Here is a 69,128-nt window from a genome sequence, read left to right on the forward strand (position 1 = left end):
TCATGCATGTAGGCTCAACAATCGCATCAGAACATCAAAAAGGAGAGAAATAAGGTGTCCTTGAGGCTTACTTAAGCTGAGATAGTGGAGAACTCGTTGAAATAATTTCGGGAACTATGGTGGTTCCACGATGCAAGGAAAGCCAAGGAAGAAGGGTTATTTGCTAGGTCTGGGTTCGAGATAGAAAGGTATCGAAGGTGGTAAGGTCACCGGAGGATGAACAACGCTGGTGGAGGTCACGGTGATGTGTGTTGCTCGGAGGAAGAGAGTGTTCCTGAGGAAGAAACAAAGAAAGTGAGAGGGAGAAATAAAGAGAGATCTAGAGAGAGAGAGAATCGGGAAGAACACCCCAGAAATAAGGGAGGTTGCCACGTGTCAGCTAAGGAGTGGTCCTATCTGGAAAAGATCTCAACTTGAAAAATTACCAAAATACCCTTATGTTTGTAAGTTCATAAGATTTCTATTGTAACTCCAAATTCGATTTTGCTTGCACTTACACGTTCGTAGTGACGAGCACTACGAGGATACGCTAAAAGAATGTTTCATATGTCTCACAATACGTTGGTCAACGAAGGTCAACATCATTGCCTTTGAATTAATAAAATCGTAAAATTAGGGATGAGTTGTCACAATCTACCCACCTTAAAAAAAAAAATTTGTCCTTGAAATTTGAAATAAGTTGCTATACTTAAAATACTCAAAGATAGATAGAAAATACATAAAGAAGAAATCAAGCTAGAGTGGTTGCATAAAATAGAATGCCATTCTGTCATGATCAGAGTGCAATGATTCCTCTTTTATGCCTCCAAACTAATACCCCAGAAATAAAGTAAAAAATATTTAAAAATGTATAATAACATCACGTCAAAATTCATATATATAATAACGTAAAGTTAAAATAATTGTACTGAAATCAAAACTGAACATAAAATATTTTTCACCTATGCACTCGTTGTGTCACATACTCTAAAGATAACTATGTAATATCTTTGGGTCAAGCTCAAACAATAAATAACTAATAAAGAAACAAATAAAAATGCTAATGTAAAATGACCTACTTGTCCACTTGCTTAACGAACCCAACAAATAAGTTATTGATATTACGATCTGCATCCCGTAATATCGACAACTCACTGTTGTCTCGATAAGCAAGCAACAAATTCTTGAGGATGCAATATTACCATATTGCCCCTCATTGGGAAATACATATAAATCGTCTAATTAGTGCCTCGACTGCGCTCGTGTACCACCCTATAGGGTGACATCGCAAATAGTACATAATTTCCTACATTGTAACTCGATCATTCGAATTCCTACTTATCTGTCAATCATGTACCGTGCGTAAAATCTCTATACAACATCTCAAATGGTTCGATACCAAAAATTGAAATAGTAATCGTAGTTACACCCAACTCTAATAGATATAATTGTCTATTACAATCATGCTAAAACTATAAACACAACACGTCCACGAAAGTCCAGATAATTTGTTCGGACTAGTTGTTAGTCTGAAGCTAAAATGTGATATTGAACAACAACTTTGTACTCATAGCCTTCAAGAAGACTTCCCAAGGCTTGGAAGCGAAACGCGCGTCATAGTGAGATATAGTAGTGTCATGCACACTAGGCAACCAAACATTGTAATTCACATATACCTCAGTAAGTAGTTTCATTACGAATTTCCACTTAGGTTTAGTGAAAAATTACGCCGAAAAGGTTAAATGAACACTCAAGAATTTAAGAGTCAAAACAAGTCCATCAAATCCAGAGTACAAGATAACTGGATTGAATGCATAATATCTCACTACAATGGTAGCTTTCGGAATATTCAATCACCAACGGTAAATATTCGTCCAACATAGTATTTGTTAGGTGATTAAGGAGTTAATGGTCACAACTAAAACTTCAATGTCAGCGTTTCTTCTGAACAGTCTACCTGCCTCAGAAATACTACAAAGTTTATTAGAGTAGACATGAACCTAAGGTGATTGGAATGTTTTCCAGCACAAAGAGGTGACGATGGAATCATGGTCAAAGTAGAAGTTGATCAAAACGTCAAAAAATCCGATAAATTCAAGGATGAGCAATTTCGCCAAGAGATAAAAAATGTCGTCCATCTGGACCAACGGAAAGTAAGTTGACTTGTCAAGTCGATCTACAATCATCGAAACATCATCATAATCTCCACATGTACAAGATACCTCGTACCAGGAGTTTATGATGATATATCCCAACTCCATTCATATACAGAAAGTGATTATACCACTCAAATGATTTCTTGATAATTCGAAAATAACGTTAAATCAATGTTTGTGAACTCCAGCTGGAATGGGATAGGAAAGGCTGGAAATATTCAAGGGTAGATATGTCTTTTGTTGTAGTAAACAATAATTATGTTTGCACAATCGGGATAATACACAATAGTAAAATCGTAGACGTTGATTTGTTTCTTCCATTGTCGTTGTCAGAAATTAACCTCATTTCCAATGAAGATGTATTTAAGAAGTCTAAGGTCGGTAAAGATTTTGGACACGTTTCTTCATAAGAAGTGTTATCCGGTTTTCAAGTAAGGATGATAATTGTTGACTCTAAGTCATGAGTAAGATGGTTCATTTCGTATGGTTCGAACGCTGAAGGAACAAATGCGATACTCTGTCATGTTGCATCTACACAATCAAATCATTCATATAAAATGTCATTGTGGATTTCCAAATTATCGATGTTATCGAAAAAAATGTAAGAGTAATGCTTGGGAAGAGACAATACTTAAGTTGTCTTAAGTTGTCAGAATTTCTATTTATATCCACCATCCCAAAATAGACTAACCTTCCTCAATCGACATGTGAAGAAAAACGCCATAGCCGAAAAATCGCTAACAAACGACCGATAAAATTGACAAAACCAAGGATATCATGTATTTCACAACACTTTGTGAGGATTTCAACCTTCATCCAACAAAACCTTTTTTGGGAAAAAGAAAGGAATATTGTCCATTGAGATCAAATCTCCCAATAAGAGTACCAATTTAAACAAAACTAACATTTGAGGAATTTGGTATTAGCTGACTATTGGTGTTTAGAAAATTTAATCTTGTTGCTGGGATAGGTAAGAAAGTCATTTGTAAGATTACTACAAATTCGTCAGGCTATGGAAGAAAACTAGGGCTCAAGAAACTTATCGAAAAGACCAACAATTCGAAGTATGGGTTAACTGTTCTAATCATCACCCGATTGAGTTGCTAACATCTAGGTGCGATCTTAATGTTTAGTATTTTATCTTCCTGACTAGGTTTGAGGTTCCCTAAGACAATGTGTTTAGTTGGGTAAATTCCTAATAGGTAAGGTTTCGCAACTAAGATTTCTCAATGTCAAAGAAGTTGTTTGAAAAGGCGTATAGGAAACTGGTGTAGTACAAGAAAGTGGATCAATGGTGTATATTATTTCGCAATTTGATGATGTCCCAAGTAAAATTTTGAGAAATGATGCCAAAGTTATATTTCCTTGAAACGTACCATTATACTTCCTTTCAATACGCCACGTGCTACTAGATCTTCACAATTTTCTCAATGCTCATTTCGCTTTTACAGCGGAAAATAATTCATGCTTCAAACTAATGTTCGCTTATGGAAGTGATCGAAAAAATGGCTGGTCGGAAGGGTTTTGGTTACCTAAGTGGAAAATATTGTTAAAACAACGACAAGTTTATTGTTCTCCAACCAAGTTTACTCTTAAGTTTTCAAGATTTAGTTTCTTCATTCACGTAGTCACTGTTAGTCAATCTATCAATGGCGTCGCTAATTAACGTATATATGATACTTTTGATATTTCTGATATTGTTCGTTACCCTGAAACTATGAACCGGCGTTCTAGTGTCTGGTATCAGAAATCATACCGCCTAAATACTGGTTGACAGTTCCAAGATATCGGATAATATCGTCAATTACTAACACCACTGTAAGCTGATTACATGTTAGAGCCCGCTCGGGTGGATGGTTTCGGACAATTGGTAAGGAACTGGTCCGATGATGTGGTTTCATTAATTCTAGGGAAAATACTTACTACTTTGGAAATTTCTACTAATCATAGGTATAGCAACTCGTACATTTGTGCCTATGCTCATCGAAATAACGAGTACATCACCAAAAGAAATTTGGGAAACTAGTATTGGTTGGAACGTCCTAAGGTTGGAAAAAGGAATGTACTAATAACCTACTTTTAGAATGGACTTAAAATAAAGTCGATTCTTCCTCCTGAAAATCCCGAATGATCACTAATGCGTTTGTAGTGTTATCGGGGACCAAAAATGGATGTCCTCTAGATGTTCTTCCGTGAGTACTACCACTTTAGCACTAGGTCGTCCCTCAAGACATTTCTGGAATCTTGACGAAGTAAACTTCGTAGGAATTCTAATAGATGGTGTACTAACAGATGCTGCCAAGGAATCAAAACTATTCTTGGTTTCCTAACTTAAAGGGGTTGGTAAAGATGACGAGATAATAGTAGTGGAATTGATGAGTAAAGTCTTTGGTGGTAGACAATCTCGTCTTTGAATCAGAATTTTCCTTAGCAGGAAGGTTCTTTGTTAAGGACTAGAGGTGGTCGCCGAAATGTTCATCTAGAACGTCGACAAGTCATCTAAAATGCCCAAAAGTTAAGGAAAAGCTAACATGTTTTTCATATTCGACGAGGTGGCAAGATTGGACACTTACGTTCAAGAAACAAGAATGCTTACATCATGCGTGTGATAAATGCAATACTGCCCAAACTTATGCTCTGATAACTGACACACCCCAACCCGAAATGTCCACCTAAACTCCGAATCGAGCTATGCTGGCCGACATGGGAGGGTGACGAAACCATATAGTGTAGTTATGCGGAAAATGTGAGTAAATTTAAACCTAAAAGTGCCTAAATATAAAACTGCGCTATGTGCGGGAATGAAACCATTTCACACGTGATGTCAGAACATAAGTAAAGTACAGTAAAGTAGGATAAGAATTATACCATCTAAGGTAACCACCTATATAAAGATTTGCCAAGAATCCTCGTCGACAAGAAAGCTCAGGTACTAAACTTGAAGGGGGTGAAAAATAAGGGTGAGTGGGCCTAAAAACAAAGCTTTGTAAAAACCTTTTTCGAAAACATAATAACCTTTCGCCGTAAAATAAGTATAGTTTCCAAAATATATATACTACGTATAGTAAGACAATACTTACTGTAGCCTGCAAAATCTCAAGAATTCAATATGGCATTATATTTTGTAAGTAAACACATGACGCCCGTAATCACATAATCTCGCATAAGCAAACATATCATATCGAGCGCTCATTGACACATGCTGACAAACAAGTTCATGCAAAGATCTTCTGACATGAACATGACTGGGTGTAATAATGATATATGCTCTAGTACTATAACCACGTGAAGTTGGTGCTATGCGCAACACATATGAGTCCTAATTGCCTATAACAATCTAGGACAGGACTGGCACCTACAATGGATCCAAAGTGAGCGTACGGTGTGATGTGCATATACTTGTGAAAGATTGGCTTTAGCTCGGGTGAGTACTAACATTGGTGCAACAACGATGAAGAAATAACGTAAATACAATCACACAACAATAAATCGATAATTCACATCGACATAATGGTAATAAATAAAATATTAATCATGGTCATAATTAAAATCCCATAAAAGTACGCATACATGTGCATCCCGTATGATTTAGGATAATTTTGTAATTTCAATTATTTCGCTAATTCTTATAAACATTAGTCTAATCTAGGCATACGTAGGAAATCCTTTTCAAATGTATAAATGGAAACAAAATAAATATATAATACTTAAAAGTAAAGGCCCATTTACAGTTACTTGCGAGGTCGCATCCATTTAAACTAGAATAGTCGGAGTCTTCAATAGTTATCGCACCTAAGCATAATATTGGGATCCATTAGTAAAACTCCACTAAGACAAATAAATTTGGGAAAACGGAGTGAGGATTTGGAATTAAGGCGTCGAAATACGCTAAGGAGGGTTCCCGGCAAATTTTGTAAAAAGTCAACGGAAAAGGCAACGGTTATCCTAAAAAGTCAACTGAGACGTCCCACTGGTCAACTACATTAAAACTTTAGAATTTCACTAAATGGATGTCAAAAATGGACTCAGGACGTCAAAATTATCTTAGGAGGGATTCCGAGAAAATTTCGAAAAGTCAACAAAAGTCAACTAATAGTCAACAGTTAATGTTAACGAAATATTCCATTCTCAGATGGAATATTCTGTTAAAGGTAACTGGGAGGTTAACAAAATATTCCAAAGGGATATCCCTTCCAAATCAAAAATGGATTCGGGCCAGGTCTAGCCCATTGATCTGGGTTATGAGTCATGGGTTAACGACCCAAAGGTTTGGGCTGGGTTTTCTCTTTTTATTATTTTATTTTATTTTATTTAATCCAGTCACCTGTTTTCTGGAAAAACTCGCTCGAAGAACAAAGCAAGGTCCGATCAACCATAAATCTTCACTAAACCTAATCACCTAATATACCAAATCGAAGATCAAGGAACAAGGATTTGAAATGTACCATTAGTTTCCTCGATCGTGGCTTAAGTTGATCGGAAAAGGGCTCGAAGCTACCAGATTCCTCATCGAAAAACTGGGGAAATTCTCCCGTGCCATTACTGCATCAAAACTTCACCCATTCATGCATGTAGGCTCAACAATCACATCAGAATATCAAATAGGAGAGAAAGGTGTCCTCGAGACTTACCTAGGCCGGGATCGTGGAGAACTCGTCAGAATAATTTCAAGAATAATGGTGGTTCCATGTAGGGTTGGGCACAAATTCGAAGGAACCGTAACTGCCCGTTTTAAAATGTAACGGGGCGGGCCGGGCCTAGTAGAGTGCTTTAGAGTTTTAGACCTAGACCTAACCTGACCCACTTTAAATAGGCCGGTTTGGGGCGGGTCTACGATTCTTATTACATTTTTTTTTTCGTCATCACAAAAAGGGACGATGTCACTCAACTCGTCTTCCTCAGTCGTTAAGCCCATTTCCTCCGCGACAACCCAGATGCAGCTCAGACCATTTAAGCCGTCTTCCTTAGTCATCTGGGAGAGAAGAGAAAATGACAAATCAGAACCATACAAAAACCCAACCAACACAAAATCAGAACCATAAAAAAAAACCCAGAAAAGACGAGTTAAAGAGAGAGGAGAAGACAAGTCAGGGAGAGGAAGTGTGACCTACTCCAAAAGAATCCCACATGCGCAACGACGACGGACAAGTCGGCGGCCACGAGAGTCTATCCCAGTCCTAGATGGTGGCAATGAGATAGTTGATCGAGTTAAGAATGCTACGGAATCACCCGAGTCGAACCATCGAGAACTCGACGCAAGCTCTCAAGTGTGAACTCACACGTGCAATCGAATTTGATGAAGACCCAGATGATAAAATTGCTAAATAAACGTGAAAACGAAGAAAATGGACCCAAATATAGACAACAATTTACCTATACTGAACTCGAACATCACCACAACAGTAAGAATTGCCCAGACGGAGTAGCGGCTAAGCTGTTTGAATGGCTCTTTGAGGAAGATGAGCAGCTAGACGATCTTCAGCGCCAGACTCATCTTCCTCGCAAAAACTATATTTCGCGGATCGGACTGACCCATCTGAACCACCCAGCTTGAGACATGTTGCACGGTTCGACACCAGCCGACAATTTCGTCGGAGACCGATCGGAAAGTGCAGCAGCAGGGAGACCCCAAAGACTCTTGCTCCTCGATGTGGATGAAGCCGAGCCCGGAGTAGCCTTTCTGGACGGAAAACAAGTGCTCTCTCTTCTCCTGGAAATTGTACTTAAAGGAACCCAATTTGGCTGCCATTTTTGTAGGGAGAGGGAAAGTGGAAAGTACGAGCTCGTGTTTGTTGAACTTGGAGATCCAAATACGATTTTATCGTTGGAACTGTAAATTGCATGAATGGAAAATGGGAGAATGCTCGAGAGTTGATTTAATTAAATGATCTGATGGTTCCAGAGACCTTCTTGAGGGCCTCCCAAATTTGATCCAATTTGGTGGGCTACTTGTAAGTTGAAGGCCATGACGTCGCTTTAATCCACAATACATTATCCCATGCTACAAATGCCGAGCTGGGGGCCCGTTCTTTCTTATTTTTGGACCCATCCCTCCCTGCTAATTTTGTAGACCCGCCCCGTTTTGTGTTTCAAATTTTTGAACTCGTCCCATACCCGCCCTGAACCACATGTACCCGCCTTGACCCGCGAGTCCAAGACCCGTTTGCCCACCCCTAGTTCCATGGTGCAAGGAAAAAGAAGGAACAAGGGACCTCCGTTAGGTTTGGGTTCGAGATGAAAAGGTCTCAAATGTGGTGAGGTCATTGGAGGATGAACCACGGTGAGGAGGTCACATTGATATGTGTTGCTCGGAGAAATGGAGTGTTCCTGGGGAAAAGACAAAGAGAGTGAGAGGGAGAAAGAGAGAAAGATCTAGAAAGAGAATGTCACACCCCAATCCCGACATACGTCCAAGATCAATATGTGATGTCACCAAATACCCGTATCTTTAACATACCAGATTTTTGGGATTTGGCAAAGCACAACTCAAGATTCCAGTCGCGTAGTAATTTTTGAATACTTTGTGGTTACATCTATCCTCCTCGTTAGACGGCCTACGTACCCTAAACAAGGATCAAGCCCTTCGTAGTTCACCTTTCACTATACTCGAACAATCATCACATAATTCACTATGTCTCAACATAATACCACACTTCAAGCATGTAACATCATGAGGAACATTTGACAAAGCGCCACATAATCTCTAGCCACATTGGTCAATGAGTCTAATCATAATCATAAAAACTATATCCAACAACATCCAATAACACGTACAATACACTGAAATGCAGGGCTAGAGCGACATAGTTCGACCGAAGCCTACATCTTAGAAGCTATCTCAAATAAATCAAATCTAAGGAACCAATGAGTTGAATGATGCGATTTCGGACCACTCAACAAAATCCATCAACATCGGGTTCTGGACTACTCAACGGAACCAAGACACCAAAAAGGATTCCAGACCACTCAACGGAATCTAAACCAGAATACGATTCTGGATCACTCAACGAAATCACGGAGTAGAAGGGATTTCAGACTTCTTAACGGAATCCGAGTGGATACGATTTCAGACCACTCAACGGAATTGCTGAGTATAATGCATACCACTTAATGAAATCAAAGCTGGATACGATTCCGGACCACTTAACGGAATCGCAGATCACAAGGTATTCTGGACCACTCAACGGAATTTAGACGAAGTAGGGAACTGGATCACCTAACGGAACCCCAGCGGAAACCCAATTCTGGAATCACTCAACGGAACCGAGCGGAAGGCTAAGGGACATGTCAACAACTCGAAGAAATAAACATAAACCAAGTGCTCAATTTACAAATGATCAACGGAATAAAACAAAGCACAAGTTAGACAATTTAGAACGAGTTAACGTAACGAGAAGTGAAACAATGAAATGGGATATAAAACAAGTTTCAAAGCAACAAACCCCATAGCTATGGGGTAACGGTTGACTTCTAGACCTCACATTTCATCGCATCATGCCAATCATACAACACAAACCACATTTCAAATATGTATGTCAATCACATTTCATAAATATTTCCAATTCACAATCAAATCATATAAATTGATGGCTAAATATAAAAATAACAATTCAATAGAAATCACATTTAATAACCAAGTATAACACAATATGGTGCCACTAGTACGTAAATCAAGACAGGCATCAAACGAGGCAAACACGTCATCACGCTAGCCCAATAAGCTCCATAGAATCTCAACAACACTCTAAGATCAGCGACACGCTAGAAGGACTCAGGCTAGCTGACTAAAAAGTCAACCGTCGATCAAGGTCGAGAGTAGGGTCCACAACCCTAGAAATCTAAACCGGAAGATCTGCCTATCAGATTTCTGATATGTAACTTCCCAAATTCCAAATTATACTTCTAGAACATCATTAAAATTTCATCATGATCCAACGGTCGGATCTTCACCAATCGCTAAAGTTATGTGACAGCCGACGTTTAGTTTTACAAACTTAGAAATCCAATTCGGGAAGACCCGTACATAAAATTCCTAATCCATCAGTTCCTAATGTCATCAAATATTACATACTATTTCATATTCAAGTTTGGTGCCAATCTAACGTTTGGATCGTCAATTCATATAATAACCAAATGGCGAGTAAATAGGCGATCAACTACTGAACTATACTAAAACATTAGACTTTCACTAAACAGATGTCAAATATGGAATCGAGGCATCAAAATTTAACCTAGAAAGGTTAGGTGGGGTCTCAGCCCACGCGCCACTGCATGTGGCGGCCGGTTGCCCCGACTTGCTGGAAAATTCAACTATTTCCAAAAATTACCAAATTTCACTTACATATAGATCTCAATGACTGGAACAAGTTTCATACCTGTGACTAAGGCCAATTTGGCCGGGAAAAAGTCCAATGTCCCTCGAACCCGCAGAAGCCTTAAAAATGGGGTGCTTCGATTCGACTTACATACGTGCTCTGACGCCTCCACCACTACTTGGGCTTTCTTCCTGAGGTTGAGGGGAGCCGATTGGTGGTGATAGTCGATGGAGTTAGTTTCAGGTTTGGTGGATCGCCACCGTGGAGTCCACCGCACCCACCGGTGCGGTTCTTCATGAATCCGATCTAAATTTTATAAATCTTGGGGTGGAATAGGTAGAGGCAGGGTCATGGAGTGATTTTGTGGTGTTAGATGGTGTCAAACTCACCGAAAACGGGTCACCGGGTCACTTGGGAGAATCAGGTTGGCTATTTTCCTCCCCCTCCTTTCCCTCATTTCCCTCATTTCTCCCATTTTTCATTGGCATATCTCTCTCCTTTCTAATTTCTGATTGGTCGATCCCCTTCACCCATCTCTCTTTTCTCTTCTTTGCTTTCCATCCTAGCCACACACGTGACATAACTTATTGCTCCAGAAAATCTGGAGCCTTCTAGAGAAGTTTAAAATTACAAAAATATCTCTAACTTTAAACGTTAATAACTTATTCGTTATGACTCCGTTTCATGAACGGTTTATGCCTACGCGTTTGTGAGATCAAGCTCTATTCAAAAATATAAAGTGACCTCGAAGGGTCTACGGATTTTAGATAATTAATTTCCAAACTTCAAACTTCGTAACTAGTTTGATTAAAATCTAAATTCAAATAAATTAATATAAATTCTCGAAAAATAATATAAAATCTTAATAATACAAATACGTAGATTATAAAAGTGAAATCTAGGAACGGGATTTCACAGAGAATCAGGAAGAACAAACCAGAAATGGGGGAGGTTGCCACCTGTTAGCTAATGAGTGGTCCTAAGTGGAAAAGATCTCAACTTGGAAAATTACCAAAATACCCTTATGTTCGTAAGTATGTAAGATTTCTGTCATGGCTCCAAATTCGATTCCATTTGCTCCTACACGTTTGTAATGATGAGCACTACGAGGATTCGTTAAAAGAATGTTTCATACGTCTCACAATATGTTGGTTAACGAAGGTCAACATCCTCGCCTTTAAGGGCATTTTCGTCACTTCACTCATTTAAAATTAATAAAATCGTAAAATTAGGGACGAGTTATCACATTATGGAGCACAAAATTGAATCAGTTATATATATATATATATATATATATATATATATATATATATATTTTTTTTTTTTTTTAATTGAACGAATTTGTATATTTTAAGAAGAATTAGTAAATGGGGAAGCCTAGTTTGTGTTGGGTTGGGTTAGATTGATTCTTAGTTGGTATTTGTAAGTTCCAAAGAATTTACCTTTTTATCAATCAAATTAAGTTTAAAGTTAAGTAACATCCTCCTTCAAATTAATGAATCACTGTGTATTAATTTAATTTCTCTTGTGCATGTTCCATCATGTATTCAGTCCTTTGAGGGTTAATTTAACAATGTCTAAATGTATAAGGATACAAGATTGACGCTTGTTTTGTAATTTGGTCTTTTGTTCACTTGGATCAATTTTTTTATCATTTTAAAAAGTTTGAGGGCATATTTTGATGTACCTGGTGAAACAAATAAATTTGAATTAGGTTTTCTAAAGTCTCATTCCCAAGTGTAAATATAATTGTTTTAGCTTTTGTACTAGTTAGCCTCAACTAATGATGGGAAGCTCATTCTTGCGGCAAAAAGGTGTAGATGCTTCAAATAGTTAACTCAATTATAATTATAAACCTAAAATTCTATTTGCATATTTCTGTGTATATATTTGTGTTTGCTTGCAACCAACGTCTCTATGTGGTTAGATTTCTAAATTCCTAACCCAATTTTACAAATCGAAGCCACAAAGTTCCAGTTTTTCCAACGAGTTTTCCCCTTTTCTGGTGATTCCAACAACGATTACCGTTGATCACCACCACCAATAGATTCCTCTTAACCCTAGGAGCAAGGCCTAAGCATTGGATGAGGTGTCGGAGTTCGTTTTGGCGATGAATCGAGAACACCAATTTTTAGGGTTCCCGACGGATTAAGGTGGTTTTCAAGTGTTTCCCGGTCGAATTGGACTTCGGCCCAGGTATGACAATTATTCCCCTAGATGTACTCTACATTGTTGTAAAATTTGGTAATTTTTGAAACTAGTCAGAAAATTGGGTTTCCATTCGCATATGGCCAGTGGGCCAACTCTGTCCTTCTAGGCTATATTCAATACCCCAAATCCATATGTGACATCCGATTGACGAAATCCTATCATTTAGACATATTTTTGTTAGAGGTTGCCACTTAATCATTATAACAACCGACGATCCGACCGTTAGATCGTTACCAAAATTTAATATGTTATTATACGTAATATTTGAGGACCTTAGGAATTTACGGATTGGAACCCGGTGGGCGGATCTTCCTTATTGATCTACTAGGGTTGATTTTGACCAAAATGCTCTTAGTCGTTCTTGAATACTAAAATTAGTATTACTAGAGACTAAGTAGGGCTTAGTGAGCCTATATCGGTTAGTGAGCTATCCCAAGTAATATATACCTCAGTTTACATGTATGGGACGCGTTATTGTGATATAGATGTGTATTGATCTTCTTGATAATATGAATGACATGTATGGCAACTATTATGACAATGTAAGCCTAGAATCCTATTAGAAGTATTATGTAGAACTTGTATGCTTGTGTGACATGTTAGTTAGTGGTAATGAGAAATTGATAGTGCAGGCAATTACATTGTAAGTCATAGAGGTTGAGATAAGGGTAAGAAGGATGTGTGTTGGACTAACTGCATAATGTAACAATGGTATATAGATGGTCATGCTTGGTATATCCGTGATAAGGGACCTAACTATTCCAGGGGTGATCATGTTTGCTATATCCACGATGGGTGATCACCACTTGCACAATTAGACTATGGTTATGGTTCTACTTGGTTTATTGTGGGACCATACGCATTCAATGAGTGATCATGCTTGGTATATCCGCAATGGGAGATCACCATCTAGAGCTATAGGATATAGTCCTGCTTGGTATATCTGCGATGAGGGACTGTTAGGGGTGATCATGTTTGGTATATCCACGGTGCATGATCACTGCCTACGTTATTAGACTATGCATATGGTTCTGCTTGGTTTATCCGCAATGAGGGACCATACGCATCATAGGAGTGATCATGCTTGGTATATCCGCGATGGGTGATCACTACCTAGAGTTAGGATGTGGTCATGTTTGGTATATCCGTGATAGGGGACCATACGTATTTCAGGGGTGATCATGCTTGGTATATCAGAGATGGGTGAACATTGCATGCACGATTAGATTATGCCTATTGTTTTGCTTAGTATATCCGCAATGGGGGACCATACGCATCCTAGGGGATGAGGATTAGTTGTACTTGGTACATTTCGATGGGTGATCATATTTTAGTTGGACATTGAGTGGTTCAGAATTCCTACTCTTGCTCATTCCCATAAGGTTAGTCCGATCCTAGATTCGAGTGAATAGGAATTGCTCACAGTAGACGTCGTGTTTATAAATTGGAATTATCATGTTATTACTTGGAATCTAGGTAAGGAATTATGTAGAATTCCTTTATTAAATTTCATGAATTGATATATGATCTTATTGATTGATTAACGTAGTTAAATGTTAATATCGTGCATCTTAGATTCTTGGGATTGATTAATTGGAGTGATTGTAGAATGTTGGATATGATTGTCATTGCTATGATCAGATTCGTTGACCAATGTGGCTAAAGGATAATACTATGCTTTGTTGGTTGTCTTTGAGATGTTGCATGCTATAAATTGTGGCATTATGTTGAAACATAGTGATTTATAAGCTTGATGAATTGGAAATCTTGATTGTCACGTGGGTTTGTTATGTAGCCCTGAATCTAGTAATTCATGCTTGTCAAGGCCCAATAATTGATGGAGGAATGCTATGCCTTCCTGTTAGAACGCACTGGGATAAATGTCTGAGTTTAGTGATTGATGAACTACAAATGGCTTGATCCTTTCTTAGGGTACGTAGGTAGTGTAACGCTAAGGTTAGATGCAACCATGAAATAAAAGGAAATGAATGCGTGGTTAAATCATTGATTGTGTTTTGGTCTTGTCTTGGATGCGAGACATGATAGATAAATAAGAATGTGGTGACGTCACGTGTAGATCTTAGTCATATGTCGGGATCTAGGCGCGACATCGTCAACCTATTGTACATCTCATACGTCTTTGTAATGCTAAGTATTTTTCTTAAATATAACTAGTACATGCCTAGGTGGAATATATATATATATATATATATATATATATTAATTTTTAAAGAGGGAAAGAGTTGGAGAGAACATGAGGGTGGGAGTGAGGAAAGAGGGAAAGAGGTTTCATTTATTTATTGTTTTAATTTTTAAATTAGAGATGTTAAAATCATCTGTACGTGATGCTTGAACAAAAAGCTATAAAATTTTATTTTGTGAAATTACATTATTGCCATTAACTTTTTTGTTGTGATAAAAGACTAAATAGTTTTTTTCACCCTTTTTGTTAGTTGACAAAGAGAATTCTATTAATATTTAGTTTATATTATTTAAATTTTAAATAGTAAAAGGTAAAATTGAACGGTAACATGACCATATATAATTATATGATTTTTATTATTATTTTTAGACAGGGTTATATCTACCAGATTATCTACGATCCTATATATTCATCCCAATCATATACCCAATGATCAATATTGGGTGTGTTATATTGGGTTGGATTAGGTTGACTAGAATTCGACTTAGGTTGGGTTAGGCATGGAGTACAACCTCAACCCAAGCAACCTAATTTAACAAATGTTTGGGTTGAGGTCTAGTTGTGTCCGGACATGCTTTTATTTTCTTACTTTAAAGGTGCAATGGGGTTAAAAGATGGGTTAGGCATGAAACAATATGGACATTGTGGCAACTATTCAAAAATGGAGCATTTTTACATCACGTGTTATTTTTATGACAACATCAACAATTAAATCACAAGCATACGGTTGGGTTGTTTTGAATTTTGTGAGCGCTCAATTTTTGGTGACATGAGTAAGGCCCCGTTTGGTTTTTTTTTTTTATTTTTTTTTTTACCAAAAACTGCTTCACTTTAAAGTTAAACAGTAAAAAAAATGTTTGGTAAAAGTAAAATATGCTGCTTATTTTAAAACAATAACCTCCAGACAACAGCTTTTAAAAGCAGCATATAAGTTACTTTTAAAAGCTGTTTTAATAAAAAGCAGAGTTGAGCTTGTAATACATATTTCAATTGTTGTAATACCTTCATTAATATTTTAGAAATGACATTATTTGCCTTCCACACACATTTTATTCCTTAGAGAATAAGTGACCGTTACGACCTACCACTATAAACACTAACATTACACTATCAACACCATTACCACCACTATTGTTGCCACCACTACAATCATAACCGTAACCGCCACCACTACTGCCACAACCATAATAGCCACTACCTCCTTTGGCACCATCAATGCCACTGTCGCCACCACCACCATAACCACCACCACTACCACTGCCCCTAGCACCACTGTTACCTCTAGGCCCAAACCACCACACCCCACTATTAGCACGACAACCATACCTTCGCTATAACCACAACCGCCACAACTGCCACCACCGGCATTACCACCGCCCAGCACCATTATTACCTCTACACCACAACCACAATTGTCGCTACCAGCATTACCACCGCCCCTAGCACCATTGTTACCTCTACAACCCAACCACCACATCCCACTTTTAACACCACCACCGCCATACCTCCACCATTACTGTTATCATCACCACCATTGCAACCACCACTACCATTACCAACATTGTCTCCACCACTACCATTACCAACATTGTCTCCACCACTACTGTTGTCTCCCCACTCCTACTACTATGTTCATTTTGTCATTGTATACAATATACTACTTTTACATTAAAATTTACCAAACGCTTTTACACTGCTTTTCTTACTCACAACATTTTAAAAATACAGTTTACTAAACGCTCATCTGCTTTATTTTATAGTTAATTATTCTTAAAGTATGGCTGAAGCAGTTTTTTTTTTAAAAGCACAGGAATCCCAAAATGGCCCAAAGTTCTATTGAGCGACTTTTGTCCATTTTAGTTTTTACATTTTTTTTTCTAAAAAGGGGACCAGTTAGTAACTTCGCCACAACAATCCCATTCCGAGACCGAGGCATTTTAGCCACCCCTGGCCATCATCGTGCGATTCATCAACGTCAGAAATCAAACCTAGAACATGCCATGTGAAATACGAGCCTAGAATTCGTCTCCAACAACTGGACCACCCCGTGGTGCTTTAGTATTGTCATTTTATATACTCGTTGCTTTTGTTACCAGCTTGTTGCTTTTGCTGTCTTGAAACAAAGAAATAATCGCAAGCGCACAAAATTACAAATGAAGTGTGTGAGACATTGAGACATAAGTAAGACATTTTTTGTTTTGTTGTTTGGGGGGGGTGGTGTAAAACAAGAAAATAACAAAACATGTGCTTGTGTCGAAAATTTGAGGTAACATTCACCAGAACTGAAATTTGCATCAGAAATAATAAAAAATTCGACTTCACAATAATCGTATTTACTGTTCTTGTTAAAAATGTACCAAGAACGAAAACAACGAGATTAGGGTAAGAAGTGCGAGTACAAACTATTATACATTTACCGCCACTCGTCGACACTAACGAGTAATGACCAGAAGAAAGGTGCAACTTTTTTCTACATACAAAACCTCACAGCATACAGATTACAACTATGTGCACACCCTTCCTCACAAAAATTAAAATTAGAGGGAAAGGAATAAAAAGAATAATCAAATTGAGCTACTACTTCCAAACTTCCTAATCCTTAAAAATCAAATTCGACTATTAATTCCTCGCAACCATTGTTATGTTTGAACTATCTGTGGCTTCTGGTGCGGGCTTTACATACTTCCCTATTGCTTTCTGGTGAGTCCGCCTTTTTATTCTTTCTATTTTTTCCTTACTTTTCTGCTTCCTCCTTGCTTTTTGCTTATGCCTTAAATGTCTCTCTTTTTCATACATACCTTGCCAGAACACCTCGCCTGTTAATGGCCACAACCATCGCCTTGTGGGGTGCTCAAGATCTGATTCCTCGGCCAAGTCCTCGTCCATGCTCTTTAGGGTGGAGTAGGAGAACCATTTGATGCACATATGACCTTTCCTGCTCTTAAACCTATGCTGTTCCTGCATCACACCAGTCTCATGGTGCACATATACCATCCGCCTCGCACTGTGGTACGCCCAAACATTTATGAGTAACTCAAGAAGCCGTGAATAGCAACGTTTGTCCTGCAATTTGCAGATGCACACGTGAGTAAAATAACCCCAAGCAAAAATTTTATCAGTCGAAGAAAAATGATAAAAGCGGAAGCAAATTACTTTTGACAAACTCAAGTAACAGCGGCCACTTGAATGGTGTTCATCATACATTTGTGCATCCATTGCATCCACAAACATTCTGCACACCCAACAGTTCATGTTAACATTTAAAGACTAGCTTTCACAGTAGATTGTATGGTAGAGCATTTATGTACATACACAAAGTGCAATATTTCTTACCTAGAAAACATTACAAACTCTAGGAAGGACTTTGTTGGCAAAGCCCAGCTATGCATGACAGACCACGTGTCCCCATCCACCGGCATGCGTGGTATAAATTCCAAATCGTACTTTACGCCATACATCCTTTTAAGAGCCTCAGAAAAAGCAAACCTTCAATTACCATGTGGAAAAATTAGGTCAAAAGATCCTCTAACTCACATTTGAGAGAAAGGGAAGGTTCTGACAAGAATCAACTAAAGCATCACCAGTCTTACTTGCAATTTCCAGCATTTATACTATCACAGAATGACCAAAAATCTTGTTTCAGAGGATTTCGTGGATCATTATCCATGCGCGCCCAAAAGTAGAGTGCGTCTCCATGCCTTCGTGTTTGAATAGCTCCTAACAATGCATTTTCAGCTATTCCAGATAAAGAAACCTGTCCCAATTCCCATTGCCTATGTTAGATCCAAAGGATCCTATATATATATATATATATATATATATATATAAATATAAATAAAAACGCAGAAAGATGAAAAGAATTCATTGCTTTGTTTAGTCATTTTTCATTTAGAGACAGATCTCCAAGAATACCCCAACAGTAGATATACTAGGCACATGCTGCTTAATTTGAGTTATCAGAAGATCGAGAACGTTTATCATACAACTTCTTTGTTGTCCCTTTCTTCTTTGTGGATTTTATTTTAAAGTGACAGGACTCATGCAACATTTGTAAGTGAAAGTAACAACATTTAGCATTTGCATGACAAGATGAAGTATACAATGTTGCAACACTTTTATTCCTTAAAAAAAGGAATGAGATTAAGAAAGGGTGGTGCTATCCTCACCCATTTTTACCTCTCCCACACTCTCAATTTTCAGCCGTCGGATCAAATGAATTGAAGAAGATCAATGGACAAAAACTAACAAGGGTGTATGGGAAGTATAAATAGGTGTGTGAATGGCACTATCTTTAAGAAAACAGGTCTCAAATCTTGCTAGATGGCTAAGATACTGTTATCAAGTGATACCTCTTCTACCCTGAAAAGGCAAAAACATATAAGGAATATGAAAGCTAGAGCTTTTACTGGTTCCAAGGTCTGTTGACAGGCCCAATGAGGCCTTCCAACATGCCACGAATATAAACTGATGGCCCACTATGCAACTTCCAACAAGATCAAGAGGTTAAGACAAAGATGCAGATATGGGTTTTTTCAGGTACTCTGGAAGTTTGTTGAAATCATTTGTACAAATGTAAGGCAAAATCAATACATAAACATGAGAGAGAGAGAGAGAGAGAGAGAGAGAGAGAAATCCAATACCTTCCTTGCTGTTATTCTCCATGACTGAAACCCTATCCATGCATTCTTATGTATACGGTCAATTCGGTTTGCAATGGCAAAGAATGCTCCATACTCACCGAGTACATCTCGATAATAAGGGTTATTAAGAAGTGGAAGACGAGAAGGTGCATCAACATCATCAGCCCTAGGTCTTCGACCTTTAGTGGACTATAAGAATTTTTTTTATGCAACGGTCAGAAAAAAAACTACAAGAATCCCTACTAAATTGACAGCGAAAAAACTGAAAAAAAAAAGTGGCAACACAAATTGTGTAGTTTTTCAAATCAATGTGTTTCAGGCAGAACAATTGTATGGATGGATGCATGCATCCATATAATGTTCACCTAAGTCTATAAAATGAATACAAGAAGAAACAACAAATTGGAGAACTTACCAGCCCAAGTCCACGATAAAGAGATGTAATGTGTAAGAAAGGCCAGGTTCCCTCCCCAGTGTAAGGTTCATATATACACAACGGTTGGCCTGTCCTTTCAAGCTCCCCTTCATCCCTTTCATGCAAATCATTCCTGGAGCGATCAGTCCTTTTGGCATTTCGATACACTTCCTCCCATGTTCCATGGGATTGATCACTTCTATCCTTTAACTGCACAAAATTTTAAATTGTGGGTGTATATAACTGGACAAAGCTCCAATAGAAAAATAAAGGAGGCCCATGAATTGGTTCAATACATAAGGGAAAATAAATAATTTACTGCACACAACGGCCCTTACCATTTCTTCCTCTCTTCTTCTCTTGGTACTATCCATCTGAATGTATTTTTCTTCCTCCCATATACTATACATAAATGAATAATTGGTTGCAGTGGTGCCATTCAACCTCTCCTCTCGAGTACGGTTGTAATGCTCCTCAAAATCATCCAAAAATGCATGACTTCTCAAATTTCTATCTGAATATGTTGAATTTGATACTGCTTCAAATAAGTGCCATTGCCATTTTTCTTTCAATTTGGGAGGGATTTTTGCAACAGCCCTGGGTGGTGCAACTTCTGATGGGAGAATGAGAACATTTTCAAGAAGTGAAGCATATCCTTCGACAGTTTCAGACACCATCAAGCTTTTTCCAGTACCTCTCCCTATTGAGGCAATGTTGCGAGCTAGAGGTGATAACTTTCCTTTTGAAATAACTTGCACCAGGATTTGCGAAAGGACCCTGATATTTTCCTTTGGGAAAAGGTAGCCATTCACTTTATCTTCAACCTGATTGTTAATGCCAATACAGTTAGTAGTCCTCTTCCAAAACAAAATTTTGCAACAATTAACAATCCAAAATTCAACAAGAAGGAATCATTATGTAGATTCACACCATGGTGATTGGGATACAAAGTAAGCAATAAATATTACATGGCAACACGTTTTATGCCCCACATTTCAGTAAATCCGTCATTAGATTCTACATGCCCTAATTCTACAGTTCCAGATAAGCTTAGCCACTTAACACTAAGATATATGACAGTGTGGATTCTAATGTTAAAACTACATACAATCTAACAAGACCTTTCCTCGAGGTCCAAGTCCATTGGTTGAAAGAATGCTCACTCAAAGGAGAGACTTTAACGATATAACAGGACTTTTGCCCTTGTTTAGTTTTGTATGCCAGATAGGGGACAAATTTCTAAGACTTTAAGAACACCATGTCGAAGGGGACAATGTGTCCAAGAAAAAGAAAAAAATCAAGAGGATGTTGACCTAGTTGAGTGGAAAAAAGATAAATACAGATTAATGTATGACGAGCATAGAAATATTAACAATGAAAAGGATCTGTGTTGAACACCATCCCAAGCACTTGTTCCTGATTTAAGTTTCAGTTGAACTTAAACTCAAGGTTATGAATAAAATAACAGCCAAGCCTTATCCCACTTAAGTGGGGTCAGCTGTATGAATCCTAGAATGCCATTGTGCTCGGTTTCGCACCAAGTCTTCCATCATAATTTTTTTCATTAAGATATAAACTTTGATCATTTTCAAGACCTACGAGTCTGTAGAGTCAAGAAAAAAAGTATCAAGAAACATACATATTTCCTGATCATGGAGAGATCTGGGGCAACTATTGGTTTCTCAAGGCACATGGCTTTGATTAAAATGTCTGGAAATGATTGCTCTTCAAGGAAGGATCCATATATCACAACATCAGATATATTTAGAACGCTGTCTGCATCCATATCAACAGCTACATGCTTCACAATGCCACTCTGGTACTTCAAATTGTGGGCAATGGCCTAAGATCACATCAACCAATAAGAAGCATATATAACACATCGTCAAGCTTACAATAAAGAAATATATCCATCCCCACACAATTTGAAGCAGAGTTCAGTTACACACCTCAACAACCGAACTATAGTTACTTGTTGAGTCTCCACTCAAAACAATGATTTTGAGATGAGAATAAGAATTGTTAACCAACGAGGAATCCTCCAGAAGCGGTAATACAGCTTGTAGAACAATGGAATGCTCCAGCCACAAGCCCCTATACAAAAATTGGCTTCCCACAATTGTAACTACAACGTCTTCAGACTCAAAACCCATCTTGGTACGCAGATTATTTTTGTCTGAAGCCAATAAAGAATCTTCCTTGCATGCTTCAGCAGGAGAACCCGGAATAACAAAAAAGTTTCCAGCATCAAATACCGAGTAAATCATCTGTGTGAGTAAAGAAACCAATCAAACTTCTGGAAATTAGGACAATTTTAAAACCAATGATAGCATGGGTTTTAAGTGACTCATAATTGTCTAACACTATCACATCTACTATTTTTAAATGATTGGTTTTATTGGATGATGGTTACCATTCAATGTTCAGTGCTTGTTTAATGGTACTTATTCCCTTACTGATAAGACATCTGACCTCAATACAGTGAATGTTATATGGAGTCTAGCTTCACTTATTTTAGTAAATTGTTCACTTCCCTTGATATTATGCAAAATGATGAGACATATCCCAAGTCTAGGAGAAATACACTCCACCCCTTTTTACTACAAGTCTGTTAACAGCAGTCTTTGGTAGATGATTTGTAATATTTCAAAACCTTGAGGGTGCGGAATGTGATTCCTTCTTTTCCTTCTCCCCTACAGTAATTTGAAGAGCTTTAGCCTTGGCAGTTCAGGTCCAAAATATGGCAATATAATGGCAAGCAACTACCAAACGGAGGACCATGAAGGAGACCAAATGGACACAGTAAATCACCCATTTAATGCGTATGATATCGTGATAGAATGAAATGCAACAAGTTAACCAGTGCTATAAAGTTCTGGTAAATTATAGCCTATGGGTTGAGCCCAAAAAATGGCCATAAGGGCGAGCAATGACCACTCAGTTGTCCTAGAAGAACCATGGAGGAGTATAGACACAACCTTTTCATGTGTATGATCTTGTGATAGAATGATAATCAACAATATAACAAGTGTTATAAAATCACACCGGCCAGATAAATCTTACCGGTAGAAAATGATTTGGGAAGACAACAACTGTAGATCGGTTGAAGAGTCTTTTCCAATCATTTAAAAGTTCGGTCTGCCTATTTGAAGAGTACTTTCTTGATCGAGCAGCAAGTGCTTGTTCATGTATAGTCCATATTATAGGTAAAGACTTGAAAGGCTCCTGCAAAAAACTGTGACAAGTAAAACCATTCACGTTGTTTGATAGAGAAGTTTCTGAAGGGAAGAACACCAAAGCAACTACATTTAAGTACACAAAAGCAAATGGCAGTCTCAAAAGAAAGCAACACGTTCAAGTGACATTGATAATTAGGAAGTCAATCATAAATTTTAAAGTAACTAAATGATATATCTTACCAAGAAAAGATGCCCTTTGCTTCAAGAGAGTTCACAAGTATGCCGTTATAACTGCAAGATACATATGTTTTGATCAGATTCAACCATCACTAGATCCCATTAACTGAACCATGGCCAGTAACGTTGGCTTATTAAACAATAAGTAAACAAAATCAACCAAAGTGGATGTAACATCCAGTCACAAGTAACATAATTTCCCAGGAAATTAAACTGATGTTAAATATCCTCACAACGGGAAACTAGTAACTCGTTCAAACAAAATAGAATCATGGTGTGAGAGCATCTCCAACGGTGCTAGCTTCTTTTTTTCCCCTATTTTAGCTAGTCATTCACTCCAATGCTAATTTAGCTAGTCATTCAAGTCCAATAGTATTTTAGCGTTGAATATTTAAGTGTTATTTCATAAAAATTAAAAATCATTTTAATAGACAAATATCCAGATGTGGAAGACCCAATAGAAGTCTAGAAGCAGCGAACCATCTTCTTTGGTCAAACTCTCTCTGGTCCATCCTCAACTTCTCCGCCCTCTCTCATTTCCTTTCCCTTCTCCAACTTTCAAATGATTTCGCTTCAAAAGGATCTATATCCAAACATTAATCATCCTTTTGTATCTATCATTTCTTAATTTCCAAATATGACGGCTACCAAATCCATTTCCAGATCTGATTGTACCAAAACCATCGTCCTCCACAGTCCATGCCGTCGACGACTGAATATTCGTGTAGTCTCCTTGAGTTTCATACACTTCTCGTCGTTGCACAGAAAATAGCTGGTGTGCGAGCGTACAATGAAATAACATTAAAAATTTAAAATAAGTTTAGCTAGCCTTGAATTTCTCTCTCCTCCTCGCATCATCTAGTGAGCAACTGTTCAAAAAATTAAATTTTCTGCTAAGATAGCTAGCCTGTTGGACTTCATTTTTTCTTAGTTTTGCTACATTTTCTGCTAAAGTAGCCAAAAAGCTTCATTTAGTTAGCACCGCTGGAGATGCTCTGAACATGGGCTTTGGTCCCAATGTAGCATATAAATACTAAAACTAACTCAGCTTCAGAAGTAAATAGGATTAAGGATGTTGCATACAAACGATAAGAAAAGAAAAATATAATATGAGTGTTATACGAACACGAAAGGTTTATGTAAAGAACTCATGCTCATATTTCTCTAATGCTCCAAATGAGGTCAAACAAACAAAACATATGTGCTAGCCAAAGTGAGAAGATATTCTACATTGTTGCATTGAAACGAAATTGTAATAAGTCCACAATATGTCAGTCTACATTAAGCATGAAGACATACTTTAGCCAGTCTACATTAAGCTCTGGCTGGTCACTGGTTTGGATAATGGTGACCCGAACTCCTAGACCTCTCCAAATGTCATGCACAGGACCATCTTCAATTGAATAAACCTGCGGCAGTATAAACAACATGCCACAAAAAACCATCACATACAAAAGCATTAAACTGCCATATAATCTTCAATATACACAGAATTTATTGTAGATACTTATAGTGCAAAGATTACTCGTAATCCATGGGACATGCATGTCCCTGGTGACAAACTAAATTCGGAGCGAAATCTTTCAAAAAGCATCCATATCAAATTACCGAAAGTGTGTATCCAATCTCCTGCAATGCAGCTGCAACAGTCACCATCAGTAACTGTTGTGAATCAACCGACAGATCGGCAAAAACCTTCAGGTAAAAGAACGAAAGCAGAAGGCCAACAAACGAAAACAAATCAGTAAATAAACAGAGTAAGCAAGCACAACGTCATATGAAATCCAATATGTCAACACATCCCAGCATGCAATACATTCCAAGTACAAGAAGCCAAACTCAAAACACTAATCCAAAACAAAACACAACATCTGGAAATCATTGAAAGTTGTCGAAAAAATCGAATACTTACGAGTGCAAGCTGAGGTTTTCTGTACCCAAAACGTTGCTGCCGTGTCCGGTTGAAAGCAGGAGAGAGATTAACCTCTCTAGCTTCCTTCTGAAATTTCTCCAAAAGCTTTGAAGGCTCAAATCTAATGTCTTCCCCAAAATCTAACAACCCCAACTCCTTCAAGAACCTCAAATTCTCCGACCTCAATCCCACATTCTTCATCAAATCCCCTGACTTTTCGTCTTCAACCACCGAACCAGGCAAGTACATTTGGAACAGCACCACAAAGAACAGAAACACAGCCACAGTGCAAATCCATTGGAGGTAATCCAGCCTCTTCAGGAGCAGAAACCTTGAAAACTTCGATCTGGGTCTCTGCAAAAATGGGCTTCTGCCGTTCGATGAAGACCGCAGAAGTGGGTCCCTCTTCAATGGGACCCCACTTTCCAACGAACCCATTTCAGCTAGCTTCTCCTTCCCATGGATTCACACTGAAAAAGCTTCAATCTTTACACGATCACATAAAAAATCAGAGCTTATTTCTTCAACCAGGTCAAAAATCGAAAACCCACAAAGCTTTCTATGCCAATTAAAGAACCCACAGAGCTTTTTCTGGAAATCGAAAAACCCAGAAAGTTTTCTCAGTCGTTTACAGATAGGTATCGATGTCTATCGGGGTTTCAGATAAGCGTTGTTTATCAAAGGAATCTTGTGAGGTAAGTACAAAAGAGATGTCAGAGATTATTGCATATAGGCTGAAGAAGTAGTGAAGGTGAGAAATTCGTGTTTGATATTTACGTGGACTTTGAAAAGTGAATTTTTTTTTCAGATTTGTCGACGAAATATTTGGGGGAGAAAAATACGCTGTTTTATTGTTGTCCTTGCCACCGAGTGAACTATAATTCGGGCCAAAATATGATTTAGGTGATTCTCTGTCTGTGCGTTCCCCGTTTTTTTTTTTTTTTTTTTTTTTTTTTTTTTTTAAGGAACTTTAATAAAAAAATTTGATATTGTTCATTTTAACGAAATTCATATTTTTACACTAAAAAATTAATTTTTGTACTATTTACTTTACCTTTTATTCTATCCTTATCGTTAAAATTTAAAGTTTTCAAACCGTTTTCATTAATTTTTTTTTTCTATGTCGAAAATTACAAAATATCCCCAAGTTTTCTAAGATGTATCCTGAGTATTTTCTAATGGTTCCAAATCGATTAAGAATAAAATATATGATTCCAATTTATAACAAAGATAGAATTTTAGTATCGCAAATTTGGTTCAAAATCTGATTTAATATAAAGAGAATTAATTTGTACACGATAGGATTATTGTTCTTGCCGAGTGATTTATAATTATACGTCAATTTAATATAAAGAATAGCATTTTTTGTAATACATATTTTTTTTAACAAACGATAATATATGTACTAAAAAGGTGAGAAAGTATAAGCTTTACAATGAGCTTGATATAATAATGTGATTCAACTTTGTCTTTGGTGAAAATCGAACATAAGACCTCTCACTTACGAAATATCATTAGACCGTAGTACTAAGGACTAGTTTGGTAATGTTATACTTAAAAAAATAAATAAAAATAAAAATTGTTTCTCCTGTGTTGTCATGCTAGTTTGTAGTGCATATTTACAAGAGTATATAAATTCACGAGTCAATTTAAAATATATGATTACTATTTAATATAAAAGATAGCATTTTAGTACTACAAATTTGGGCCAAAATCTAATTTAATATAAAGAGATTTAATTAGTCCACATCAAGATTATTTTCTTTGCAGGGTGATTTATAAATTCACAAATCAATTTAATATAAAGGATTAATTAGTTAACCACACGACTATTGTCCTTGCCGAGTGATCTATAAATTAACGAATCAAATTAATATAAAGGATTAATTAGTACATTACATGATTTTTGTCCTTGCTGAGGGTCAAAATCTAATTTAATATAGAGATATTTAATTAGTACACTACACAACTATTGTCCTTGTCGAGTGATGTATAAACTCACTGAGTCGGATTAATAAAAGGATTCGAACTTAGTAACTAACCTAACATCTAATTTAACAAAATATATCGTTGAATAATAATTTAATAAAGGATAGCATTTCAGTATTGCATATTTACAAGTCTATAAATTCACCAATCAATTTTATATAAAAGATAGCATTTGAGGTTATCATTTTTGTTTTGGGTTATTGTACACAATGATTTCTGAGATTTGCATGATCAATAGAAATGGTTCCTGAGATTGAAGATCAATAGAAATAGTCCATGAGATTGTCCACCGTCCATGATTTTGGTCCTTCCGTTAAAAACGATTTTGGGCAATTTTCAAAGCTTTGTAACTCAATCGTTTGTTAACCAAATTCGACCCATAATATATCAAAATGAAGATAGGAAAGTGTAGAATAAGATTATACCTATTTGGAAGCCCAATGGTTGCCAGATATGGCCGGAAAATAGCCTGAAAGGTGACTGGTCCGCGAAAAAACTAGAAAACGCTTCGGAAACTGGGTAAACTTTAAACATTCAAAACTTCTTCAATACTCAACCAAATCTAGTGATTCGAAAATGAAAATAATACTTCTTGGTTAGACTAAGAGAATGGTACATTTTTTGAAGGCTAACTTGTCGTGGTTTGGCCGGAAAACTACTCTAAAGTGGCTAAGAAAGATACCATTCTCTTCATCTCGTCGAGAAGTATGATTTTCGTTTTTGAATCACTCAATTTCGTTGAGTATTGAAGAAGTTATGAACGTTTAAAGTTTACTCAATTTCTGTCGAGTTTGGTTAAGAATTGAGTATTGAAAAAGTTATGAACGTTTAAAGTTTACTCAGTTTCTAGCAAGTTTTGTTAAGAATCGATTGAGTTACGATGCCTTAAAAATTGTCCAAAGAGTTTTTTAACGGAATGACCAAAATCATGGATGGTTGACAATCTCAATGACCATTTCTATTGATCATGCAAATTTGAAGGATCATTTTGTATAATAACCCTTTTTTTAAAAAAAAAAAATTATTATTATTATGAGGAAGGGAAAGGTTCGAAACTATTACTATAATTTCAGGAATGAGAGTTCAAACCCAGGACGCCTAAGTGAAGACCCAACACCGTATCTCTTATAAGTGGAATTATTTTCACGTTTGAGTTTCTTTTATTTATTTAATTCTAACTCGCATTCCGGATTCCGGTCTTCTACCTACCTCAAGTCTGGGGCATGACACACATGCATTTGAGGTTATCATTATGTTTGTCCTTGCCGCGTGATCTATTAACACGAATCAATCTAATATAAAGGATTAATTAGTACATACTTATTATCTTTTGATCTATAAATTCGGGCCAAAATTTAATTTAATATAAAGAGATTTAATTAGTACACGACACGTTATTGTCCTTGTCAAGTGATTTATAAATTCACGAGTCAATTTAATATAAAGGATAGCATTTCAGTCCTGCAAATTTGGACCAAAATTTGATTTAATATAAAGAGATTAAATTAGTACGTGATACGATTATTGTTCTTGCCGAATGATTTGTATTTGAAATTATAATTTGTTTTTGTCAGAGATAAGAAACTTCACATGGATCAAAAGGTTTTTAATTTGTTTAATTGACATTATTTCTGGTTATAATTTGTTTGATAAGGTTTGTACTTTGCACACATCATCAAGTTAATAATTTAAGATTGTCATGCTTATTTTGATTTATCATTATTTTTTGTCGTTGTAAAAAGTTTCACATTTATGTATTATTAAACTGTGGTGCTATTCACATACTTATTTTTATTTTTCATACATTTCTCTTAATTTTTAGATACCAGATTAAATGAATTGAAAACGATCAAAGAAAAAATTAAATAGGTATGCGTGAAAGATAAAAAGATGTATGTAGATAACACTATCCTTATTAAATATAAAATACAAAAGTTAATAATGTGGTTTGAACTCAAAATCTTTTTTAGCATAACTGTTTCTCTTTATTTATATAAGTAATAACCTGTATAGAAGTATGAGCATATGGATAGACAAACGTTTAAAGTTTATATTGACACATTAAATCCAAACCCAGCAAGAAGAAAAAAGGAGGGTTTTTTTTTTTTTTTTGGTACAGGCGAAGGGGAAGAAGAGGTAAGCTTAGCCTCACAATGAACTAACAATAATGTGGTTCAAATTCATTTTTGGTGAGAATCGAACATAAGACCTCTCACTTACAAATGAAGATGAATATCACTAGACCGTAGTACTAAGTGGCAAAAGGAGGTAATTTTTACATATCCTTTTTTAGTTTTCACACACTTTTCTTTATCTTTTACAATCAATAAATAAAATGAATACTGTACAAAAAAAAGTATGCTAGGACTAAAAATGGTGTATCTTCTTAGAAAGAGAAAGAAAAGGTAAAAATTTTTTTTTTTTTAAATGCATGTTATTTGCTTATATAAAGAATGGAAATCACAAATAGCATTTTAACGTAGTGACGAAAAGTAAATATGAATATACACACTGATGTGGATTCAATTCTCACCAATCTTCATTCCCTCCAACAGCTCACAATTTAACTTACTAAAGTTATACTTGGTAAAAAAAAAAAAAAAACGTAAAATGAACGATAAAAAAATACATAAAATAAAAATAGAAAAATAGAAAATTATTTTAAGTAACTTAATGGCAATAAAATAAATAATTCATAAGAGCGCCAGGTGACGCTTCCGAGCCAACTAACATTTTAAATAATGGAATTGGTATAAAAATAATTATAATTATGTAAAGAGCAGAGTGTGCTTAATATTAGCAAAGCTGCTATTCTAGACAGTAATATGAACAAAATGGGAAAAGCCATTATATATTAAATTGTTTGTATGACACAAGTTGAGGCGTGTTGAGCATGAATGATGCCTTCCAAGCTGTCTGACATCACATGTGATATGAAGACATGATATATATATATATATACACACACACACATGTATATATATATATATATATATATGTATATAGTGTGTGTATATATGTGTATATACATGTATATATATATATAATAATAAGAGTTTTATGAAAAGTCCGTGTTACTGTTTACTTTAATGAAAAATTATATTTTTACACTAAAAAGTCAAATCTAGTACTATTCATTTTACCCTTTATTTTGTCCTAATCGTTAAAACTCAAAGTTTTCAAGCATTTTCATTAGTTTTCCTTATAATATATTGTAGAAATTAGGAGCTTTTACATTTTGAGATCTTGTTTATTTTTCAGCACACTACATTACTTCATGGCTGGGCGGATATCGAGTGGATTGGTAGGGTTGGATTTCAATTCATTGGCTAATTCAATAGGCTCGAGTTGATATTATTGAAATTCAGTTTCACTCAAGAAAATAGGCAAACCAACCCACCTAAACTATTCTAAGGCAGGTTGGGTTTGTGAGGGTTCAACAGGTTAGGATCATTTACTTTCTTTCTTATTCCTAAATTGAGTAATGAGTGATAAATACTTCAAAATACATGTCATATTAAACTTAAATAATGTGAATTTGGTGTTGTAAAATCACTAGTATGCCTAATCATGTAATGTCTTGTTTCAAATGTCCTGATAGACTCACGAAAAAACTAAATAAGAATTAATGTAGAGATTTCTTTTGGGGAAGAGAGTAAAAGTTAAACCCAGTTGGATGGAGTGAGGTTTGCAAGGCCAAGGATCCGGGTGGTTTACCTATAACAAGGGCTGACCACTTCAATAATGCTTGCCTTACTAAACTATGACGAAAATTTTTAAAAGAGGAAAATAGCTTATGGGTGAAAATTGTCTAAAATAAGTACCCTAGAAATGAAAGTTTCTTAAATTGCAAAATCAAGCAAAATCATTCTCTTGCCTAGAAAGGTACTCTTAAAAGTAGAAATGTTATTCGCAACTCTATGAGATGGATTGTGGGTAGTGATGAGGATATCCCTTTGAGCCATCAATGGATTTTCCTTACCCTTTATTCCATCTCATCCCGAAAGACAATCATGGAAACTTGAACTGAAATTTAAGAGTGAATGATTTTATTGAGAATAATTGTTGAAACAGAGAACGTCTTCAGCAAGTGTTGGATAGTGATATTGTTAGAAAGATATGTATGGTTGCTATTTCGCGGTACAACAAGGAGGACTTCTTTGTGTGGGAGCATTCTTCGAATTGGGAAGTCTCTAAATTAAGTTAGCCATGTGTATCCAAGGTAATAACAACCAAGAAGTAAATAGAAATAAACTTCTAAAACGGATGTGGAGTCTAAAAATTCCTCCAAAAATTAAAAATTTTGCTTGGCTTTTGATTTTGGAAAGACTGCATACTAAGCCACAACCGAGTAGACATATTCAAAGCATTAGTACAAGTTATCCTGTTTGTAATGGGGATGAGGAAAGTCAAAATCATATTTCCTTAATCGCCACCATGCACTTCAAACGTGGAATTGATACCAAGTGAGTCCATGGAAAAGTAGCAACCATCAAGTCAGTAATGAAATCGACTGGTTGGAGATCCTTAACGCTAATGAGGAGGAGTTAACTGACTTGAGTAAAGCAATTTTAATTTGTTGGCAATTATGGCAAGATCGAAATAACAAAAAGTTTAATAGCATAGATCCAAATGCAACTAAAAGTCATGGTGTGGCTGTGTGGCAACAAAAGTGGGTATTGTTTTGTTTTTTTGTTTTTTTTTTTTTTTTTTGGCAAACAACAATTCAGTCAAGACGGTGGCATTGTACCATAACCATATTTTGATGGATTTGCTTATTTGGGAAAGAGTGATGCAGCTTTTGTTTCGAAGAACCATAAGGTCTTGTTTTGCAGGCCGGACTGTACTGACTATTTCAATCAGATATATTAATTTATACATCGAATTGTACTAACTAAATAATCTGATGTTTGGTATAGTATCGGGCTAACGTCCGATTATATATACTGTCTTGATACTACATTAGATAAGAATATTTTTTTTTTTCAAGAAAAAATTGATGATAAAATGGAAAAAAAAAAAACAAATTCAAAAACTCATGGAAGATAAAATGGAGGAAAAAAAAAGAAGAGAAAATTAAATATTAATTAATTAATGAAATCTTTTTTGTCAACCAAAATAGGGTGAAAAGACAACTTAGTCCTCCTTCAACCCATCATCGTTTGTACCTGAACCATATGTGCATCCTCCAAAGTTGGTTCCCCACTGTTCTATGTCACCATCATTTTCCTCATATTTTGTTGATGACTCGTTTGGTCACTCTAATGTTGTGGCAGCTATCTATGCTGAAAAAGCAAAAGGAGTCTCTTCTCCTGATGTTCAACCATTGCATTCTTCTCCAGTTCCCAATGCAAAACATATCTGGTTCACGTACTCTGATGATGAGGATGAAGATAGTAATGTGGCGAATGAAGATGTGGTTGCTGAAACTGATGCCTCTGCCTCTCCTATGCACTCGAATGCATCGTCTCATTCTGAGGAATTCTAAATTATGGGGGAGTGGGGTTTGGAGTATAGTTTCTTAGGAGAGCACGAATCTTGGGGGAGTTCAATTTCTTTTGCTATGTTATTAAACATTTGTGCTTAAATTGTAATTTGAAACTCCTTTTTTTTTTTTTTTTTTTTTTGTAATTATTGCTGTGCTAGTCTCAGCTTAGCTAATGTTGGCTATCAAATCAAATAGGTGTTTTGAACAGATTACATTGACATGCTTTTATGCTTTTAAATATTTTGATACTGAGAATTGTACATTGTCCGTAAACCTATTTGTTGTCCTTATTGTTGGCTTTTATATACTTCATTTGTAGTTGGATATTTCTGTGTTGAGCTTAATTGACATATCCATTTCTTTTGTTTATTGAATTTGGCATATCATTCATTTTAAATCCTTTGTCTTTGCCATGACAAAATGGGGGAGAAGAAAATTAAAATTTGAAAATTTGTGTTGTGTTGTGTTGCAATCATGTACAATGCTAAACAATTTACTTCCTTGCAATTGCTTTAACCATGATAACTTTTCACTTGTTCTTTGTCAATAGTACTTCTTTGCAGGACTCATCCTTTTGTGTTCTCTTGAGTGAGGTTGGGTGAATTTAGTTATAGGTTTTGGGTTATTTTGTCAAGAAAAACCGAAGGGGGAGATTGTGAAGACTAGTTGTATTGTTTGGCTTCCCTTTGTCAAATGTTGTAAATTGTACCACACATGCTCTAGTTAGTTTTAGGGTTAAAATACTTCTTTGGGATCATGCTGCTGGAAATATTCATCTCAAGTACATCAAAGGTTTTTCATACATATGCATTTTATGTCATTATTTCCAATTCATTCTGTCTAGTGGCTTTGTCTAGTCAAAACTTCTCGCTGTTTTCACGCGAGCTGAGCACACACTTTAAGACAACCCACATGGGCTTTCTGACAGCCTTTTCCCCAAGAGTGTTTTTCATCCCTTGATCTTTGCATATTGTTTTTGCACATGACACGTGGTCTTTCCATCCCTTTCTTTTTGTCTGAAACAAGCCCACTATAAAATGATTCATCTAGGGTTTCATTTTCACTTGGCTAGGAGAGTTTATTTTTCGAAAAATGTTGTTTTTAGCTTAGAGCTGCCCTTTGGTTCTCACTTGAAAACACTAACCTCAAAATCACATCCATGCAGTAAACACCCACATCATTGCATATTAGGATAGCATTGCTTTTGTGATTTTGATCTTTGTTTCAGGTCAAGTTTTTATAAGTTTCAAATCTTTGAACTGACCTCTTTTTGGATTCGCATCAATTTCATCTTTCAAGTGTTTGACTGGTGAAACTGACTAGACAATCCAGATTTGCATCAACTTCATCATAATATCATTTTCATAAGTTGATTGAATCTCGGTGCCACAAAGTGAAGAGCTCAGGAGGAGTTGCCACTTTGTGAGGACAGAAAGAGTTCACCTTGTGCAAGGCAAGGTTGCACAAAGGTACAAGCTACTCTGTAGTTTAAGATCTAGGAATTGAGCTTGTGTGGATTCACTAGTGGATTGGATTTAGGGGAGAGTCTTCAGTTTTTTAACCCAAAGGTGGATTTTTTCCGGCCAAAAACATCCCGTGCAATTTATCGCTTTACTAGTTTACTTTTCTTTCTTTTGGTTGTGATATATGCTCTTCATTATCCACAAATAGATAAGTCCTTGCAACTAAGCTTGCCTGTATTAAAATGTGCACTAAACTGCACCTTAGTTAACTAGGAATTTTATAGTAAACTGAACTTTAATTTGACTTCTTCCACTATGAGTAAACTAATATATCTGAACTTAGTTGATGATTGTTGTTGACTAGTCAAATAAGCACGTATACAGATTTTATATTGCAGGTTATTCCACCTAGTACCAATTTCAAATTTCACTTGACCTTTTGAATCAATTCTTGAGTTGGTTAGGTAGAGCTCGATCTCATGAGCTTATAGGCCCAAACGAATTCCAATTTTGAGTTAAAAGAAGAAATTACGAGCCTCTGAAGTAGAACGGCATTTTGTAATTCGCACGTACTATAATTAGTAAGTGCTATTTTAGAAACTTAGAAATTTGGAAGGTTTCCATTTCGGCAAACCTAACCAGAACCCAGAAAACCTACAGACCCAAATTAAACCCCATCTACCCGCACGACCATCGATTTTTCGACATCGATTCCGGCCAACTCCAATGAAATTTTTTGATGCCACCTCCACCATCTTGAAGTTTTCAGTCCTCTCTACAAAACCCACCTAAGAACCAACCCATTTAGCCACCGTATGTGGTGGTGCAAGGCCACGAAAGTCAAGGGTTTCGGCGGTGCTCCGACCACCTTTTTCATTTTTCTAGGTTTCCGATCGTCGTAAACCACCATGAATGGCAATGCATGTTGCAGCACATGGGGAGAAGTCAAATTTCATGGGTTTTGGACAACAAGACATTCTCGATGTCCTGACCACATATCCAAGGTTCGTTTGTTGAAATTCGATATGATGGTTTGATTATTCAAGTTTTAGGATAATTGTATCGCCGTACGATTTTTGTAATAAATGAAGGTCTGACCGTTGGATCCATATGAATTTTTTACCTTTTGGAGTAAAATGTAAAGTCATATATGACTCTTGCACTATATTTGGATCAGGGAAATAAACTTGGAGTTTTAATGAAAATCAGAATTTGTAAATTGATATGCACCAATTTCCATGTTTGGGTTCATAAACATATAACTTTAGAATTTTTGCATGGAATAAAAACTTGAAATTTAGGACATCCAATTCCCAAGTTTAAATTCTATGTAAATAGTGTCATTTCCAAATTTCTATGAGTGAGAGTATATGTCATATCTCGTCCCGGGACGGGTCACTTCCCGAGCCCGCTCCACCACCGTAGCACGATATTGTCCGCTTTGGGCTTACCATTCCCTCACGGTTTTGTTTTTGGGAACTCACGAGCAACTTCCCAGTGGGTCACCCATCATGGGATTGCTCTAGCCCCCTTCTCGCTTAACTTCGGAGTTCCTACGGAACCCGAAGCTAGTGAGCTCTCAAAAGGTCTCGTGCTAGGTAGGGATGAGAATATACATTTAAGGATCACTCCCCTGGGCGATGTGGGATGTCACAATCCACCCCCTTAGGGGCCCGACGTCCTCGTCGGCACACCACGGCCAGGGTTAAGCTCTGATACCAATTGTCACATCCCCGCCCGGGGGGAATCACTTCTCGGACCCGCTCTACCACTGTAGCACAATATTGTCCGCTATGGGCTTACCATTCCCTCACGGTTTTGTTTTTGGGAACTCACGAGCAACTTCCAATGGGTCACCCATCATGGGATTGCTTTAGCCCCCTTCTCACTTAACTTCGGAGTTCCTACGGAACCCGAAGCCAGTGAGCTCCCAAAATGCCTCGTGCTAGGTAGAGATGAGAATATACATATAAGGATCACTCCCCTGGGCGATGTGGAATGTCACAGTATAAAAATAACAAATTCCGTATTAAAATGTATTATTCTTTTAAGTTAGCCAAATAAGAAAATTCACAAATTCTAGACAATAAATTGGCTTTTTTTTATTAGCACCCCACAATATGTTGAATACACCGCTCATTAAAATTTAATATTAAATGACTTACATACCTAATATGTAATGACAATTTCAACCTTATAAGGTTTAAAAAAAAAATCCAAATTACTTTTCACATGTATATCCCAAGTTTATTTATCTTTTTCAACTCGTAAAACCACTCTCATCGTCCATTGTAGAATTAATTATTCTTGACATACCTAATATTACAAACACATTAATTGAAAAAATTATTCTTGACAAATGAAACATGAAATCAACGTTTTAGAAACTTTACTTGAGGTAAGACTTCGTATTTTCATTGTTTTAGTGATTTCAACAATATCGGCATGGATATAGCTACGTTATGAATAATATCTATTAAAAACAAATATGATTGATGATGAGAATCACACACCTAATAAACCTTAGCCACATTAGATCACAAAGATCCCTTGATTTTAAAAGCAGCGTAACAACCTAATCTCTTCCTCTAATTCAATGATTCAATAACTACATCCATTCCCATGATTTGACCAAAGGAAAAGAAGAGGAATCATCATCATCAACCCTAATATTTATTTAATCCCCATTACGCAGTGCCATTGCTCCTACTCTATATAAAGCTCTACACTTCTATAGCAGCCATATTTTTTTTGGATTTTCATCTTCCTCATCCACTGTTGCGAAAATACCCACAACCTTCCACCTTTTTCCATGGAAGGGATAGAGAAACATGAAGGGATAAACACATGCAAATAATTAAACAATTGTTGGCACCACTCCAATAGAAAACTATTAAAAATTTCTAAATCACACCGAATGTACTTTTGGATGACCTTATGTATTTGCACCTAAGATTTGAAGAGTGTGTGGTGTACGTAGAAAATGTAAGGTATATGGTGAGAGCGTGGGGTATGAGGTTATTATAGGAAAATAAATGGGGTTTATGAAGATAAGTTTTAATTAAAGAAAGCAAATGTGGGATGTATTAAAAAATGTGGGGTTTCAAATAATAAGCCCAATAAATTCTGTTATTTCAATTTTCTTCATTTTAAAATGGAGAAATTAGAATCCCGTGCATATTTTCAATACTTTTCAGATTAAGCATTAGTTATTTATTTATTTATTTTTGTTTTAAAGCTTTGATTAAGAGGCTTTGACCAATTTCCACATCAACATTTTTCTATTTTTTAAATTACATGTTATTAGTTTAAAAGGGATTTGGATCCTCGCCGAATCCCCTTCCTGGGAATCCTAGGGATCAACGAGCATGGACTGTTGATAAAATATCATATGGTCCCAATTAAATGTTTTTTATATTTTTAAAAGTAAAGTATCATCGTTTTGTGTGAAAAATATAAAAGGGAAAAAAATTGTGGCCGCACAATTTTTGATCAACGGTCCGTGTTTGTTGATTCCTAGGATCCCCAGGAAGAGAATCCGACGAAGATCCAAATCCGTTTAAAAGGATCTTCACCTTGCAATTAATTGCCTATGTTCTAGCAAAGTTAATTTCCCCAATTCCTTGAATTGACTATTAATGACTTTTTCCATGAAAATTAATTAATTAATTAAAGTAATTCCTCATTATTAGTAAATAAATAATGAAACTTATGATTCATTTGAAAACAAACGTAACGACTTTTGACATGTTTAGATTTCAAATGTACTAAAACTTCAATTGTACTATGAGCCAAATGTGCTCATGTTATACATAACCATACTACGTATTGATATAAGCAAACGAACCTACAATTAAACGTACCTGTATTATGCTTAAGTATTTTTTTTTTTTTTGAGAAAGAGTACAATATTCATTAAAAATGGAACAATACGTAGAAACAAGTAGGATAGGGTGGGCCTCGATAAAAACCTTGCCAGGATTTCAACCCAGTCGAATGGAAAAAGAGCATATCGCACCAAAATTAATATTGAATACTATCCTAAAAAGAGAATATCAAAGATTACATCCGATAGTTCTTCAAACCAATAAATTTGACTATCTAATGTTAATCCCAATCTTACCAACTGTGAGCTACCTTTTTTGTTTTCCGTCGACCAAACGTGACCTTCAGATGTGAGAAAGACTTCAAATATGTCTAGCTTCGTTTAGAATATACCCAAAATTCCCCACTTAAGGCCGCTGCATCAGCTGCCTGGAGGGCATTAACTATCACCACTGCATCTCCTTGTAAGTTGTACCTCCATGGCCGAGCATGACACCTCCTGCGCAAAACGGACAGCAGCTCCCGCTGCCATGGTTTCTGCCATTTGTGCAGATTTCACACCCCGCATGCCCTGCAGCCATAGCTGCCACAAACTCACCCTGGTCATCACGGATCACGGCACCAATCTCCCCGAAGCCTTCGAGTTCATCCCTAGTTAATTTATTGAAATAATATTATAGTAAACAATAAAAAAAAAAGTGCATTAAAATAAGAGTAAACCAGAATGCCAAAGAAATAACATGTAGTTGACAAAAAGAAACGTGAAGAAATAAACTTCAAATAAAATAAAATTTTTCGCAAAAATTGTAGGAAAAAAAAAGTTTAATCAAATTTTAAAAAGGAAGATAAGTTACCAACCTCATTCTCTTTAATATAAATAATATCGTTTGTATAAAAAAAGAGTGATATTAAACACAGGGCCACCCTTGAGAGTTTGGGCGCCCTAGGCGAGTCTTTGAGATTTTAAATTGCAGGTTATTCCACTTGGTACCAATTTCAAATTTCACTTGACCTTTTGAATCAGTTCTTGAGTTGGTTAGGTAGAGCTTGATTTCATGAGCTCATAGGCCCAAACGAATTCCAATTCTGAGTTAGAAAAAGAAATTACGAGCCTTTGAAGTAGAGGGGCATTTTGTAATTCGCACGTACTATAATTAATAAGTGCTATTTTAGAAACTTAGAAATCTGGAAGGTTTCCATTTCGGCAAACCTAACCGACCCAAATCAAACCCCATCTACCCGCACGACCATCAATTTTTCGACATCGATTTCAGCCAACTCTAGTGATATTTTTTGACACAACCTCCACCATCTTGAAGTTCTCAGTCCTCTCTACAAAACCCACCCAAGAACCAACCCATTTAGCCACCATACGTGGTGGTGCAAGGCCACGAAAGTCAAGGGTTTCAACGGTGCTCAGACCACCTTTTTCATTTTTCTAGGTTTCCGGTTGTCATAAACCACCACGAACGGCAGTGCATGTTGCAACACATGGGGAGAATTCAAATTTCATGGGATTTGGACAGTAAGACATTCTCGATGTCTTGACCACATATCCAAGGTCCATTTGTTGAAATTCGATATGATGGTTTGATTATTCAAGTTTTAGGATAATTGTATCGCCGTACGATTTTTGTAATAAATGAAGGTCAGATCGTTGGAGCCATATGAATTTTTTACCTTTTGGAGTAAAGTGTAAAGTCATAGACTCATATATGACTCTTGCACTATGTTTGGATCAGGGAAATAAACTTGGAATTTTAATGAAAGTCAGAATTTATAAATTGATATACATCAATTTCCTTGTTTGGGTTCATAAACATATAAATTTAGAATTTTTGCATGGAATAAAAACTTGAAATTTAGGACATCCAATTCCTAAGTTTAAATTCTATGTAAATAGTGTCATTTCCAAATTTCTATGAGTGAGAGTATAAAAATAACAAATTCCGTATTAAAATTTATTGTTCTTTTAAGTTAGCCAAATAAGAAAATTCACAAATTCTAAACAATAAATTGGCTTTTTTTATCAGCACCCCACAATATGTTGAATACACCCCTCTTTTAAATTTATTATTAAACGACTTACATACTTAATATGTAATGACAATTTCGATCTTATAAGGTTTGAAAAAAAAAATCCAAATTACTTTTCACATGTATATCCCAAGTTTATTTATCTTCTTCAACTCGTAAAACCACTATCATCCTTCATTGTAGAATTAATTATACTACAAACACGTTAATTGAAAAAATTATTCTTGACGAATGAAATGTGAAATAAACGTTTCAGAAACTTTACATGAGGTAAGACTTCGTATTTTTATTATTTTAGTGATTTCAATTATATCGGCATGCATATAGCTGCGTTATGAATAATATCTATTAAAAACAAATATGATTGATGATGAGAATCACACACCTAATAAACCTTAGCCACATTAGATCACAAAGATCCCTTGATTTTAAAAGCAACGTAACAACCTAATCTCTTCCTCTAATTCAATGATTCAATAACTAAATCAATTCCCATGATGATGATTCCTCTTCTTCCTCTAATTCCTCATTATTAGTAAATAAATAATAAAACTTATGTTTCATTTGAAAACAAACGTAACGACTTTTGGCATGTTTAGATTTCAAATGTACTAAAATTTCAATTGTACCATAAACCAAATGTGCTCATGTTATACATAACCATACTACATACTGATATAAACAAACAAACCTACAATTAAACGTACCTATATTATGCTTGAGTTTTTTTTTTTTTTTTGAGAAAGAGTATGATATTCATTAAAGATGGAACAATACGTAGAAACAAGTAGGATAGGATGGGCCTCAATAAAAACCATGTCGGGATTTCAGCCCGCTCGAATAGAAAAAGAACATCCCGCACCAAAATTAATGTTGAATACTATCCTAAAAAAAGAATATCAGAGATCACATCTGATGGTTCTTCAAACCAACAAATTTGACTATCTAATGTTAATCCCAATCTTACCAACTGTGAGCTACCTTTTTTGTCTGCCGTCGACCAAACGTGACCTCCAGTTGCGAGAAAGACTTCAAATATGTCTAGCATCGTTTAGAATATGCCCAAAATTCCTCACTTAAGGCCGCTGCATCAGCTGCCTGGAGGGCATTAACCATCACCACTGCATCTCCTTGTAAGTTGTACCTCCATGGCCGAGCATGACACCTCCTGCGTAAAAAGGACAGCAGCTCCCGCCGCCATGGTTTCTGCCATTTGTGCAGATTTCACACCCCGCATACCGTGCAGCCATAGCTGCCACAAACACGCCCTGGTCATCACGGATCACAGCACCGATCTCCTCGAATCCTTCGAGTTCATCCCTAGTTAATTTATTGAAATAATATAATAGTAAACAATAAAAAAAAATGCATTAAATTAAGAGTAAAACAGAAGGCCAAAGAAATAACGTTTAGTTGACAAAAAGAAACGTGAAGAAATAAACTTCAAATAAAATAAAATTTTATCGCAAAAATTGTAGGGAGAAAAAAAGTTTAATCAAATTTTAAAAAGGAAGATAAGTTATCAATCTCATTCTTTTAAATATAGATAATATCGTTTGTATAAAAAAAAAAGTGATATTAAACACAGGGCTAGCCTTGAGAATTTGGGGGTTCTAGGCGAGTCTTTGAAGTGGGGCTCTAGAGTTCTCTAACTCCTGACCCTTGGTATACTGACAGGTGTAAAAAAAAAATAAAAAAAAATCACTAAAAACATGAAAAGTCTATTTCTACATCAAATATCATTCAAAATTAATATATATATATATAAAAGGAAAGATATACAAATATTCAAATATTACCCATCTCACGTTTTTAGATGCAAAAGTTTACATAAGCTAATTTTTCAACCAATTCAAACCAAAAGAGAAGTCCCTACCCAGTACGCCAAATTCCAATCATTTTTCTATTGTTACAATATTACATATTACATTCAATAAATGAACGAATGGTTGGATTATAGAGATAACATCTTATAACTAGGAAAACTACTAGAATGAAGAGGATAGTAATTTTCGTATACGCGCCTAGGCGGATGAGGCGGATTTGAATAATTTTATTATATACTAGCATTTGCCTACACACTTTGTGTGTATGAACACAATTTTTTAGAAAATGAGAAGGAGAGAGGGGGAGATAGAGAGAGAGAGAGAGAGAGAGAGAACGTTGGCGGAGTGGGAGGTTTTTGTCTTTGGATTTTTTTTTTTTAAATATTGGAGGTATTTTAACATCACATGTGAGTGAGGCTTCAATAAAAAACAGTAAAATTTGAACCTGTGAAATTACATTATTGCCCAACATTTTTTTTTTTTTTGTGTGATGGAAGACTAATTTGTCTTTTCACCATTTTTTGGTTGACAAAGATAGTTTTATTAATTAATAGAGAAGAGATTATATAAACTAATTAATTTGAACATTAAATAATGTCAATTTTCAAAAAGGTGAGAGTTTTAGCCTTTTAGGTACATAATAAAGATGTGACATCCTACATCGCCCAGGGGAGTAATCCTTATATGTATATTCTCATCCCTACCTTGCACGAGGCCTTTTGGGAGCTCACTGGTTTCAGGTTCCATGGGAATTCCGAAGTTAAGCGAGTAGCGCGCGAGAGCATTCCCAGGATGGGTGACCCACTGGGAAGTTCTTGTGTGAGTTCCCAGAAACAAAACCGTGAGGGCGTGGTCGGGGCCCAAAGCAGACAATATCGTGCTACGGTGGTGGAGCGGGCCTGGGAAGTGATCCGCCCCGAGCCGGGATATGACAATTTGGTATCAGAGCCTAACCCTGGCCGCGTATGTGCCGACGAGGACGTTGGGCTCCTAAGGGGGGTGGATTGTGACATCCCACATCGCCCAGGGGAGTGATTCTTATATGTGTATTCTCATCCCTACCTAGCACGAGGCCTTTTGGGAGATCACTGGTTTCGGGTTCCATGGGAACTCCGAAGTTAAGCGAGTAGCGCGCGAGAGCATTCCCAGGATGGGTGACCCACTGGGAAGTTCTCGTGTAAGTTCCCAGAAACAAAACCGTGAGGGCGTGGTCGGGGCCCAAAGCGGACAATATCGTGCTACGATGGTGGAGCGGGCCCGGGAAGTGATCCGCCCTGGGCGGGGATGTGACAAAAGATATATGTGGTGTGATATAAAAATAGGATAATAAAACTCCATAAAAATAAACAGAAAGGTGATATTTAAGATAGAAGCAAAAAAGTAATAATAAGATGGTAGAGACTATTTAAAAGGAAGAAGATGTGCAGCTATAAAAAAATATGGTGGAATCATCTTAAGTAAAATCGTGCAATTAAAATGATGTTAGGAATATGGTTGTCTTCTTCCCTGCGAGAGGCTGACCCTACAACAAATAATTTTCAAATTCCAGCGTTTACGTATAAGCCCACATAGTTCCCGCCCATCCTGGTCCAGACCTGCCTAACTCCTCCTAAAAATTGGAGGCCCTTCCGAAGTGGGGTTCCTAGGCGGGCACCTACTCCGGTTACCCTCGAGACCGGCTCTAACTAAACACACCCCATTATCATATTTTTTCACTCATATTTTCGTGAAAATATTAATGACATATTTATCCTTATATAAAATGACTTTTACACCCTATTTAAAAATTCTAAAGTTAACAAATTAAAAAACTGAAAAAAAAGACTTGTAGGTCGCTTTAATTGGTCCAATTGGATCTTCTCCACCGCGAAATCCCTTTGCAACCCTCTCTGGCTCATCTTCAACATCAACCCAAGGTTTGAACAGGATTTTCGCCACCACTTTCCTCTCAAACAGCGAACTGAGGCGACGGATCTAAAATTGAAAATCAAGTGGTCGCCGCGCGATTCTTCTAGCCTCGATTCAGTCGATGTTCTTGATCTTCGACCCGGAGGAGTCTCAAGCTTCTTCGTGGCATTTGTTATGGAGAACCCAATGCCCATTAGATTGCATGAGAGACCAATGGCAGCGTGGTTGCGCTCAGCATATGGGGGCAGAGGCAAAGGATAGATGGGTTGAAGGAGGGGCAAGCCTGGGCATTTCAATTTTAGGGTTTTCATTAGTTTTTATTTTATTAATTGAACGGTCTAGAAAGTTTAGAGAGAGAGAAAGTTTAGAGAGAGAGAGACATATATATATATATATATATATATATATATTAAAGAGGTTATTTTAGGAATAAGGGTAGATGGAAAAATAACTTTTTGATTTTTTATGGTGGGTGGAAAAATAAGATATTGTGATGGATTTAGCATTACTTTTAAAAAAAAAAAATAGGTGTTTAGTCTATAACATTCTAAAACGAGGTGTTTATATCAAAATGCCCCTTTAAAATTCTTTAGTAATTATAAATTTTATCATTCAAACAAAACGTTGGTGTTAATGCAGAATCAAATATGATTTTTTACTTGACTCAAGAGTTATTCTCAATGCACTTTTCTTTGACAGCGTCAGGTTTATCAACCAAGCAACTGGACACATTAACCTCTGATAGGGAATTGTGATGGAACGTTAGGAGAAATTTTTCCAATTATACACCGTTCAAGTTGGTAATTTACGTATCACAACACAAATGAAAGGATACGAAAAATATATTTTTCTCTCCACTTGTATTAAGCACATAAAAGTACCAGCTTGTGTGGCTGGCAAACACAGTCTACTGACTAATGCTTAAAAGTTACCTTCCGAGTAATTGATTAATTTGACACCCAGTAAAATGCATCTATTCCATTTTGCATATATATATTTTTTTAACAAACGGTATTCTCTATACTAAGAGGGTGAGGATGAAGCCTCACAATGAACTAACAATAATGTGATTCAAATTCGCCATTGACGAGAATCGAACCTAAGACCTCTCACTTACAAGCGAAGAGAAATACCACAAGACTGTCGTAGTAAGTGGTACATTTTCCTATTGACCCACATAAAAAAAAGTGGCACATTTTCCACTTCTTAAATCTCTTTACCATTCCTTGTTTTGGAAAAAGAACCAAAATATGCCCCCTCTTTGTGCTGCTTCCTTTATTCCTTATTCTCTATTTGGTTATTTACTGTGCAGGTTAGTGAATAATGCATATGATCACAGGTCAAATGCAACAGCGACCCCAGTTAAACGTAATCAAACGTTTCTTGCAGAGTAGGGAACCGAAAACTCATAGCAACTATAACATCCGAGATCAACAAATCTTCTCATCTTTATGCTCATCCACAATAACTCTGTATATATTCTGAAACAATGTAATAAGTATTTGGAACTTTCAAAAGACGATACACTAACTGGTTAAGTTACACCACAGAAACGGTTTGTGAACAAATATGAATTTCAATAAATAGCTTAGTCAAAAAATGAGAGCAAATGAGAACAAGAACACCAATTGTACAGCTAGTTGACCTGGTTGTATTGGCTATCTGAAATCGCTGCCAAACATCAACGAGTGAATGAAACTGACTGCCTCGTTCAAGATACATTATCCTTGCTTTGAAGAAACCATCAGTACATAGAACAGTAGGCCACTAACATCAGATTCCCTTTCTTAGTCTGTTACAAAAACCACCGGGCAGGAAGGTCAAAAGAATTGGTAGGAAGCATGTCCTGCAGGCATCAATAGAACTCAGGTTCTATGGAATCAAATATCCATGATGTCCGTCAATCTCATATTCTCCCAAGAGGTGACTCATCAGCATGATCATTGACCAACCAGAGATCATAATCATGGAAGCGTTTTATCTTCTTCTCAAAACCCAGGATATAATTATTGTGAAGTATAACGTGCATCCCTTTAGTTTCCTGCACCCATGTCTTGTTCTTAAAGTATAGTCCTCCAGTTGGGAATGCTGCCTGCGGCAGCAGATAGAGATCCACCTGCAGAAAATTAATAACATAATCACTCAAAGGATCCAAATAATTCGTGAAGGTATGATGCCATAAACATTTTTCACGCATCTGGGCCTAATATCATCGTACCTATATTAAGCACAACTTTCAAAGTGAAAATACCTCGTTAGCAAGTTTGTCTAATGCCCAGTTAAAAGCAGGCTGATCATTTGCTTTTTTTTCTCTGGACCATGGTTGGTCTTTAAGTTCCTCAATCCACTTCTTCATAAGTAATTTTGCTCCACTGGTTGGACGCAGGAAAATCATGCAGCTGCAGATATAAGTGCGTCCTTTCTTTCCTGGAGGTGGCAGATCATGAGAGTGGTTCAGAGGTTTGACCTGGTCACCAAAATCGAATAAACCCCTTGTAAATATAACGAAAGCAGTTATATATGCAGCAATAGACTAGATTGCACAGTCAAAAAAGAATAATATTAAGAACTGCTGCAGCTACAACACCTTTATCCGTTATCTTTTAGTTTTTAGACATACAGCAGCAAACAGGCAACTATTTACTTATTTATCAAAAGGTCTCCCTCCCCTCCTCCTTCCCATGTCTTTCTTATTGTGTGTGCCAAATGGTAGAGAAAGGAAGCAGCAGTTCAATCATTGTGTAATTGTGCACAGCATCTGGTCTAATCGAGATATTGAAGACTGCTTTCCCCGGAGTAGATTGATATGGTGTGCTTAATGATCTAAGGATATGATTATTAATGACGACTTAAGTAGTAGTTTGGTGGCCACTTTATGTACTGAATTGGTATCAAAAGATATCGCCATATATCCACTTAATACACCAAAGAGTGCACACAATTCAAAGTTTCCTTATAGCAAAAGGAAAAACTAACGAAAGTTTGTGTGTATGTTTTACTCATAATCATGCTTGTGCAGAGCACATCTCCCGGTGGCTGATGGACATGAAATTTAGGACAACACATGCTTAGAATCCCGTTTAAGCACATGTCAATAGCTAAATCAAAACTAGTGTACTTACTGGAGTCATGTCATCTGTGAAGTACACGTCATGGTTTCCTTCGAAATAGGGAAACGGATCAGCCAACCACACCATATCAACATCATTGTACATAACATTGTATCCAAGTTCCAAAATCTGCAACAGGTGCCGCGGCCTTCGGGAAGTAAAGTTGAAGAATCCCTACACTAGGAAACCAATCAAACTCACTTTTGAAAGGCAATAAGTCAACAATCCATCAAGGCAAAGGGTTCCAATCATCATATTCAGGCTCAAAGAGACATAAACACCCAGAAAACCAATAGAATCCAAAGAACAAAAGGATAAAGAGTTTGAATGGGGAAACATTATGCTGGAGCAAATACGTACCCGACAAGTTGAATTCTATATCAGTTTTTTAGTCGTCAGAACTTGAGCAGATGGTGTCCAAAAATTAATATTCAAGTGATCAGTGAAAATTTTGAAATGAAATTTCTCATTGAGCCAATGCTGTGACAATAAGGATTTATATTGCTTGTTTGAGATCTTCCGTACGTAGTTGTTACGCTTAAAACTAACCAACCATTTTATATGACGAATATGAAGTCGAGTCCTAAAGAATTCGGGTCATAACCTCTTACAAGTGCACTCATTTTTACTTCCAGTCAACCCCAAAAACTTACACAAATTAGTAGCGAATTAAACCCCGAAAACAGAGCCTAAACTACAGAAACATGAGCATCACAACATCTAACTATCCCAAATATAATTTCAAACTCCACATATAATATGAAAGAATCAGCAATTATACCTGAGAACCAAACTTATGGGCAGTCTGAGCATCCGGCGCAGGCGGCACAAGCACGGCGTGGCCCGGCCACCACTCATTCACCTTATAAAGCGTGGCATAGTCTTCGGCAATCACAAGCACCTTGTCCTGGTGCTTTTGCCTGGCAATGCTGATCAACCAGTTGTTCAAAAACGGCAAGTACGGCTGACTGACGGCGCAAACAATCACCGTCCCGTTTCGGGCCACGAACGACGCCGCCTGAGCCAGCGTGTAGTCCCGCCACTTGGCGATGGAGGGCCTGGTGGTGACCGAGAACAGGCTCTCCCGCATCCCCACCCAGGGGAAGAAGACGCCCATCACCACCATGAGCGAGAGGAGGACCAGGAGGGTAGTGGGGCTGAAGATCGAATATGGTTTGTGGGAGCTGGCGGAGGAGCGCGGGGAAATCGGGTAGGGATCTGAAAGCGGGTTGTGGATTGGTCTTTGGTACAAGAAGGAGGACATTGTTCCAGAGAAATTTAACGTAAAGATTCAAACCTTGAATGGATTTTTCAGTTTGGAATCGAAAATAGAGCTCAGATTTTGAAATTATCGAAATTGAATGCGAGGATGTGGAATAAGAAGGGTGCCACCGTGGTGGTGATCAGACTGTTTTCTCAATCGGACAAGCAGATCAGGATTCAGGAATTTGCGTTGTTGTCGTTTCGGATATTTTTTTTATTTTTTAACATCGATATTATTCCACTAAGAAAGAATGGTAAACTTAGCCTCGCACATGTCGTTTTGGATTTAGAGGTGCGGATCTGTTGTTTTGCAAATGTGATTACAAATAATTGCATCTAGGAGTCCTACTACAACGTTACAGCACATTCAATGGATTTTATGCAAAATCTAACTGCTGGAAAGATTCATTAAAACATTATACGCAAGATCTAATCGTTGATTTTCTAAACTATTAGCAGCACGTACCATGGAAGAAACTTGTGTATTAAGACTTAATTAACCCTAGCATCCCCGGCGTGCATATTAGAATTTTCCTTATTACCAAAAATGATTAGTAGTGCTTGTGGGTGCCTGAAAGCCGATAATTCAGAAGATGTATCGATGTTGAAATTCAGCGACATAACAGAAACTGAATTATTCATCAGGTGCAACATTGTACAGCTACATATTTCCCCGACCACTTCATTACAGGACTTCTGTGCACAATTTGCTCGTTATTAAGCAGCCCGGGGAAAGACTTCGAGCGGGAAAAAAGAATTTGATGTCAAGCAGTTGATAAACTAAGGGCGAAGGGAAAAGCTTGAAATCAAAATGCAAAGGAGGGATTTACAGGCATATTGACCCACATACTGTGGGTGTACCGATATTGGCATCCTTGACTTGTTATAATGAGGCCTCACGAGACAGATCCAGCCTTCAGCTTATTCGATTTCTGTTTGGCAAAGAACGCCGATAGCACGCTTTTGCTGCGAACAGGGACGCGCACTATCTCCCGTCTTGGATTTTCAAATGACCTGAATGCCGTCATTGGTCTGGAACCATCTACCGCTTCCTGCAAGGAAAATAACTTCTCATCAGCTCTCAAATTCTCCATCTTCTGTAATACGGAGATCAGAACTTGGAGGACAAGATCACTCTACCTTGTGTCCAGCGCCTGACGTTTGCTTAACCCCACCAGAAGCAGGAAATCCACTTGGTTGCTGAAGCTGCGTTGCCGAGGATTTAGGGGTACTCCTTTCATTTTCTGCATTCATATTAGTCAAAGCATAAGGAACTACCGTTTCTCTAGCAAAGCATCTATTCACACAGCTAGGTGATATGATGATGTAACTTCCCAATTCTACTTACCTACAAGCTGGAAAACACCAGCAGTGTTTACAGAAATTTTTGTGTCTCCAGTGCTGCACAAAGGAAAATAAATGTTTCAGGTTTCTTAGAAGTATCGGGCGCAATAGATACACCAACAAAGACAAATTTTTTGCCAAGCACAGTGAAACCATATGCAAGATTCTTGTTTCTCTTAGGAATTACCTAGTCCGGACCTGTGGAGTCCCCTTCAAGGTTGACTTTGTTTCTGAAGCTAAATGCCAAGAAAGAGTTTTTGATGCAGCAGCGCCTAAACGTTACACATTGTTGAAACACCAAACTCATTACTTGTCCAATGTTAAAATCGAGGAAAGCTTACTCGCCCAGTGAAAACTGGACTTAGAAGGTTAGAAGTAAGCATCCAAAGGAAAGTGACATACTTGAAGGCTGAAGATGTGCTCTTGTTTGATAAGGATGTTGCCTAGTGTCAGTCTGAACATGTGGACTAAAATGTACCTTCTTATTGACAGAATCTAGCAAGAAGAGAAATGGAAATAAATGTAAAAATCTCATCACAAACAGGGCAACTCTAACAAGAAGTTGACAGTACTTGGGCTTACTTGGTAAAATGTAGTGCTTGTGATGTCTCGGGATGAATGCCAACAACTGCTGCTGCCTCGACCCTTCTTTATCCATGTATGTTTTGCATGTAAGAAGTTTCTAGAATAAGAAATGAAGTTTGTTAAGCTAAGATATATCTATTGATACCCTTTCTATTCTAACATAAAGAAATTGGAAACCTCACCTGATTTAGGCAAGTAACTTTCAGATCCATGGTTGAGACATCTGTGGTTTGCTGATCAAGAAGGTCAGTTAACTTGTAAGCCACAGTGCCAAGGTGATCAACGGCATTAACAAGGGCCTGTACAGCATAATCTTTCAGGTTATCCAATACCCTGATGCATAATTTTATAATCAATGTCAGAGAGAAATGGAGCAAAGAAAATCCCGGTAGAACCGAGAATCAGACAAGTGATGGTAAAGGCATCCAGATATGTATGACATGCTGGAGCATCACACCCATTCTCCGAAACTTGCACATGCAATTTTATACAGCATTATTACCAGCATTTCCTCCAAATGATTAAAACAAAGATCCTTACATTTGTTTCTGCTCACTATGAAGATAGGACTTTTCGCAGTATTCCGCAGCAGAATAAAGCTGAGGCCTCAAGTTCTTGAGTTCCTGAGATAAACATAGCAAACAGACTAAATGCCCATTTTTCTCTTCAATCCGCATAACCGTATCATTCAAACGAGGTTCTTAACACAAACACTAGGAAGTAGGAACAAGAAAGGCTTCACGCTACACATAAACACACGATATTCTTAAAAAATAATGCAAACATACCATGTTTTTTAACCATCTAGCACTCTTCAATCATTTCTAACATACCTGAAACCTAACCACGATTTCCAGCTAATGCATACGATTTCAATCATTAGCAGTACAAAAGAGCATTACCAATGCAACAGTAAGTAGCTACCATAAAGAAGCTCAACAGCATTAACTAATGCTTGGCATTAACAGCCAAAAATTCATTGCTAATCATTATTCTCGAAACCATAAACACCCAACAGATTCAACTCTCAAGCTAAATTATGCAGACAGTAACAAGATTCGGGATCTTAAAACTCCCATTAAACAGGACCCCACAAATTCAATCAATTCGTAAATCCAATCAACCAATTTATAAGATGCACCAAAAACAACAAACCAATCAATCAAAAACGAAATCAACATCAGATCCAATCCCAAAATCTCTCTCTCTCTCTCTCTCTCTCAGATGCAACGACTATCGAACCTGCAGGGCCTTGACGAAGCTCTTGCTGCGCTCCATGGAGAGCTCGTCGAAGGTCATGGCGGGGCGGTGCTGCTCCAGCTCCATTTCAAACAGAACCAATTTCCGGCGAAAAATAACTGCAAATTCCAGGAAGGCGATGCAATCAAATATGTAATTACAGCGGTGGGGTTAGATTTGGGGGTTAGGTTTTGGTGGGAGTGAGAGGGAGAGAGTGAGTGTGGGAGAAGCAACGCCGAGAGGTGGTGGTGGGTAATTGGTTTTTCTAATTTTTTGGATTAATTTAATTAATTTTTATTTGGAGTCGAATGGAAGGGAAAATGACAGAGAATTTAGTGCACATGTCCGGGGGGCAGTTGGAAGGATGGTGGGGGTTCGGAAATTTAATTAACGGCAAGCGATTTGTCGTTTTCAGAAGGTGGGTTTGTTCGCTGTGAACAGCATATGATCCTTTTTTTTCTTTGACTAAACTGCAAATTTCTTTTTTGAACATTTACTTAATTTTTTGTTTCTCCTTAAATTTTTTAATTGGAAAATTAAGTACTCAAAATTTTCTTTTCTTTTTTTGTTGATTTTCCCCTCCTGATAGTTTTTCATCCATTTCATCCAAATTTCAATTAAATGGAAGCATGTGCACAACATGTGAAGGTAATTCGGTCAATTCATTCTTTAAAATAATTGAAAACCTTATATTTCTAAAAAATAGACCTATGCAAATCTATGCGATTCTATTGTTTTTGTGTCTGAAGTTCTAGCGAAGTGACACTTTTGTCATCAAATGAGTGTCACGTGGTGTAAACATGATAAAAATTAACGTGAATTTGAATAGAATCTTGAAAAAATAATGGTAGGGGAAATCGGCTAACAAGTTTAAGTCTTCAATTTTTCAATTAAAAAGTTTAGAAAGAAATTGAAAGTTAAGTGAAAGTTTAGGAGAAAAATTGGCAGTTTACTCTTTTTTTCTTTTAGTTTATTTTTGAATTGTGATAATATATATCAATGAAACACCAAAAGGTAATTGATCAATCCATCGACATGAGTAGTAAAAAACAACAAAGTATATGAATAATCTATAATGCGTTGTCAATAGAAATTTAGGAATAAAAAGCAATAAATAATTTTAGGAATTATGTTGTAAACAAAATAAATAAATTGCATAAATAATTTTACGAATTATGTTGTAAACAATCGTGTATGTTTTTGCATTTGTTTAGGTTTTAGGATATGGTAATAAGAGTAGATTCGTTAACGGACTTCCAAAGCCTGGGGACTATAAAGGCTAGAAAATCGTAATCTGATTAGTGTGTGAACGACTGATTATAACACCTAAGTAACCATTATTAATTAGTTCTATAGTAAGCAACTTATGATAACCCATCATTGATCAAAAATTGTAACGGGGAACAGGCCGCGGATTGCCTTTCCCTAGGATCCCAGTTCAAATCATTGAACCATCATTCCTCCATCATTGTGTTTGCTAGGTCCTCTCCATCAAGTGCTGTATTTTTTACACAAAAAATAAAATAAAATAAAATAAAAACTATAATCACTAAAACTCAAGTTTCTTTATATCAAACTTGACATAATCTTTTTATCTATATAAAACTCAAAATACCAAATTAGGTTCGAATCACGTGGATAGTGAATTCAATACCAAATTAGGCTACTCATTGTATGGCTTAGCCGAACTCCCCTTCCCCCTAGTGTAAAAATATCAATGTACTAAAAAAAAATAAAAAACCTAAAATACCCCTGATTACTTATTTGTTATCTACAATTCATTATATGGATATTATGTGAATTAATATGAGAGCTTTATAATATAGAGACAAAAACTTTTATTATATTTCAGTGAACTCCGCTAGTCTTTAAACATGTCAATGAGAGACAAAAGCATAAAACAATTAAAGTCTAGCCCAAAAACATGAAAACAATATTTTAAAATACCAACCATACCCCTAAGATTTTAGGCTTTTAATAGAACCCAGCTCTCACAACTCCAACAAAAGCAATGTGTCATAAGCTCAACCTATATTCGACTATTTCTACATAATCAGTTTTGAACTATATGTAGAATAAGGTTGTATCATTTATTACTATAATCAATTCAATCAGTCCTTGACTATTTTTGCAAAATCAGTTCAACTCGTCTTCGACTATTTTTGCAAAATTAGTTCAACCTATTCTCGACCATTTGCAGAATCAGTACAACCCGTTTTTGACCATTTTTGCAGAATCAGTTCAACCCATACTAGATCATTTTTGCTATATCAGTTCAACCTGTCATCGACTATTTTTGCAGAATTAGTTCAACTCGTATTCAATCCTTTTTGCAAAATCAGTTCAACCCATCCTTGACCATTGGTAGAATCAATTTAACTCGTCTTCGACCATTTTTGCATAATTAGTTCAACCCGTCCTTGATCTTTTTTTTTGTAGAATCTGTTCAACCCATCTTCAACTATTTTGGCAAAATCAGTTCAACCCTTCCTCGACCATTTGCAGGATTAGTTCAATTCGTCTTCGATAGTTTTTGCAAAATCAGTTTAATCCATTCTCGACTATTTTTGCAAAATCAGTTCAACCCGTCTTCGATCATTTGTAGAATCAGTTTAACCCGTCCTCAACATTTGCAGAATCAGTTCAACCCGCCTTCAACCATTTTTGCAAAATCAGTTCAAACCGTCTTCGACCTTTTTTGCAAAATCAATTTCAAATACATATAAAATCTGTTTTGTATACTTTTTTTACTTTAAAATGCAAATTAATTGACTTTAATACTTTTTTAAAAAAAAATATGCAACTTTCTTACTTATGCAAGGGAGGTGAGGGTTACGGAAGAATCGAGAGCATCGTGGAGCACGAAATTGAACCAATTTTATATATTTTATAATAGAACCAATTTGTATAGTTTTAGAAGAATTAGTAAATGGGGAAGCCTAGTTTGTGTTGGGTTGGGTTAGATTGATTCTTACTCAGTATTTGTAAGTTCCAAAGAATTTACTTTTTTTATCAATCAAATTACGTTCAAAGTTAATTAATATCCTCCTTCAAATCAAATTAATCACTGTGTATTAATTTAATTTCTCTTGTGCAGGCTTTCTCATGTGTTCTATCCTTTGAGAGTTCATTGAACGACGTCCAAATGTATAAGGATATAAGATTGACGCTTGTGTTTGTAATTTGGTCTTTTGTTTATTTGGATCAATTTTTTATCATTTTAAAAAGTTTGAAAGCATATTTGATGTACCTGATGAAACAAATAAATTTGAAATAGGTTTTCTAAAGTCTCATTTCCAAGTGTAAATATAATTGTTTTAGCTTTTGTACTAGTTAACCTCAATTAATGATCAGAAGTTTCTTCTTGCAGCAAAAAGGTGTATATGCCCAACCTGCACATACTACGTCATCTCTTTGAATCACAAGAAACAAGGCACCTAGGTGGCACAAACAACTCCAATGTTGGAGAGAGAAGTGTGAAAAGATACAAAAAATAAAGGGTATTTTCATAAGTTAAACTCCAGAGAAAAAAAAACAAATGATGTCATATTTCACATTTATTATTGTTTGTCTCTCCTTGAAATGTTTAAAAAAGTGTTGTCTCAATATAAAAATAAGTATTAAAAGTATACTCTATGTTTAATTTTCCAATTAATATCATGAAATATTTTTCAAACTAGGCAAATTGAAAAGGGGAATTAATGATCTAGACAAAGAGAAAAAGGAAAAAAAAGAAAAGGGGAATTAATGATTCTGGAAAAAATAAAAAAAAAATAAAAGAAGGGTGTTAATGCTATTGGTCAGCATAAAATTTAAGCTAATATTAGGAAGACTAACTACCTACCATGTGTATATTGTATATTACTCTTGGTCTTCAACATCTATTTATCTCTTACGAAAAAAACTTATCTATTATTATCATTGATAAATATAGGTAAATTAATATAATATTTTATGTTACTAAGTATTTCATTAATATTTTTTCATGAAATATTGTAATAACGTTGTATGAAAAAGATATCTAAGTTAGAGAATTCAAAATATTAGTAAATTGATTTACATTTTAGTTTACCTACTTAGAATATTGTAAAAATAATTTTCCCCACTTACATACATTATAAGGAGTAGGAAAATTATTTTCATTTCACACCAGACTAATTTGTAGATACATATCAAAATCAATACACTTGGTTCTTCTTTGTGCATTAATCTAAATACCATTGTGTTATAGACAAATTACCAAAAGAATATGAGAATGTTACAGGTAAATGACCCAAAATATGAGAATATTACAATATGGTAACATTATTTATATAGACAAATTAGTAGGCAAGTTTTACTATTGTATATATGTAGAATAATTTAACATGAAATATGTCGTTTTAATTTTATTTTGATAAAAAATGATCCAATTGAACAATAGTAAATGATGGTCCCCAAGTGGACCGTCATTTTTATTTTGATAAAAAATGATCCAAGAGATTCCAGTCACGAATCTCATCAGAATTCTTGAGATTCCATACAAATCTTCGAGTTGTGGACCTCCTCGATGTCGAGAAGGCTCTCCGTCGTGAACTAAAGGGTTTATGGTTACACCCCGACTCGACCTCGACTGAGAACACCATAAATGTGGAGGTGCCGTTTAGCTATTCCGGTGATTACACGCCCCCGGCGAAGCTGGGGTGCCCTAAAACAAACCCAGACTTTTTGGGCCTTGTCTAGGCTTAGCCTACTTGGGCTTCAACTTTTTTGGGCTTATTTCCCTCACGAACCAGCCTAAAGCTGGGCTGCCTTCCCTCACAACCCACTTGGGCTCGTTTCTGATTAGGCTTGTTTTCCTCTGCTGTAAGGCTACAACTTGTATGCATATATGGGCTGCTTAATGCAGCCTACCCGAGCCCATAGCCTGTAGCCTGTAGCCTTTGCTGCCAGCCCCACTGTGAACAGTAGCCATCAATCCGATGTTGGGTTGCCTGTTGTTCTCAGCCCAAAGTCATTTTTAACTTGTTTTTTCAACCCAATGCCAATTTTGGCATTCCCGTTTCATAACCATACCCATTTAATTTTTGGGATGTTTTGGTTAACACTTATTAAGCTATAATTCACTTATCACTTGGCCCGTCGCCAATCGAAACTAATATGACTACATTTCATTACTTTGCTTCACCGATCGTCCCTGTTTAGTCTCGATTTACTGAATTAATTAAAAGTGACCAGCAGTTCATTAATCTGACAAGAAATCCAAAATTATTGACCTAAAGATCACTTTTGGACATTAACAGTAATTTATTTTTCTTCTTTGAACCGTTGACATCCTTTTGTAGTCTCGAAGTGCTCATACTTGAGTTCCTGAAGCAACTTAAATCCACTACACTTAAATCAGCATATTCTATTATGTGTTTTTGCAGGAACTTCTCTTTTGCGAACTAACTGTTCATAAACTAAATTAAACCTGTAATTTCAAATTTAGTGCCTTTGAACCCGAAGTTTTCTTAAAACAATACACTCATGAAAACCCGACGTTTTTCATGTAAACCATGTCTTAGAACCCGAAGATTCTAACTTTGATGCTTATAGATATTTTATTTTCTATAGTACTAATCACAATTTTGTTCCTTCCAATTCAGTGGATTGTCGAACCTTCACAAAGTTTGATTTTCCTGATTTAGACGTTTCTAATAGAAACCACTTTATGTGGGGTACAAAACATGAATCTCCACTTAAGTAGCTGAGAAATCATTGAAGCCAACAATGGCATGAAAGAGCTAAATAAGCCTCCGTCATGATCTTTATTCGAAGACTTATGCTTGAAGCATCACCCACGTAAATACCTCTCAAACGAGGATGCCATGGCTTTTTTGCTCGTTCCAATGGGACTACTAATCATGAAAGACATTGTTTGAAGCACACCATGATTACGTCCATGAATAAGTACGATTCTGAAGTTTAAAAATCCGATTGAATTTTGACGAGAGAATACTTTTCTCGCTCTTCCTTGTTTCTAACTCACTCTCGAAGCAGCAATGTAGAGAACAAAAGTTTACTAAATTTTCGGATCTGATTATTACCATAAATGTGAGAAAATGGTGTAGACCTAGCTCAGCTGGAGTCTAGCGAATGGCTCGACCCAAGCCTTACCGAATGGTGATTCACAGTTTCAGTTGGGGCCCATCGAACGGTATTGCTCTGCTTTGGCAGAGGCCTACCAAACAGACCTTTCTAGCTTCAGTTGGAGCCTATTGAACCCAAGTTTGGGCCTGTCCCTCTCAAAATCTAATTTCGAGTTTATTTTTAAAACATATGGTAGAATCAGGGTCTGCCAAGGTATGGCATCATGCCCGAAGTGTGATCATTGGCACCTAAGACCTAAAACTTCAAGAATAAGGGATAATATTTCCAAAACCTTAACCCTGTAGAATATATTTCCGTCTTGATGGAATAGATTATTGGTTATGCACCTGTTCGTGCCCCAACCAATGTCGTTGAGGAGTACCATTCTCATAGTCAATATGTGAGATTGATTTTGCTCCACCAAACACCGTTGGAAGAGCAGAGTTTTGACATGGATGGCTTGTTGGCCGAATCCTTTTAGCAAACCATTTACTTTGTGAACATTTTTCTATGTTCTTGGATTCACATTTGGTGTTTGTTTAAGTTATGGATAATCTTATTGATATTGTCATCGAATATGATTTAATTGAATTATGTTTCTTAATACATGTGACCAAATTCAATTAAACACGTGATTAGGTAGGAATATGGGAAAGTTAGTTGTTTGGACGAATGCGATACTACGCACACTAACTTTATACATGAATCACATCTCTAGCAATGACTTCAGGTCTATCTAACCTGATTAAGAGCATTGGTATGCTCTTCGTTGTATGAATTGTACCATATTACCATTTAAGAGACTTTATATTCTTCCCGTTCCGGAAGAACGTCGTTGAGCTTAAGAATATTCGAGAGAGCAATGATCATGAATGAAAACATTGCAGAAAATAGAGTGGAATATCTTTGCACCACCTCCAAAAATGAGCCTGAAGCTTTGCTTTGGGGCTAATGGGTTGCCTCCTAACTGGGAACACACCATATGTGGCCGGGTGGAGCCAGGTGATTCGAATAGTTTACTTGCTTGGGCACGACCTTTTGGGACACTTCGGTCGAACAATGATGCTACGACGCATTTCCTTACCCAAAGTAAGGATATTGTGCTTAAAAGCATACTTTGCTAAGCCTGCTCATTGGGGAAATTGATTTTCTAAATCATCCCTAGCAAATATACGAAATGACCTTTCTTTTCACAGTGGATTCAAGGGAATATATGTGGACTAATCTAACCAAAATGTGGACCATATAAATAATTATAGTTTTGGTTGATGAATCAACAAAGTGGTTACATGTTTATTCACACACATTGCTACTAAACTTCTTGGCCAATTTTAAAGGTTGACCACCCTACTTATCCCATAAAGTCTGGAAGACTAGATAATGCTAGAGAGTTCATATTGACGGTTTTCAATATAAGTATTGCACATTTTATTTCTTTTTGGGTTTACAATTGAACATCGAATTCCCATATTCATTCAAAACAGCCTTGCATAACGATCATAAAGCGCAATTTAATTGATCATCCGGACCTTGGTGAAATGCACCAAGCTTTTGGTTTCTGCCTAGGGCAATGCAATCTTGTACGCACTATGTTGGTCCGCCTTAAGGCCCATTGCCACTCAACCTATTTAACGTTACAGTTGGTTACTGGGTACGAACCTGATGCTTGGTATTTACGCATTTGGATGTGCATTCCATGTGCCAAGTTGCACCACCACAATGTACCAATATGGGTCCTCACAGAAGGTTGTGAATATTTGTCGATCATGATTCTCCTTCACACTAGCTCTTTTAGAACCCTTGCAAGCAATCTCTTTACTGTTCATTTACGGATTGTCACTTCAATGAGACAGTCTTCTCGTCGTTAGAGGGAGATAAGAACGTCAACTTTTTTATAGAATGACGTGAATTTGAGTGGACGTTACCTATTATGTCTCATCTTGATCCCCAAGCTGCACAAGTGTGATAAGTAAGTGTGAATTCTAGCTTTCAGAATGTTGCTCTAGACACATTCCTCTGATCTAGCTAAAGTGACAAGATCATATACCTATTGTGTAACAAGTGGGAAAGGAAGCATAATGAGATGAATGAAATGGTGCGATATGATGCATGCCTTACGGCGCAAGGTTTCTCTGAAACACCCTGTGATTGACTGCAACATTATGAATGTGGTTAGTGTTTCTCCATAGGGATATTGATACGAAGATTTACATGTAGGTTCTTGAAGAATTACATGGACTGGTTCAAATAGTTCCAAACCACAGAACACCCTCACAACTTGTTTGAGGCGTTCACTTACGGATTGAAGCAATCCGGTGAATGTGGTATACCCATCAAAGTAATAATTTGATCAGTCAGGGATATAAATTATGCCTTTGCATGTTAAATTATGAATTCTTATTCCGAATTGCTGGAGTTACAGTTTTTGTCAAATGACATGAATCTCACTAAGACTCTATAAGAGATTGAGAAAATTGTCTTGCACCTGAAAACGGAAATTGAGATGAAAAATCTTGGGAAAACTTGTTTATGCCTAGACATAAAGTTCAAGCGTTGTTTTGACGATACTTTGGTCTACCAGTCGAACTACACCCCGAAGGTGTTGCCTTTGAGTATACCTATGATATTACATATGCTATATGAAAATGAGGCACTTGAAGAGATTATGGAATCCAAAATTCTATATCTAAGTTCAACTTTGCGCTTTGTTGTACTCAGCTCATAGCGTTAGATAGAACATCTCTTTCATTGTTGATCTATTAAAGATGCAGCACTGTGTATACATGCAACCATTGAATTGGTATTAAAGAAGTTTTTCCATTACCCTAAAAGGTACTACAGATTTGGGCTAATCCCAATGTATCTCGAGCGAATTTGATCCCCTGATCCTCAGAATGATGCTTGCCTTATTTGTTATGCTCACGTTGGTTACTTATCAGACCCGTATAAGGCACATCCCCGAAAGGTTATCTCTTTACCGTTAAGAGATATCGCAATATCTCGGAGGTCCACGATATAACCTTAGTTGGGAAACCTTCGAATCGTTCCAAGACTCACCTCACTTCACTACGCCACACGTGAGACATGGTTAGGAGTTCTTGTTGAGTATATTCAAAGTGCTTTTTGTTTCATCCATCGTTGAGTCTCAACGACAATCTATGAAGACTATGTCGCATGTATTCATCCGACCAGGACATGATACATCAACGAAGTCAATGCCAAGACATATTGCATCTACATCAGCAAAGCATCAAGAGATTGAAGTCATGCAAGTCAATCCCAGACAACCTTGTCGACTTCTACACGATATCATTGCCGAAGTCAATTTGTCCGAGGAATTGGTATGCCTAACTATTCATATGCAATGCTTGAGTTCTCAATTGGAAGTTCTGTCAAACTCAAGGGGCGTATCCAGAAATATACTAGCTTAATCTTAATGTACTATTTTTCCCCACAATTAGGAGCATTTTTTCCATTGGACCCAACTAGGTTTTGACGAAGTACCCATCATGGGCTGGTCATACCATTGTGAGCTTTTTCTACTTGTGACTAGAGGATGTTTAATTTTGACTTAATGTAACTTCTCACTTTTCTCCTTAGCTTATGGGTTTTTCTCCCACCTAGGGTTTTACCATAGCGATGTTTTGTGAGTTTTACCTTTTATGCATTCTTCCATTGATCTAAGACTCACATTCATTCATTGTGCCGACGACTTCATCAATTGTACTTACTTCATCATTGAAGACCTGATGCGCCATTTTAGTTGAGTATTTACACACTCAAGGGGGAGTTGCAGTTTTATCAGATTAGGAATGTAATTGTGTAAATCCTAGTGTATTTAGAGATATCTTGGAATATTCTATAAGGTTATATATTATCCTATTAGTGTTGTAATCTTATTAGGGTAATGATTTAACCTTCCCTACTACTATAAATAAAGGCACAATGAGATGGAATAGAACACACCTCACAATTACACATCTCTCTTTTCTCTCTCTTCTCTCTCTATGTGCCGCACCCATTCTCTCTCTGGCCTCTATAATTGTTCAGTAAATTATGCCTACAACAATTTATACCACGTAATGTAATTATTTTTTTGACCACCTCATCTATATAATTGAGACTCACATATATTATAGAGGTGATCAGCAATGTGATTCACATAACTAACACTCTCTAATAAAAGTAACCAAATAGTTAATTAAACTTAATAAATCCTAGGATAAAGTACCTAAAACCCCTAACCTTTTAGTGTCATTCCAAATTGGTCTCAACCTTTTTAAAGCATTTCAAGTACCCAACCTATTAAAAATGTCACATCCATTAAGCCCCAATTAAAAATATGTTAAATTAACTTGTCTCCAAAATCAATAGAAGGTCATAAGAAGCATAGCTTCTACCAACTAAGAGTCACCACCACCCCCATCAAGCTATCACCTTAAAACCCAACGCAAAACCACCAACTCCACCCTACAACTCAAGCCGCTAACATCGAGAAGAAGGCATGGAGGTTGTTGAAATGGTATGGACTGCTATGATGCAGCCACCACCATCTTTGCCACTCACAAAGAAGAATTAGAAGCTTTACGAGCCAAGAATCAGCAAATGAGAAAATCACATGAGCAGAAACAAGTTCCCTGAAACTCTTTCTAAATTCTTAACCATGTTCTTTGTTAGAAGATTGCCCGCCTGATGTAATTTCAATTTGGGTCCATTTTTTATTCATTTCGATACTCGTTTAATCATTTGGTTCCATATTACATAATCTATGTTTGAATTTAGATTTTGAGGCAATTAATATTAATGTTGACCATGATATTCCTAGTTGGTGAGTTTTGAATATAATCTATGTTTGAACAATTAACTGGGGCTTAGTGAATGTAACATTTTCAATAGATTGGGTACTTATTTAAAATATTTAACAAAACTAAGACTAATTTGAAATGACACTAAAAGATTGGAGGGTTTTAGGTACTTAATCCTAAATCTTATCTCGTACCGTAATTAGATTAAGGATTTGTTTGTTTCTTTTTTACGTAACGTTGAATTAAACACGTTGTACATGTACTTTTTTACGTTATCTTTGATATGCTCATGTTGCTAAAGTATGGCAATGGTGGTTTCGTTGTTAAGGTGACTTGCCATACTCGGTTTCCCTGTACTTAAAGTGTAGTTTTGAATATTCTGCATCTGCTTTCCCTCTGCTTAACGTATAGTGTGGAATATTCTGCATTTGCTTTCCGATTACCATATAAAATGTTTACTAGATTCTGCAAGAAAATTGTAGGAAGTTTCCAAATATTGTCTACACATGCATGCATGAATGCCATTAGAAGCAACACATAAATGGTTAAAAAATGAAAGACAGAATACTTATGAATTTATATCCTTGGTTGAAAAGAAAATTTCAATTTTAAAAATTCTAGGTTAAAAGTTAATTTGAATTATTAGAATAGATGAAAGTGTTATTATAGTGTTTTTTTTCCTGAAGGAGGACAACTGGTGACAAGTCATAGTTATCCACTCTTTTTGGGCTCAGAGAGGCTATGAGAAATTTCAACTTGTTCGTGGCCACAGTCAAGCATATTCACCAACTCAGAGCATCGAATTCGGGATCTCCACATTTTTTTTGTTTATTGGGAAGCAACAGTTTGCGCACTTGATGTAGTTGTTATTATAGTGCTTGGCAAATATTGTTGTTTTTTTTTTAAAAAGGGACCAGCTGATGGCTTGGCCACTGCAGTCCACCTTTCGGAGGGCCAGAAAACTCTAAGAGGCATTTCAGCCTCAACTGGACAGTATTGTGTGATTCACCAACGCAACAAAATCAAATGTAGGACATGCCATGTGAAATACGGGCCTAAAATTCGTCCACATCCAAGGTTCTAAAAGACACTAAACACTAGTCGGGCAGCGGGCTAAGGCCTAGCCGCCTAGGCAGACTAGGTGGATTTAATTAAATCTATTATAATTCGTGTAAATAAGTGTCTGTTTATATTTAAAATATATATGTTTTCATCATAAACTACAAAATGGAATGATATATATATTATGAGCTATTGGAACACAATGAAAATATGGAGAACAAGTATATAATGTGTGTTCCTTTAAGTATTCAACAAGTCTCTTACAATTTATTGAAAAAATAAAATGTAAATGAAAGTTATCTATTTTCTGTCTAAGTGAGTCACAACTTAGGTAGGTCTGGGCATACGAGGCGGGCGAGGTGGGCGCCTCAGTAGGTTTAGGCATCCTTTCTTAATTTGCAAACACCTAGACATTAATCTGGATGGTGGCCAACCTTCTAGCGCCTAGGTGGTGATAGACGGAGATTTTTAGAAGAGTGTCCACAACCATTGAATCACCTTGCCGTAAATACTTTTTTTTTTTGTTTTTTTTTGCCCAATGGTAAATACTATTGTTGGCTTCATGCAATTATATCTCTGACCACAAAAACGTACGTACTATTTTTGTAACAAATAATTACTCTCTTTTCTAATAATATGCTTTTTTTTTTATATAGATTAAGTACGATATTCCTTGAAGAAGAAAGAAAACATACAATCAAAAAGGATAGGATGCTAACAATGGGTCTCAATAAAAGTCTTGTTGGAGATTTCAACCCAGATCAAAGAAAAAATAGCATCCCGCACCTCTAAATTAAGTTAAAATGCTATCCTGAAAAAGAAAACCATAAATATTTGGAGATTCTTTAAACCAAGAAACTTGATTATCCAATGTAATCCCAATCTCGCAAGATGATGTGCAATCTTGTTCGTCTCCCGTCGACCAAACGTGACCTTTCAATGCGGAAAAGACTTTTGAATTTGTCGGGTATCATTCAAAATGTGCACCATTACATGGAGTTGCCATATCCTTTTGAAGGGGCATTCATAACCACCATTGCATCCCCCTGCATCTCCAAGTGAGTTGTCACCAGGTTATATGCAAAAACCACTGCTACCCGAGCAACCATGGTCTCTGCCAGCAACGGTGAGTAGACTTAGAGCCTGCCTTGAGGGTGTGCAAAAGGTGCCACCGCACAGTGTCACATTCCGGCCCGGGCCCTCACCGCAAACCGAGCTCGACTCCACTATAGCACAATATTGTCCATTTTGGGCCACAACCACGCCTTCATGGTTTTGTTTCTAGAAACTCACACGAGAACTTCCCAGTGGGTCACCCATCATGGGATTGCTCTCGCGCGAACTCACTTAACTTTGGAGTTCCTATGGAACCCGAAGCCAGTGAGCTCCTAAAAAACTTTGTGCTAGATAGAGATGGGGATATACATATAAGGCTTACAGGATCCACTATCATGGACGATGTGGGATGTAACACACAGGGCCCTCGATTCGGAAGGGCCCCCAAATTTTCATTTCATGTATACAGATACATATAAAATAGATTAGATGCAAAAGACAATCACATATGTGGTTCTAGCACTAGCAGTTTAGCTCTTCTACCTTATAGCCCATGTGGCCGATTTAAGCCTACACGTGGATAACAAGTGGGTGATGCGTGAGCACGTGTGGTCCTTTAGGCTTTCACACGAGAGACAGCTTGCTTTGGTACCAAGCTGAAATTTGGGTTCCCCTTAGCTAGACTTGTCCCTCACTAATGTGAGACAAACTCTCCACACACCATCAACTGTCTAACACTTTGCAACCCAAATTAACGTATCTGGTGGTTTAAAATAGCTTAGGGGGATACTCAATATCAAATTTGCCTCAGAAAAGAATGCACTCAATCAACCATGAAGAAATTCTCTCTGGGCAACCAATACAGAAAAAATTAATTTAGTTCATTAATGGTTAGAGTTTGACACTCGCTTTTTTCATTGAGTGCATTTTTCCTTACTCCTCATTGATTGTCGTTAAATTTCATTGAGTGCATTCCAGATAATGTCAACGAACTCATACTGGCAAACTGCTGCGTGTAGGTTTGGGAGAAACTTATTCCGTGCATGCAACACGTATTGAAATAGTCTATAGCTTAGTCACCAGCATGCCATGCAAGGTTGACAACAAGGCTTCTTGACAATTCTTATAAATTAGCAGCATGGTGGAGCTTACCAATATACAACCATGAATATGCTACTGGGTTTTCTTTTGGAAGGTGCCTACTACACGTAGCAGGTGGTGTTAAGTTAATTACCAATGCGTTCTTCAAAAAAAAAAAAAAAAAAAAAGTTAATTACCAATGCAGCAAATTCTCGGGGTAGGTCCCATTAGATATAAAATATAATCTACAAATAATAATTCTAAAATACGGATTCTCTAACAAATTTATCGTTTGATAAAAAATAAAAAATAAAAGTCCATACCAATCAATTGCTACAAGTAATCCACTGTAATGTAACAAAATTCTAAAATATGAAAAAAAATACAAACAAATTGATATATTTGATATCTAAGGTGGAGTATGAAACACCCAAATGGAAATCGATGCGTAACCACAGCATGTTTTAGTATATTCTTTAGCTAGAATAACAGATATTCGCATCTCCATATACGAATAAAAATTTGTAGATATTTTTGCCCATACACAAACAGAGCCGTGGTTGCGCTGCCATTATCACAAAATTGATTTCATAAAAGGGTAAAGAGAACTTATCCGACCAAAATGCAACGAAATAAATTTATTAAAAAACAAAAAAACCAGTTGGCGTTTCGTCTCGGTAAACTATTATTATGAAGGTCGAAAAAACTCATAGAAGCATTTCAGCTATTTCATGATCACCCTCGTATGATTTATCAACACCGAGAATCAAATCTAAAACGTACCGAGAACCACGTGACCATCATTCCGTGTTACATATTTTTATTTTATTGTTCAAATTCGGTGTGACAATTCACTTAACTAAACTTAGGGATGTGGTTGTAAATGTGGGGTGGTGTCGACGTGTCCAGATCCGATTAAAACATCTGATAAGGTATGGACGCTGGAGCCGTGTGCCTCGCCGTAACCAACGAAACTCGACCACTCAACTTCCCCTGCTTCCCCCACCCATATAAAATCTCATTTCCAAACACGATTCATGTCATAAAAAATAAAAAAAAATAAAAAAAAAATCCCGAGATTGAGAAATAAGGGAGAAGAAGGAGAATTTGAAAACGAATCCAAAAAAACCCAAATCAAATCTGAGATTATCCCAATGCACTACTGGGTTCGTTTTTTATTTTTTTTTATTTTTTATGAACACAGGCATTTTCTCGGTTTGATTTGCGTGTGAGAATAAAAAAATTGTGTATTGTTGCGATTTTTTTAAAATTTTGTTGGGTTTTTATTGTTGTTCACAAATGGAAATGGAGGTGGAGAAGAAGTATATTTCTGCAGAGGAGCTGAAGAAGCACAAGAAGCCTAGAGATTTATGGATCTCTATCCAGGGCAAGGTTTACAATGTGTCCGATTGGGCGAAAGATCACCCCGGCGGCGATACGATTCTGTACAATCTGGGCGGCCAGGATGTTACAGACGCCTTCATCGCCTACCATCCTGGCACTGCATGGCAGTACCTCAAGAAATTCTCCACCGGAATTTATCTCAAAGATTTCGAGGTCTCCGAGGTGTCGAAAGATTACAGAAGAATGGCCACGGAGTTTTCGAAGGCGGGTTTGTTCGAGAAGAAGGGACACGGCGCTCTGTGCTCAATCGTTTTCATTGCCATCATGCTCAACCTCGTCGTGTACGGAGTTTTGAAATCCGACAGCGTCTTGGTACATTTGATCTGCGGGATGCTTCTGGGGATGTTGTGGATTGAGGGAGCTTACATCGGACACGATTCGGGGCATTACCAGGTAATGTCGAGCCGATTTTACAACAACATTGCCCAGATTGTTGCCGGTAATTGCTTCACCGGAATCAGCATTGCCTGGTGGAAGTGGACGCACAATGCCCACCACATTGCCTGCAACAGCCTCGATTACGACCCGGATCTCCAGCACATTCCGGTTTTTGCTGTCTCCGCAAAGTTTTTCAATTCGATCACCTCGATTTTTTACGGGAGAGTTTTGACGTTTGATCCTCTGGCAAGGCTTTTGGTCAGCTACCAGCATTTTACATATTACCCGGTTATGATGGTGGGGAGGGTTAATTTGTTTATCCAGACATTCTTGCTCTTGTTTTCGAGGCGGAATGTCCCGAGCAGGGGATTGAACATCATCGGAATCCTTGTTTTCTGGACATGGTTTCCCCTCCTTGTTTCGTGTCTGCCCAATTGGAGTGAGAGGGTTATGTTTGTGCTGGCAGCATTTGCAGTGACGTCGCTCCAGCACATCCAATTCACGTTGAATCATTTCTCCGGCGACACCTATCTCGGTGCCCCCAATGCCAATGACTGGTTCGAGAAGCAAGCCGCGGGGACTATCGATATCTCCTGCTCAACTTGGATGGATTGGTTCTTTGGCGGCCTGCAGTTCCAGCTCGAACATCATTTGTTTCCGCGAATGCCTCGCGGACAACTGAGGAAGATTGCTCCAACTGTGAAGGAGTTGTGCAAGAAGCACAATTTGCCATACAGGAGCTTGTCCTTCTGGGAGGCCAATGTGTCCACAATTAGGACTCTAAGGAATGCTGCCCTTCAGGCTAGGGACCTGTCCAATCAAGTCCCGAAGAACTTGGTCTGGGAAGCTTTGAACACTCATGGCTGAGACTTGCTCGAGACCGTGTCAATATGTATTTACTGCCCCAGAAACACACACATTGATTCGCTTACATTGCCATTTTTTTTACAAGTTTGGGGCATCTCTCTAGCACGAAGAAGACAATTATCGATGAGCTGGGTTTTTACAAGTTTGGGGCATCTCTCTGAGACTCTGTAATTGCGTTGGTCAGGCCTTTTGTAATACTTGCAGATACTAGTTTGATGAAAGGCAATTTCTTTACCAAGTATTTGTGTTCTTCTCTTTTTTTAGAAATTCTTTGTGCTTGACTTCTTCAGTCGATAATGTCAATAAAGGTTCGATAACACCGTTCATCTGTGTAGGGCGTGCACGCAAGGACATATGAGTGCCATTATAACCGGAGGTGGATTGTCTACCCTTCCATTTTCATACTCATGAAATTTCATGTTCTCCTGTGATATATGATCACGGATAAGTCACGTCAACATTTTAGATTAATTTTTTATAGAAATAATAAAACAAAAAGTAATAGGAATATAAAATGTTAACGTGGTTTAACCGTGACCACACAAACAGAAGGGCATGGGATGAGTATGGAAATGAGAGGGCAGACAATCCACCTCCATTATAACCCTCTGCTGTGGGAAGAATCTAATGGACATGGCTTCTCTGCCCTTCCCCTTTCTATACACTCTCATCTTCTCCTATTTGTGCAGTCACGTCAACATTTTATATTACTATTAATTTTTATCTTATTATCTTTATAAAAAAAAATTAATATAAAATATTAACATAACTTATCTATGATCATACAAAATAGAAGAGGATGGAAAATATATAGCAAATGGGAGGGCAAAGAAGCCATGTCCGAATCTAATTAGTATGTAGTAGAACACCTGTGCACCGCCATCGTGGTGTCTTGTCCGTGTCCAAAATTAACGTTTTAATGAATCAAAGAAAAGTTGGTTGTGACGTGATTTTATTCAATTCGTAGGCCACAATTGATGCAGACAAATCTTACTTTCACGTTCTGTGGTGGAGAAATTTTCTTGAACGAAAGACAAACCG

General features: G+C 36.9%; 3 protein-coding genes and 1 pseudogene across 4 annotated transcripts; 1 reads left to right on the plus strand and 3 right to left on the minus strand.

Moving 5' to 3' along the window:
• Nucleotides 1–17,165: 17,165 nt before the first annotated feature.
• On the minus strand, nucleotides 17,166–26,119 carry LOC137735072 (uncharacterized). Its single transcript, XM_068474443.2, has 14 exons — nucleotides 25,248–26,119; nucleotides 24,944–25,030; nucleotides 24,635–24,744; nucleotides 23,339–23,389; nucleotides 22,983–23,154; nucleotides 21,869–22,186; nucleotides 21,559–21,762; nucleotides 20,258–20,743; nucleotides 19,920–20,129; nucleotides 19,505–19,693; nucleotides 18,455–18,618; nucleotides 18,198–18,350; nucleotides 18,018–18,096; nucleotides 17,166–17,927 (listed from the first exon to the last, which is right to left on the minus strand). Exons 1-14 carry the CDS (start codon nucleotides 25,683–25,685, stop codon nucleotides 17,484–17,486), a joined length of 3,105 nt encoding a protein of 1,034 aa, XP_068330544.2. The 5' UTR covers nucleotides 25,686–26,119; the 3' UTR covers nucleotides 17,166–17,483.
• Nucleotides 26,120–45,231: 19,112 nt separating this feature from the next.
• Nucleotides 45,232–48,617, minus strand: LOC137735502 (UDP-D-xylose:L-fucose alpha-1,3-D-xylosyltransferase MGP4). Its single transcript, XM_068474934.2, has 4 exons — nucleotides 47,675–48,617; nucleotides 46,906–47,067; nucleotides 46,035–46,250; nucleotides 45,232–45,899 (listed from the first exon to the last, which is right to left on the minus strand). Exons 1-4 carry the CDS (start codon nucleotides 48,155–48,157, stop codon nucleotides 45,690–45,692), a joined length of 1,071 nt encoding a protein of 356 aa, XP_068331035.2. The 5' UTR covers nucleotides 48,158–48,617; the 3' UTR covers nucleotides 45,232–45,689.
• A 149-nt stretch (nucleotides 48,618–48,766) lies between these two features.
• LOC137735052 (protein ABIL1) lies at nucleotides 48,767–51,678 on the minus strand. Its single transcript, XM_068474413.2, has 9 exons — nucleotides 51,328–51,678; nucleotides 50,626–50,708; nucleotides 50,268–50,418; nucleotides 50,083–50,182; nucleotides 49,903–49,995; nucleotides 49,688–49,772; nucleotides 49,505–49,557; nucleotides 49,297–49,400; nucleotides 48,767–49,208 (listed from the first exon to the last, which is right to left on the minus strand). Exons 1-9 carry the CDS (start codon nucleotides 51,409–51,411, stop codon nucleotides 49,053–49,055), a joined length of 909 nt encoding a protein of 302 aa, XP_068330514.2. The 5' UTR covers nucleotides 51,412–51,678; the 3' UTR covers nucleotides 48,767–49,052.
• Nucleotides 51,679–66,355: 14,677 nt separating this feature from the next.
• Nucleotides 66,356–68,325, plus strand: LOC137735291 (delta(8)-fatty-acid desaturase 1 pseudogene; annotated as a pseudogene). Its single transcript, XR_015963940.1, has one exon. The product of XR_015963940.1 is annotated as a delta(8)-fatty-acid desaturase 1 pseudogene (transcript).
• Nucleotides 68,326–69,128: the final 803 nt, after the last annotated feature.

This window comes from Pyrus communis, chromosome 7 (genome assembly GCF_041283825.1).
Source record: "Pyrus communis isolate YQ-2024b chromosome 7, ASM4128382v1, whole genome shotgun sequence".
Lineage (NCBI taxonomy): Eukaryota > Viridiplantae > Streptophyta > Magnoliopsida > Rosales > Rosaceae > Pyrus > Pyrus communis.

Bases quoted from the DNA above. Each gene is read 5' to 3' on its own strand.
- LOC137735072 (XM_068474443.2), bottom strand. From the start codon at position 25,685: ATGGGTTCGTTGGAAAGTGGGGTCCCATTGAAGAGGGACCCACTTCTG. The intron at 25,031-25,247 runs GTAAGTATTCGA...TTTTACCTGAAG, and splicing joins GAAAACCTCAGCTTGCACTC to GTTTTTGCCGATCTGTCGGT. The intron at 18,351-18,454 runs GTAAGACTGGTG...TGGTAATTGAAG, and splicing joins ATAAATGCTGGAAATTGCAA to GTTTGCTTTTTCTGAGGCTC.
- LOC137735502 (XM_068474934.2), bottom strand. From the start codon at position 48,157: ATGTCCTCCTTCTTGTACCAAAGACCAATCCACAACCCGCTTTCAGAT. The intron at 47,068-47,674 runs GTATAATTGCTG...TTCCTAGTGTAG, and splicing joins CCCATAAGTTTGGTTCTCAG to GGATTCTTCAACTTTACTTC. The intron at 45,900-46,034 runs GTATTTTCACTT...AATTTTCTGCAG, and splicing joins TAGACAAACTTGCTAACGAG to GTGGATCTCTATCTGCTGCC.
- LOC137735052 (XM_068474413.2), bottom strand. From the start codon at position 51,411: ATGGAGCTGGAGCAGCACCGCCCCGCCATGACCTTCGACGAGCTCTCC. The intron at 50,183-50,267 runs GTGAGGTTTCCA...TTCTTATTCTAG, and splicing joins AAGTTACTTGCCTAAATCAG to AAACTTCTTACATGCAAAAC. The intron at 49,558-49,687 runs GTAATTCCTAAG...TCCTTTGTGCAG, and splicing joins ACTCCACAGGTCCGGACTAG to CACTGGAGACACAAAAATTT.